This window comes from Bos grunniens, chromosome 16 (assembly GCF_055505025.1).
Source record: "Bos grunniens cultivar Pamir isolate PY7600 chromosome 16, Bosgru_T2T1.0, whole genome shotgun sequence".
Lineage (NCBI taxonomy): Eukaryota > Metazoa > Chordata > Mammalia > Artiodactyla > Bovidae > Bos > Bos grunniens.
Window position 1 is genome coordinate 7,066,097 of NC_141180.1, and position 71,527 is coordinate 7,137,623.

The 71,527-nt window shown below is 46.2% G+C and overlaps 3 long non-coding RNA genes across 19 annotated transcripts in view; 1 reads left to right on the top strand and 2 right to left on the bottom strand.

Annotated features, from left to right (window-relative positions):
* LOC147356096 (uncharacterized) overlaps positions 1-1,077 on the bottom strand; it is a 4,815-nt gene extending 3,738 nt beyond the window's left edge. The window contains exon 1 of the long non-coding RNA XR_015143842.1: positions 969-1,077. This is a non-coding gene — a long non-coding RNA (uncharacterized LOC147356096). The remainder of the gene's footprint in view (positions 1-968) is intronic.
* Positions 1,078-15,568: 14,491 nt separating this feature from the next.
* LOC147356097 (uncharacterized) lies at positions 15,569-58,138 on the bottom strand. 12 transcript variants are annotated; one of them, XR_015142620.1, is made up of 7 exons: positions 57,963-58,138; positions 57,594-57,648; positions 55,800-56,642; positions 31,756-31,811; positions 29,743-29,815; positions 22,594-26,934; positions 17,384-21,598 (listed from the first exon to the last, which is right to left on the bottom strand). It is a non-coding gene; the product is annotated as an uncharacterized LOC147356097 (long non-coding RNA). The 12 variants fall into 12 exon arrangements; XR_015142621.1 differs by lacking the exon at positions 57,963-58,138 and adding an exon at positions 36,275-36,401 and having other exon boundaries at positions 57,594-57,651; XR_015142617.1 differs by lacking the exons at positions 55,800-56,642; positions 57,963-58,138 and adding an exon at positions 15,569-17,003 and having other exon boundaries at positions 17,109-21,598; positions 57,594-57,651.
* Positions 58,139-61,937: 3,799 nt separating this feature from the next.
* Positions 61,938-71,527, top strand: part of LOC147356098 (uncharacterized) — a 9,895-nt gene continuing 305 nt past the window's right edge. The window contains exons 1-5 of one of the 6 annotated variants that reach the window (XR_015142633.1): positions 61,938-62,050; positions 62,385-62,469; positions 62,713-62,789; positions 63,576-63,717; positions 65,269-67,716. This is a non-coding gene — a long non-coding RNA (uncharacterized LOC147356098). Of the gene's footprint in view, positions 62,051-62,188; positions 62,470-62,712; positions 62,790-63,575; positions 63,718-65,268; positions 67,717-70,798 lie in introns of those variants that run through there. The other 5 variants (XR_015142634.1, XR_015142632.1, XR_015142630.1 and 2 more) reach the window with 5 other exon arrangements.

Consider the following 71,527-nt stretch of genomic DNA (forward strand, 5'->3'; position numbering starts at 1 on the left):
ACCTAGAGGCCCACACTCACTAACGAGAAGCTCTGCGGTGGGCTTCAGCATGGGAGAGAACCAGGCTCCAGCTCTTATAACTTGTTACTTAAGTAATTTTGAACGAGTTTTCTAACCTCTTTGAGCCTCGATTTCTTCTTCTTTTAAATGAGAATATTTGAACCTACTGAATCCATTAGTGTCAGATTCAGCTACAGGTGACAGAAACTCGAAAACCCCAAGGGACTTAAGATGTTAAAGAGAATAAAAATAACCTGGATGCAAGCAGTTCAGATGAGTAGGATGGCTCCACAAGTCAGCAGGGCTCAAGGCTGCTTTTATCTGACTGTCCCACCATCCTGCCACACTGTCCCACTTATAGCACATGGTTCAAGATGGCTTTGCCAGCTCCAGGCACTCTGTCCAAAGTCCAGTCATCAGGCAAGAGGGGAAAGCACCATCCTCACTTTAAGGATATTTCTCAGAAGTTCCCCATAGCCCTTCCTCTTAGAGTCCACTGGCCAGAACTTAGTCACACAAGCCATATCTCCATGCAAGACAGGCTGGGAGATTTAGTTTTTATTTCTAATGTCCATGTACCCAGCCAAAGCTCAGAGGTTTCATTTCTTATTAAAAGCGGGAGTTCAGCATCAGGGCAACAATCAATAAAGTCTCTTGTGTCTAATTTACAGGACAAAATGAGACGATGGCTGTAAATCATCTGCTCAGAGCCTTGCATGTAGGTAGGGCTTGGTAAATGCTGATGTCTGCTGTGGTTAAGGTTGATGTACATTCACTCAGGAATAGATTTCTGTGGGAGATTCTTAGCAATGCCCAATACTTGACTTCATCCCAAGGACACTGTGTCATTCCATCAAATATATCATTCTGATCAAAGTGAAGGTCCAAGTTAAGTCAAAGAGTGAACTTGGAGAGGGCTCAGAGGAGAGAAATGCAGGTGAGTAAAAGCACTGATAAACAGCACTTACGAGAGACAGATGAAGGGAGCCATGGAGATTTCAACCAGAAGGCAGGGGTCTTCAGAGTTGCAATATCTATTTTATTAGTGACGACAGCCAAATTCCACTTTCCTCCACTGATGGGAAAAGCAAAGAAAAAATATGAAACAAGGTGAGAACTGGATACCTGGGGTTCTCATGTATATAAATTTTTGTGTGGGGAAAAAGATGGAGGAGGGGGAAGAATTGCTTTATTGGCATCTTGTGGTTGGTTACCCAATAGGTTATTTCTTGAATATAAGAAAAACCGTAATCTTGATGGAGGAATATGAGTATGAAGCCTGTATCAGTCAAGGTTCTTCTCCAGAAGGAGAGAGAGACCCAGAGAGATGGATTGATTTTAAATAATTGGCTCATAAAATTACGTAGGCTAGCAAGTCTCAATCTGCAGTTGGCCTGCAGGCTGGAGACCCAGGAAAGAGTTGATGTTGTAGCTTGAGTCCAAAGGTAGTCTGCCACGGCCTGGGGAATTCTCTCTACCTTGGAAGAGGACAGCATTTTTCTTAAAGTGTTCAACTGATTGGATGAGGGCTACTCACATGACGAAGGATAATCTACTTTACTCAAAGTCTCTGGTGCTTAAATGTTAAACTCATCTAAAAAACACCTCCATAGAGCATTCAGGTGAGCTTGGTCAAATATCCAGGTACCATGGCCTAGCCACTTTGACACACAAAATCAACCATCACAGAGACCACTGGAGTCTGATCCAGCAACAGTCATATTCAGGGGGTAACTCTTTTTGCGCTCAGATTCTTTTTGCTTGAAAAGTCTTTAGGAGACAAATAGACGACAAATACTTAGAAATATTTTAAAATACAAAAGACGTACATCAACGAAGGAGTCAGTCTCAAGAAACCAGTCATGGGTTTTCATGTCAGAATTGAAAAACAATTAAAAACAAAAAGACAGGGGGTGGGAGGTTAGGTCTTCAGCATGGACAGCATGGAACAGAACAAAATGACAGGAAATGATCACAGCCAGGAAGTGGCTGGCTGATGAGAAGTCTGTGACTAACTATAGCAGTAGATGGATATTTCATAGAAATTTTCATTGTCTTTTTGTCCTCATTGCTTCCAGTGGATCCAAGGTAGGTAGGGGAGGAGATACAGTGAGTGAGTGAACACGCTGAGTATGTGAGTGTGTGTGTGTTTACGTTTGAAATGCATTTAGACCAAAGAAAGAGGAATAGACAGGAGAAGCATAAGAATATCGATATTTTTAAATTTATTTTTATCAAAGTAGAGTTGATTTACAATGTTGTATTAATTTCTCTTGTATAGTGAAGTGACTCAACTATGCACAAATATACACTCTTCCTATTGTGGTTTATCCAAGGATATTGTATATAATTCCCTGTACTATACATTAGGACCTTGTTAATTCATTCTGTATGTAATAGTCTGTACCGACTAACCCTAAACCCCTAGTCCAACCCCCCTCCTCCCCCCGGCAACCACGACTCTGCTCTCTGTGTCTGTGAGTCTGTTTCCGCTTTGTAGGTAAGTTTGTGCCATATGTTATATTCCACATATAAGTGAAATCACAGGGTATTTGTCTTTCTTTTTCTGACCTATTTCACTTAGTGTGATAATCTCTAGTTGCATCCATGTTGCTGCAAATGGCATTATTTTGTTCTTTTTTTATGACTGAGTAACATTCCATTGTGTATATACACCATGTCTTCCTTATCCGTTTGTCTGTTCATGGGATATTTAGGTTGCATCCATGTTTTGACTATTGCAAATAGTAGTCCTATGAACATAGAGGGTGCTTGTATCTTTGAATTATAGTGTTGTCCAGCTTTATGCCCAGAAATGGAATTACTGTATCATATGGTAATTCTATTTTTAATATTCTGAGGAAGACAATATCAATATTTGAGAGATTTGCTTTCTTGATGTGAAAAATAACATGTGAAACTAAGGAAATCTCAGTGTCCCCTTGACTTTCCATGACCAGAAAAAGAAAAGAGAAACTACGAGAGGCTTGTGAGGTGCTGTGAAGACAACTATCATCTTCCCTCTCTTCTGGTGCTTCTCCTTGGAAGACGTGCCGTGGGTCATCCCTGGGGTTGGAGCACTGACGGGGCAGGCACATTGAACAGAGACCAGCCTGGCATGAAGAGCTGCAGGCCATCAAGGCCAAGAAGGATTCCTTCAGCACAAATCCAACTCCTGAGCAGAGGCCAGGAGGATTCGTCCCAAAGCCTAGCCACGATCATGCCTTGCAGAGCTCAGAAGACTCGAGAGGCTCCCGTGGCCAGATGGCTTCAGTGTTGCTCTCTTTGCCTTTCCCAGCATGGCCCTAGCTTCCTGTTTGGGCCTTCCCTGCTGCTCTGCGCCTGCTAGGGATCAGCATGCCAGCCCAGCCTTCCCAGTTCTGGCTCCCTGAAACTTCTCCATGTTTTCCCACCTCGTGGATTTTCCTGGTGTCTTTAGGCTGGAATCTGTCTTCCTGTCCCTCAGCCCACCCACGGAGCTTTCCCAACCCAGTGCTGTGCTGCCTTCATCACCTAGTCCTTTCTTTTTCATTTTAATTCCAAGAAGAATGAATCTATCATAAAATACTCATTCATCAGGAAAGTATAAAGTAAAAGATTTCTCCACGCTGCCCTTCCCACCACCACTACCAAGAACAACATCCTGGCATGTCCCCAGTGCCAGGGATGAGGGCTTGGTGGGCATCTAAAGCCCTGTGATCCCCTCACTTAGGTAAGGAGGTAAGATCTCTCCAGCCTCTGAAGTGCATTGGCACTTAGTATCCTTGTTATGATATGTTATCTTGTTCTGCATTGTGTTACAGTCGTGCTGTGCTTAGGCACTCTGTTGTGTCCATCTCTTTGTGACCCCATGGACTGTAGCCCACCAGGCTCCTCTGTCCATGGGATTCTCCAGGCAAGAATACTAGAGTGGGTTGCCATGCCTTCCTGTTAGTACAGTACAGTATTGAAGTTATATATATACTTACCTTGATTGACCTCTGCACTCACTCAAATGTAACTTATTTGAGGATCCTCTGTGTTTCGCCTTTGCAGAGCATAGGACAACCGGCTCCATATTTGGTTTAGTGCACCAAACCTCTGTGAGCTCCTGCCCTAGGTCCTATTCAGCTAAGAACCAAAGAGGAAAAAGAAAATACAACCCAATCTTCGAGGAATCTGCAGCTTAGGTGATCTTTCCCTTCTACCAGACAACCAACAAAAATGTTTGTGGAATGTTTAGATACTAACTATAGTAGATGGGAAAACAGTGGAAACAGTGTCAGACTTCGTTTTTCTGGGCTCCAAAATCACTGCAGATGGTGACTGCAGCCATGAAATTAAAAGACGCTTACTCCTTGGAAGGAAAGTTATGACCAACTTAGATAGCATATTCAAAAGCAGAGACATTACTTTGCCAACAAAGGTCCGTCTAGTCAAGGCTATGGTTTTTCCTGTGGTCATGTATGGATGTGAGAGTTGGACTGTGAAGAAGGCTGAGCACTGAAGAATTGATGCTTTTGAACTGTGGTGTTGGAGAAGACTCTTGAGAGTCCCTTGGACTGCAAGGAAATCCAACCAGTCCATTCTGAAGGAGATCAGCCTTGGGATTTCTTTGGAAGGAATGATGCTAAAGCTGAAACTCCAATACTTTGGCCACCTCCTGCGAAGAGTTGACTCATTGGAAAAGACTCTGATGCTGGGAGGGATTGGGGGCAGGAGGAGAAGGGGACGCCAGAGGATGAGATGGCTGGATGGCATCACTGACTCGATGGACGTGAGTCTCAGTGAACTCCAGGAGTTGGTGATGGACAGGGAGGCCTGGCATGCTGTGATTCATGGGGTTGCAAAGAGTCGGACATGACTGAGCGACTGATCTGATAGTAGAATGGGCTTCCCTGGTGGGTCAGTAGGAAAGAATCTACCTGCCAATGCAGGAGACCCTGCCTTCAATCCCTGGTCCAGGAAGATCCCCTGGAAATGGAAATGGCAACCCACTCCAGTATTCTTGCCTGGGAAATCCCATGGACAGAGGACCCTGATGGGCTTCCGTTTGTGGGGTGGCTAAAGAGTTGGACACAATTTAACGACTAAACAACAGTACAAAAGCAATAGACCTTGAGAAGACAGTACTCCTTTGAGGAAAAAAAAAATGCTAATCAAAAATAGTAGGAGCACTTGAAAAGCAATCAGCAAGTATGAACACTTGACACTGAGTTAAAAACGGGGGTGGGTGGAGAGCAGGGAATAAGCAGGAATGTGAGTGCAGGGAGGGGTTCAGATGGAAATTCTCTAGAGGAGAGTGGCTGAGGGGGTGGTTGGAGCACCTGGGATGTTATTTATGATGCACTGAATGCTGTCAACAGCATTCTTCCAGAGAATTCTGCCTGCAAGGGGAAATCATTTAAAAAGGATGCCTACCACACTAGACTAGATGAAGCCTTCTAGCTTCTAGTTGAATCCTTCTAACCCTGGAGATAAATTTATTTTTCTGTTGATCTTTCCTGGTCTTTGGTCATCAGCTATTATCTATATTTTCAGTAAGTGTAGCATATATTTAGTAAAAAGGCTTTGATGTCAGAAAGGCCAGGGTTCAGATGTCGACTCTGAGTTCACTGGGCACCAGAGCAAATGAGAGCCTGAACTTTCCCATCTGAAAAATGGGAATAAAAGCACCTAACACATAGGGCTGTTGTGAGATGAAATTTGACTGCATTTGGGAACTGATTTAGCCCCGTATGTGGCACAAAGCATGCGGTCAATGAACAGGAGCTATTTTTATCGTTAGGCCCTTAACCTCTAACTAGAACACAATCATTTCCGAGAGAGAGAGGGCTCTGAGCTTCTAGAGACAAGCCAGATTCCCACAGGCTAAGAGCACTCATGAACTACCACTGAGGTTCCTGCTCGAAGAAGACTCCTCCCAAAGGAGATGGAAATACACAAGTTCCTAGAGCAGCTCATCATGGATGGAGCCAAGAACTGAGATGGGTGGACGACACTCTCCCACAAAGTTTTAAAAGATGGTTGAAGAGCCATTAAAGGGATGGAAAGAGAGTAGGAGTGTGAATGACCAAAGAGAAGGAACGGTGACTGAAGACACTTGAAATGCATTGTCTCAAACTCATTTTCTCTAGTTTTCTCAAGACAGGGTTAAATATCTTCCATGGAAAGAAGATATTTCTGTAAAATATGACATTTGTGTAAGAAGCCAGACCATGGCTTGTGTGAAACTACAGCTGTAAGACAATGATCTGAAATCTTGAGAGAAGTGAACTCAAATCTTTGTCCTGATCCAAAGGAAAAATACTATTCACACAAAGAAGAGATGAAAATAGATGATTTGTTCCAGTTTCCTTGGGCCTTACAAATGCATATTTTCATACCAAATCTCATTCTATGTAGTATATACAAGATCAAGCTTGGGGGAGACGAGATCAATATTGAAACCTCTGCCTGAGATCTCATTTCTTTAATACCTTTCTCATATTCTTTAGTGGTAGAAATAGAGCTAATCTCTGTCTTTCAAAAAGTTGTTTTGCATTTTTTGATCGGGGAGAATTAAATTGAATTAGATGGCTCTGGAGTGGTTATTAGAACCATTAGATTTGGCATAATGGATATACCTTAGAGAAAACATTTACATAAGGAAATCAAAGCTGGACTCATATTTTATCCAGTACTCTGACCTCTATTGAATTCTGACAAGCACAATTTAGCTGAATATTTCTTAAGATGGTGCATGTAACAAAATGCATTCCCTAAGATATTTATATAATTCAATATTTCCTTTTGCTCAATAGAAAAACTGCCAAGAGAGAGAGAAAGAGAGTGGGGTGGGGGGTGGACAGAGAGAGAGAGAGAGATCTTTTCAAATATTTATAGACATATTTTTCATCTGGATCCTTATTTGAATTTTACTCTCATTTAGAATACCGTTCTGACAACTCCATCATTAATACCAGTTCTGGCAATATTCCATGAAAAGACACCAGTGTAACACAAAAATCTAGATGTGAAGACGATTATGATGTCATATTTTAAAAAGAAAAAGAGAATTAAAAGAAGACACCTATCTGAAACCATCAGAAATAAAATTCTCTTTGGGATAAAATGGTCTCTTCCAGAAACGCAGCCATTTAAAATAAGATTAAAGTGGTATTTTATAAGAACTAAAGCAGAATATAAATGATCTCTCCCTGAATGAACTCAAATTTGCATACAATGGAAGGTAAAAGAAAAAGAGGGCATTTTTAGGCTATCAGACTGAAAAAACTTCTCCACCTTGTCCAACAATTTTCAACATACATTCCTACATCAATAACATCAGGGGATCCGTATTAATGAAGAAAATCCTAGGGCTCCAGGACCTCAGAGTCAGAATGTGTTTGGGGGAGAGGCAGAGATTCTGCCTCCACTGATGGTGAAAACCTCTGGTTTGAAGGGTCTCTGGGGGATACAGGTAGACCCGGACAGAACTAAGAGCAGGCTGCTTGCCCCAAGAACCACCATCTGTACTCAGTAGTCCTGAGTTCAAGCTCTTCCTATTTCTACCAAAGTGACCTTAAACTTAATCACCTAATTAAGTCCCAAGTCAATCGCCCAGTTTTCTCATTTATAAGATGGGATCATTTGTTTCACAGCTCTGAGAACTTCTATAAAGGTTCTTCTTTGTTACCACTAGTGTTGTCATGTGGCCAAATGTGTGATAATCAATGGTACTGTTGTTTAACTATCAACATGGCGCTGTCAAGAGAAGCAATGTAGAGATCACAAACTAAATGCTGTAGCCAGAAAATAACTAGCTAGTAAAATTCTATATGGTCATCAAATGCGTGTCAAGAGTAAATATGAATCAGTCTGTTGGCACACACTGAGATGAAAAGAATATTGACGGGAAAGACAAGGCAGAATTAATTTGGGACAAGGCCATGATGATGCATGAATAATCAGACCAGGGTGGTTGCCAGGAAGTATGTGGTTTAGTTTCTCCAGAGGCCTCTGGATGATGAGGATTGGTGAGAGGGGGACGTGGACAGGTGAGATCTGAGAACTGAAATCAAAGAGGAACAGAGACATCTCCAAAGACTTGTGTCTGAGATGAAGGCCATCACATGGAGGAAGGTGACACAGACATGGCAACTGGAAACCACGGCAAAGGAACAATGAAGAACACTAAGCTAAAGTTTGCTTCTAACTCTGAAGCGAATCATCAGCATGCCTTGAGAGACGAAACTTTAAAATATTTCCCTGACCACAGGTGATGCAAGCTTGTTGAAAACCACAGCCTTGCTCTCCTTTCAGGTTTCCTACAACTGTGGGAGGGGGCGGGGGAGGAAAAGAGGGGAGGAGGCCATTCTGCCTCTTCTGGAATGGGAACCAGAAACATCAGGACCAAACGTCATTTCATTCCAAAAGGGTAGAGCTCTGGTTTCCTTCGTGTCAAGCTCTTGGAATTTAAATTTAAACTGAAGATTCCTGCCCTTGAATCCCAGATACTTCGGTGTTCTTCCTGGGAAGTTCTGTTCCGTGCCTAGCTTTTAGTCACTGTGCTCTCTCTCGTCTGAGAAGGCCCTTCCTTACCCCTGTCCCTGACCTTTGAAGTCCGAATTATCGCTAAGGACCAATTCTAGGTGTCATTGCATCGACTGCCCTCCTCTTCACTACATCCATCACTCCCTGCTCTCTGACCTGTGTTCATGGTAGGCATCTGTGTGAGTCTATGTAAAGAAGGTTCCTGGAAGTCAGGGACTACATCTGATCCACTGTGTGTCTCTTTAGATGCTTTCTTCCATGTAGAAGGAATGCTCAAAACACATTTATAATGATACCCCCCTCATCCTATATCTTTACTGGACCTCGGGGTGTTCTTTGACCTGAATGATAGAACATCATTCAACAGACCCAACAAAGAAATAAACAGCCATGAGGTTCTCTGAACCTTACAGCACGATCTAAAGAAGGCTGCTTCTGTGCCAGCAAGCCAGAGGATCACAGTAAAGGGCTGACTTAACCAGAGACCTTTGTTCAGTTCAGTTCAGTTCAGTCACTCAGTCATGTCCGACTCTTTGCCACCCCATGAATTGCAGCACGCCAGGCCTCACTGTCCATCACCAACTCCCAAAGTTCACCCAAACTCTTGTCCATTGAGTCAGTGATGCCATCCAGCCACCTCATCCTCTGTCGTCCCCTTCCCCTTCTGCCTCCAATCCCTCTCAGCATCAGAGTCTTTTGCAATGAGTCAACTCTTTGCAGGTGGCCAAAGTATTGGAGTTTCAGCTTTAGCATCAGTCCCTCCAAAGAACACCCAGGACTGGTCTCCTTTAGAATGGACTGGTTGGATATCCTTGTAGTCCAAGGGATTCTCAAGAGTGTTCTCCAACACCACAGTTCAAAAGCATCAATTCTTCCGCACTCAGCCTTCTTCACAGTCCAACTCTCACATCCATACATGACCACTGGAAAAACCATAGCCTTGACTAGACAGATCTTTGTTGGCAAAGTAATGTCTCTGCTTTTGAATATGCTATCTAGGTTGGTCATAACTTTCCTTCCAAGGAGTAAGCGTCTTTTAATTTCATGGCTGCAGTCACCATCTGCAGTGATTTTGGAGCCCAGAAAAATAAAGTCTGACACTGCTTCCACTGTTTCCCCATCTATTTCCCATGAAGTGATGGGACCAGATGCCATGATTTTCGTTTTCTGAATGTTGAGCTTTAAGCCAACTTTTTCACTCTCCTGTTTCACTTTCATCAAGAGGCTTTTTAGTTCCTCTTCACTTTCTGCCATAAGGGTGGTGTCATCTGCATATCTGAGGTTATTGATATTTCTCCCGGCAATCTTGACTCCAACTTGTGCTTCTTCCAGCCCAGCGTTTCTCATGATGTACTCTGCATAGAAGTTAAATAAGCAGGGTGACAATATACAGCCTTGACGAGCTCCTTTTCCTATTTGGAACCAGTCTGTTGTTCCATGTCCAGTTCTAACTGTTGCTTCCTGACCTGCATATAGGTTTCTCAAGAGGCAGATCAGGTGGTCTGGTATTCCCATCTCTTTCAGAATTTTCCACAGTTTATTGTGATCCACACAGTCAAAGGCTTTGGCATAGTCAATAAAGCAGAAATAGATGTTTTTCTGGAACTCTCTTGCATTTTCCATGATCCAGCAGATGTTGGCAATTTGATCTCTGGTTCCTCTGCCTTTTCTAAAACCAGCTTGAACATCTGGAAGTTCACAGTTCATGTATTGCTGAAGCCTGGCTTGGAGAATTTTGAGCATTACTTTACTAGCATGTGAGATGAGTGCAATTGTGCGGTAGTTTGAGCATTCTTTGGCATTGCCTTTCTTTGGGATTGGAATGAAAACTGACCTTTTTCAGTCCTGTGGCCACTGCTGAGTTTTCCAAATTTGCTGGCATATTGAGTGCAGCACTTTCACAGCATCATCTTTCAGGATTTGGAATAGCTCAACTGGAATTCCATCACCTCCCCTAACTTTGTTCGTAGTGATGCTTTCTAAGGCCCACTTGACTTCACATTCCAGGATGTCTGGCTCTAGATCAGTGATCACACCACTGTGATTATCTGGGTCGTGAAGCTCTTTTTTGTACAGTTCTTCTGTGTATTCTTGCCACCTCTTCTTAATATCTCTGCTTCTGTTAGGTCCATACCATTTCTGTCCTTTATCAAGCCCATCTTTGCATGAAATGTTCCCTTGGTATCTCTAGTTTTCTTGAAGAGATCTCTAGTCTTTCCCATTCTGTTGTTTTCCTCTATTTCTCAGCATTGATCACTGAGGAAGTGATTCTTTGGAACTCTGCATTCAGATGCTTATATCTTTACTTTTCTCTTTTGCTTTTCAGTTCTCTTTTTTTCACAGCTATTTGTAAGGCCTCCTCAGACAGCCATTTTGCTTTTTTGCATTTCTTTTCCATGGGAATGGTCTTGATCCCTGTCTCCTGTACAATGTCACAAACCTCCATCCATAGTTCATCAGGCACTCTATCTCTCAGATCTAGGACCTTAAATCTATTTCTCACTTCCACTGTATGATCATAAGGAATTTTATTTAGGTCATACCTGAATAGTCTAGTGGTTTTCCTTACTTTCTTCAATTTAAGTCTGAATTTGGCAATAAGGAGTTCATGATCTGAGCCACAGTCAGCTCCCTGTCTTGTTTTTGCTGACTGTATAGAGCTTCTCCATCTTTGGCTGCAAAGAATAGAATCAATCTGATTTCGGTGTTGACCATCTGGTGATATCCATGTGTAGGGTCTTCTCTTGTGTTGTTGGAAGAGGGTGTTTGCTATGACCAGTGCGTTCTCTTGGCAAAATTCTATTAGCCTTTGCCCTGCTTCATACCTTTGTTAGGCAGGATCATCTATTATTGAAGGGCAAGACCCTAGGACTCCTGTCTGGCCTTTCTCTGCTGTCAGACTTGCCCTTTCTAATGCAGTTGCGTGTGGTCAGGGTAGATGCCTCTGTTCAGTGTACACTGGCAGGTCTGGCCTGTACTTGGAATTCTCTCTACTGGTTGCCTATTGTAGGAGCTCCCTACAGACTAAAGTCATAACACAGATCAAATCAAGGAGAGGAAAATATGTCAAGTGTCTGAATAGGAATCCTCTAGACTCTAGAAGGAACTGGTCAGGTGCAACTCCAGTTCATATGCTTGTTTCCACCCAGGGCTTGGCTATGAACATTCTAGTGAGTGTGTCCATATTAACTGGGATTCTCAAGCAGGAAAGTTTGATCTCAGTTTCTGTTCTTAGGGGGCTCAAAGACTGCCTGCGCTGGAGGGGAATTTCAGATCACTCAGTCCCACACCTTATTTCAGTAAGAGACAGAAATCAGAGAGGGGAAGGGACTTCCTCAAAGGATAGAATCTACCAGTGGCCAAGCGGGACCACAGAGCTCAAGTCTTTCAGCTTCTCCATCCAGTCTTCCACTTCTAAGGAAAGCAACACTTCGTTTTCCCATGTAAAGGACCCCGGCAGACACTTTCACATCCATTCCTAGCAGAGTCCAACTTCCCACTGGGTTTACCAACCAGTCAAGAAACCACCCCCCCCCCCATTAGAATATAATGCGTGCAAGGAGAACTCACTTGAACAAGCAAACGTGTCCTGCTGGATCTCCACCGCTTCTCCAGCAGCCAACCCTCTTCCCTGTATGCCAGCCCGCCTGCCCCCCTAGGCTGTCTTCACCCATCACCTTCTCAGAGGGTGCTTCTCCAGTACCCTTAACCAGCCTGTGCCCCACATACACACACCTGCTGATTATATCCTATCTCCATGATTTTTCCGTCTCCGCAGTGAGTTCTGTGAATTGAGATTATGGGATTTATTTCACTTTCTGTCTTCTCATATCAGAGTGCAAGCCCCACAAGGCCAAGGACCTTCTCTGTAGCGTCTCCCACACCTGGAAGACTATCAGGTGCAGAGCTGGTACTTGGTTGTTGCCTGTTGTATAAAGGAGTGAAGGAATGAACTGAAAAGGAATAGAAATCTGGGCTGTCACTTATAGACACAATCTGCACACAGAGGGAGGGGAGAAATCATCTTTTCTTATGGACCCTGGACTTGCCAGCAAAGTCTAGAATGTTAACACAATGGCCACATTCTCTCTGTTCGCTACAAATCTAGGGGGAAAGGCAGTAATGTTGGGCCAAACCTTGCAACCACCTTGTCCAATTTATTCAAAGCTCTGGTATAGAATTCTAGTCCAATAAGGATATACCACTGTTGGCACTACACACAGGCACACAGGGAGGTGCACACACATATACACTCACTCAGACCCTCCTATTTCCTCCCACCTACTGATACTCTAACAGCTCTCAAGCTAAAACTGACATGATGTTGCTAAGGATCTCAGAGGAACCACATATCCACGGAACTCAAGAGAGCAGAGAGGCTGGGCTATTGGGAAAAAATTGTATTTGTCATTTTTCACAGGAAAAATATTTGTTTAGTCCAAGAACTAGCAAAGAAATGTTGAAAATTTCTTTTGCAGGGACTTTTTGACATCATTCTTTTTTTTTTTTCCCTACAATTCTATCCCCTCTGCCTTAGAGATACATTCAGCACGAAGATGTAAACATTCCACATTTTTTTTAAAAGAGATTATTTTTTTAATAAAAAAAAGTCCACAATGTCACAATTGTGCATGAGAATGCACAATTCCCATTAAGCACTGTACATGTCCAAATATGGTGGAAAATTCAGAGGGAAACAAATTCAAACTCCAGTTTAATTTCTGTTTTCCTGTTTAGTTCCAAGCTCAGTGTGTGCTCTTATAAGTTGACAAGGAGTAACATTGCACCTATTAGCACTCGTCAACAGAAAGTAGATTGTTCAGGTTTCAATAAATGTTTTTTGAATTGGATTCAGGTTGGTGAGAAAATAAATTAAGTCGGAAATTCTTTGAGGCAAATTACATATTGAAATGAACAGTTTGATGCATAACCCCTCCATCACCCCCGGAGGGAGGGGTGGCGGTGGAAAGAAAGAAAGGGAAAAAAGCAGAAGTCTTGCTTTTCTGAGCTGTGAGAATTTCTTCTGCTCTTGCATCTGTGAACACTTTACAAGGCGATGTCTACAGTTGGATTTTTACAGCCTATGTTTGAATGGGAGCTTGCGTGACATCTGGGGCTATATTTCTGGAGAAATTTCAAAGCTAGTGATTTCCAGTTTTTAATCACCAGAGTATTTATTTTCTCCCAAAGCATAATTATCCATGGCTCCACTTATTTTCTATGGGAGCAGAGCAAAATGAGAATCAGGCTGAATTAGTAACTTGATCTTGCATCTGTCAAGGTTCAATGGTTCTTACCTGCTCCAGAGGTTAAAAGCCAGTGTTCTGACCTCACCTCACCGTGTTGGAAAAATTGAACACATGGCCATTGTCAAGGACAAGACACTCTCAGTCATAAGAACAAAGGGAATGGCAAAAGCTAATGAGGGAAGAGACCGCACCACCCAGACAAGTACAGAGCATCCTGCCCCCTCTGCTCAGACCCTGGTCATGTTTGTGGCTACAGGTGTCACGGAGAGAGGTAGGCTGTGCAGACGTTATTTTCAACGTTCTCTCCTGAGAAAGGAAAACCTCACAATGCAGCAGGCTGCTCCCCTGTCAGGGAATGAATAAGAGCTTGCTTTTCACTGAGGTTTAATCCAACAGCCTGGTGTGCATGAAACTAAGAACAAGAACAGAGGCTGTTCACCCACCAACTCACCAGGGCTTGCCCTGCCCAGCAGTAGGGGTCTTGGGGTTTGGTGGTTTGGTTGTGATCGTTGATTTCTTTTCCTACGCTTTGGAGGAAGCTATTGAAACTCTCAAGAGATAGCAGCCACTAGGCTTATATCTAAGAAGGTAAGTTATCTGCCCCAGTCACACCGATAGTTCGTGAAAGAGCTTTACATGACTCCTTATGTAATAAACCAAGGCAGGTAAGGCAGGGGAAACCAAAAAGAGAGGAAAGTGAGGACCTTAAATTTGTAAGAGCCACGTTACACGGAGGGGCTTTGAGACAAATTGATGGATGGTGTTTTCCATGCCCCCCGCCACCACCCCTCTCTCTGGCTTTACTTTTCACCAAGCCCTCCTTTATTCTGAGTTCCGTCTGGGCAAGTCCTGAGCTCCTGGAATGCGTCGCTGCCTTCCTTATCTGGGAGCTAATCACTAAATAGCAGGTGGCGAAGATTCTATTTTTCATCTCTCTTGCTCTTTCCCCTCCTCTCTTTTACTCATTTCCTCAGGGCTATGAATCTCTGAATCTTAAGCAGGAAACCTCCCTGATGTGTTCACACCTGGAATACCTCCCTTTCTTTGTTTGGTGAGGAAGGAACCAGGAGAATCCAGAGAAGAAGCCCCGTTGTCTTGAGAAAGAAGAAAGACATCAGCATTTAAATATTAATACACACCCTGCATGCAGAGGGACACATTCCCATCTTTTAAATCAATCTTTCTTTCTTTTAACTCCATAGTCACCTGCATTCCCAGCCAACGTCTTACAGGACAAAGAGCATTTACTGCGCGTCATTTCAGTGATCAGCACTCCACACAAATAGGTTGACAGAGGAAACAGGCAAGATACCTTTGCAAGCCTGTTTGGGTCTAAAATAACAACTACACAGCCTAGAGGTTCCCAGAGATTAGCTTACTTTTTCTTCCTACAAATGTTAGAAACAGGCTCTTGAAGGCAGCTGTCATCAGCCTCCTGGTTTCCGTGGGTGTTGGGAAGTCCCAGCCTTGATTAAGCTCTGTGTTCTGTCTTCTTCATGGACTTTTCGTGTGGCCTTTGGAATGTCAACTGCTCCCACTTTTAGTTATCGTGTGTCTCTAAACCCACAGACCAATCACTGTGGCCTACTGAACACTAAGCTCCCTCAGGGGAAAATGGAGACCATACTGGACCCAAGGATGGAAATTTAAATCCATGATTTCCAATCTGTGAGCCTAGGACCCCATGGGGACACTGTCTTTGTGTGAATCAGCACCTATAGTTGTACATGAATCATGCTATTTAGTCAAACGATCCTGATATTATTATTCATTTATTCATTCTACAAATATACATAACATGCATACTTTGTGTCAGGAACCGTGCTAGGTGCTGAGTACACAGTAGATAGTGAACAAGGGGCAATTCAAGTATGGCCTTTGGCATGTTCAGGCCAGTGGTGAAGGCAGAGAGTTACAGAAACACAGAAAGAAAGCAATAACTCAGATTTGGGATCATATATAGATGGCGCTCGCGGTAAAGAACCTGCCTACCAATGCAGGAGACTTAAGAAAAGTGGATTCAATCCCTGGGTCAAGAAGATCCCCTGGAGGAGTGCATGGCAACCCACTCCAGTCTTCTTGCCTGAAAAATCCCATGGACAGAGGAGCCTGGCAGGTTACAATTCATAGGGTCACAAAGAGTTGGACATGAGTGAAGTGACTTAGCATGCATGCACATAGATAAGGCAGTAATTAATAGCATTCAAACTCCCTTAAAGGTAATAGGTTCTGTTATTAAGTATTTGTTCTACCAACGCGTTCTTAAAGTGTATCTTTATCTGCAGTTCTTTTGAGATTAAAATATGCTCTCCATACTAAAAAAGGTTGGACCCACTGACCTAAATCAGCCCCAAGAGATGTCTTTCCTATCCCAGATGAATGAATGAAATAGCAAGAAGTGATATTTCACCAATATTCCAGCAACTCTCGGGTGGATAATTCTACCCTAAATCTAACTTTGCAGTGCTTCATTGAAAGCTAATCTCAGAGCTCTCTGTACCCCATCATCCAGGAATGCTACCTCTCTGGGGAAACCTGGAGAAATCAAGACAGAACATTACCCACTTGGTCATAGATCCCTCCTCCCCAGGGGGCAGAGAGCAGCCCCACCTCCACCCTTGACTTGGGTGAGGTCGGAGGGAAAGTCTTGCGGTTGAGATTGGTATGCTAGGGAATTGCAGGCCTGGAGCCGCGGGACGTGACTTGTTGCTCTCTTAGACATGCTAGATAATCTCCTGAAACAAAGAAATAAAGCAAAGATTTGATGGGAGGATTTTCTTGTCAAGAATTATGAATGCAAAAATAACCCAGAAAATATAGCTTGATTTGAACAGGGCCCAGGCAAGATAATGGACAGGAAGACATGTTACACATGAGGTCCCATTTAAATCAAAAGGTACCATCAAATCTCAGTTCCCAGTGGGGCCTCTGTATGTGCATTCAAGTGTAGAAATGTTCTAGGGACATTATTACTGCATAAGACATGTGGTGGGCACTGAACCTACAAATAAAATATGGCCCTTAAAGTGGCTTTTATTGTTTAGCAAAGAAAAGGTAAACAGCAGTGCTCATTTGAAAGATAATTAAACAGTATTTCAGGCTTTGTGACAATGGGCAGAAGACCAGCATGGGGGCAGCACCAAGTTTAGAGTCAAGACTCTAGACTTTTCCTGGTTCTATGTTAGCTTTGAGTCTTACCTTGGGCAAGTCACTTCCTAATCTTCAATTCAGTTTCCTGACCTGCGGAAGGACAAAGGGTATTTCCAGCTCCTCCAGCTCTGATTCCAGGCCCCATATGAGAAAGCACTTCTAGTAAAAGTCCCTGAAATTATCTGTCACAGTTACCTTCCTATAGCATTCGTCACAGCAGGACAGAAAATCCACCTATTTGCAATAGACCTGGGCTGTGGATAAGGTATTTCTGAACAGAGGCAGGAGTACCTACAGATCTTCTCAAGTGGCCCCATGAGAAACCTATGAAAGGAAAGAGAGCAGAAAGCCAAATGGTGATGGCGATTTGGGGGGCTCCCTGTGTTTAGTAAGGGGAAACATAGACATGTTTATCATACAGCTCCCCAGCCCCTGCCCCAACCCCACTCCCACCAGGCCACCAACAAAAGAAGGAGCCCAGCAAAACTGCTGGTACAGTTAGACCACACCCATCTTCAGCCCCGGCCGCTCACTGAGGTAATATCTTCACTGCTGCCAACTAGACATGTTGGTGTGTGTACTTGCTGCTTCACTCTGACTCACCACAGCCTGCTTTGTGGCAGTGAACCCCGCAGCCATTGTTCCCCAGTGATCTCTGGCCTACTTCTTCCAAAATGCCGAGGGGCAGTCATGGAGCACGGTGGGGGTGGATCGACGTTCCCTCAGTTAGTCAACTGGCCTCTTTGGCACGGCTCCCTCTCCCTCTTGATCCCCTGTAAGCCTTCCTGAGAAGTTACAAGGTAGAAATTCTAGTAAACCCTCCTATCTTCTGTTAATTCCAAAAGGGCCTTTTAAAGAGTGAAAACTGAGCGTCCCAGGCCCCAGAAAGTGGCACACGTGCCACACCCTCCAAAATCAGCTCTTTGAGGAAATCAAGCACAGTGAGAAGAGTATTTGCATTTTGAAGTCAGATAAACCCTAGTCAGACCAACTCCAGGGCAACACCAAACTGCTCGTAGTTCCACATACCTTGCTGTTCTTAATTCCATGCCTTGATTGTGCTGCCTCCTCTTTCTGAAATGCCTCACCCTTCAGCCTTTTTTCTAACTTCTGCTTTCCATAACTCTCAGCTCAAATGTCACCTCCTCCAGGAAGTCTTCCCTGATCCTCCCAAGCTGCATTAGATGCCCCGTTGGGGCTTAGCCCAACGCCCTGTTATAGCTTTAGCACTGTACCTACCGTACTGCTGTGTAATTGCCGTTTTCCTCTTCTAGACTGTACATTTCTTATCAACTAGAACCCACTCCACTTATTCTTTTTTTTTCTCTCCATAGCTTAATGCATAATCTGGTTTGTCTGCTGAATTAATAAATTATCTGATTTATCCACTTAGTAGTAGTATGTTCCGGACAATTTAATTTACTTCTCTAGGCCTCAAATTTTTCATTTGTATATTGCAGATAACAATCCATTGCTCATTGAGATGTTGTTCAGGTTTGGAAGTAACCTATGAAAAGGCCTACCACAATGCTGCCCATAGGCACGGAGCATTAAAGCACGTAGGCCGTGGGTCTCCTTAGGGAAGGACGAAAAGGAAAGAAAAAGCAGGAATGAAGAGTTCCATGGTCAGTCCGCAGCCCCTATCTCCACGGACATATGGTCCCACCCGTTTGCTCCATCCCTACAAGGAAGCTTTTTTTTTTTTTTTCTTTTTCTTAAATGAGAAATAGTTTCATTTCTAAAAGTCTCCTGGGATTCCAGCATCTCCAGCTGGATTGATTGACTGGCCTAGATACTCTTACATCTCTTCCACTGACTCAGAGCCCTGTAAGCCTAGGAAACCTCCCCATCCCCTGACAAACCCTCAACTATATCATAAATAAATAGGTCCTTCCAGTGGTGAGGTCAGGCTTACCCAGAGAGTTTCTGGTGATTTATCCACATACTTTAGGGATGAAAAGAGGAAACAGCAGTGGTCTGAGACTCCTGGAAACTTGGCAAGTAGCCTGACACTTGGAGGGCTTGTTCAAAGTGTCCGGCAAAGTTTCCGTATGAAGGAGAGAAGCAAGTAGGGACAGTTAGTGGAAGCCGGGCGATCACCACGGCGGCGAGCGCCGGTGGCCTGGCCCGAAACACTGTGCAATGAGGACCACCCCGTGCCCTTAGTTCCCCCAAAGTGCACACGGACAGGAACACACACACACACACACTACCCCCCTTTCAGAACTTGAAGCCCTCTCTATGGGTCAAATCCCCCCAAATCCTCTGGTGAATCAGGCAGAGTCAAACCCTGTGAGTCATCTAGAGCCCATGCAAGCCAGGGTTAATCTGTTCAATAGTCATTTATTGAGCAAGTGCCAGTGCCAGGCTCTGTGCTAGGCACTGGAGACCAATACCTTCTAGAACATTCTTGAGGGCCTTTCCCCCAAAACCACCCACAGGAAAGAAACCACTTCAGTCAGAAAGTTGATGAGGCCAGGACTTAGTGTGGAGGTACTGACAATGAAGAGACTTGAACTGACCAGGATGTGAATCATTTCACCCAGCTCAACCTGCAAGGACACGCAAGAGGGTGCCAAACCCCTTCCAGGGACCCACAGAATGGACCCCCAAGCTGAGCCTGTGGGCGAGGGCAAGCTAGCAGAGCAGAGGAGGGCCAAGACTGGGAAAGAGCAAAAGGAAGGAGGGTTTCCCACAGAACTGCTGCCATTTTGAAATTCAGCCATGTTCAGAGAACCAAGAAGCACTTGAGTCGCTTCCCTGTGGTAACCTCCAAAGTGTCCTAGGATCCTAGACGTGAAAAGGAGGGAGCGTCTTCTAGGGAAAATGACGGAGGGGTCCAGTTCAGTTCAGTTCAATCGCTCAGTTGTGTCCGACTCTTTGCGATCCCATGAACCGCAGCACACCAGGCCTCCCTGTCCATCACCAACTCCCGGATTCTACACAAACCCATGTCCATCGAGTCGATGATGCCATCCAACCATCCCATCCTCTGTCATCCCCTTCTCCTCCTGCCCTCAATCTTTCCCAGCATCAGGGTCTTTTCAAATGCTTCAGCTCTTCGCATGAGGTGGCCAAAGTATTGGAGCTTCAGTTTCAACATCAGTCCCTCCAATGAATAACCAGGACTGATCTCTTTTAGGATGGACTGGTTGGATCTCCTTGCAGTCCAAGGGACTCTCAAGAGTCTTCTCCAACACCACAGTTCAAAAGCATCAATTATTTGGTACTCAGCTTTCTTTAGAGTCCAACTCTCACAATCCATACATGACCACTGTAAAAACCATAGCCTTGACTAGACGGACCTTTGTTGGCAAAGTAATGTCTCTGCTTTTTAACATGCTGTCTAGGCTGGTCATAACTTTCCTTCCAAAGAGCAAGCGTCTTTTAATTTCACGGCTGCAATCACCATCTGCAGCAATCTTGGAGCCCAGGAAAATAAAGTCAGCCACTGTTTCCACTGTTTTCCCAAATATTTGCCATGAAGTGATGGGGCCGGATGCCATGATGGCAGGGTCTATTGAATTTCACAACATAGGCTACTGCGGAGGTTTTAAAACCTGTCTGAAAATACAGTCTTACCTGGGAGAAATAGGTTGATAGCCTCCCCACCTGAATCTGGGTGGGCTTCTGACTTGCTGGAAGTCAATTGAATGTGGCAGAAATGATGCTCCAGGACTTCCGTAGCTAGGTGGAAAAGGCCTTATAACTTCTGCCTTGTTTGCTGGAATACTTACACTCTGAGCTCTGAACCCTGAGCCACTGTGTAAGGCTGCCCTGGGGCTGCCATGTTCTGAGGAAGCTCAAGAATGTGGAACGGCCGTGTGTGTGTGTGTGTGTGCGCGCGCGTGTGTGTGTCCAGTCTGACAGCCACTCTGAGGTCCCAGCCCACCACCAGTACCCCATGCCAGCCTCATGAATGGATGAACCTCCTAACCATCACATCCCAAAGCCCTTGAATTGCCCCCAGCCTTTGAGTCTCCCCGCTGAGGCTCCAGACATTCTGGAGCAGAGATAAGTCATCCCTGCCCTGCCCTGGGTGAACCCCTGGCCCACAGAATCCATGAGCAGAATGAAATGGTGTTTTTATGCCAGTAAGTCTGGGCAATCTGTAGTGAATAGCAAGGCTTCAGTGGCTCAATGATCCCCAGTTCAGTTCAGTTCAGTCGCTCAGTCGTGTCCGACTCTTTGCGACCCCATGAATCGCAGCACACCAGGCCTCCCTGTCCATCACCATCTCCCAGAGTTCACTCAAACTCATGTCCATCGAGTCGGTGATGCCATCCAGCCATCTCATCCTCTGTCGTCCCCTTCTCCTCCTGCCCTCAATCCCTCCCAGCATCAGAGTGTTTTCCAATGAGTCAACTCTTCACATGAGGTGGCCAAAGTACTGGAGTTTCAGCTTTAGCATCATTCCTTCCAAAGAACACCCAGGGCTGATCTCCTTCAGAATGGACTGGTTGGATCTCCTTGCAGTCCAAGGGACTCTCAAGAGTCTTCTCCAACACCACAGTTCAAAAGCATCAATTCTTCAGCACTCAGCTCTCTTCACAGTCCAACTCTCACATCCATACATGACCACTGGAAAAACCATAGCCTTGACTAGACGGACCTTTGTTGGCAAAGTAATGTCTCTGCTTTTGAATATGCTATCAAAGTTGGTCATGACTTTTCTTCCAATGATCCTAGAGGTGAGAATGAAGAGCATTAGAAAAAAAGACAGAGGAGGGAGCAAACACAAAAATGACACTCTGCAAAAAGGACAGGGACCTGAATGATGCTGTTTGCATTGTTTTATTTTTTAAGGTAAAAGGAAGTGAACGTAATCACACTTCACAAGTGATCCCTGGGCTCAGCTTTGGGTGGTCCAGCCTTGCAGTGGCCCTCAGGCCCTCACACCTGGTGGTCCCCAGCCTCCCATCACATGGACCCTCTCTTATTGCCTCTTAGGTAAGAGCGGAGCTTCTAGCATTTGAGAGGCCGCCCACGGTGGGAAGACAAATGACTTCACAGTGGGACGCCAGTGCTGCAGTGAACCCAATGCGGAAGCTTCAAGTCAGAATCAGTTCTTCACTGCAAGAGAGAGATCACTTCCTGGTGATGCAGGTCTGGGAGGGGGCTTCTGCAGCTTCTTTCCCTTCCCACCTCCCAGGGGTGCTTTAGGAGGAGGTGACAAGGACTGGGTCTGCCCAAAGGCATCCCAGAAGTTGCCCAGTTATCCCTGAGACAGTTGATAGTCATTATCCTAAAAGAGACCCTAACCAGCACTGAAAGTGTCCATTTCATCCCAGCTTCTGGGAGTTACCTGTGGCAAAGAGCTCTTCACATTTTGAGTTTCCTCTAGTTCTACTGCTTGGCCAAAGGAACACCTCACCAGTACCCCCTCTCACCAGACTGCTAGGAATATTTATCCCTGTTTAAATAGGCCCTTAGTAGAGTTCATGTGCATTTTAAGAAACCCCTGTGACACCCATGCTCTAGGAGGAAAGAGAAGTAGCCACTGAATGGACCCAGACCAGAGTCTGGGAGCTCACCGAGCGGTCAGACCTCAGGCTGGGGAGCACCCAGTGGTCAGGCCCCAGGTTGGGGAGCACCCTAGACCTCTGGGCCCTTGAGGACAGGCTGGTCAGAACGCGCTAGAGTCAGTGCAGATGAGAGTTCCCAGATCTGAAGGACTCACCTCTGCTTTGGTTTTCTGAACAGCTCCACTTTCCAGAGGTCCATGCATGTTGTCAGAAGGCCTTTCCATCTGTCTTGGTTTGCTCTGATTTCAATCTCCTCCTTCAACTTAGTGGCTCAATTAGACCTGAAGTCATAGACTCTTTGAACTAGAAGGGACCTTAGAAACCACTTAGATCAATCCCCAGGAAGGAAAAGGAACTTTCTAGGATCACACAGCAAGGGTTGTTCAGTGTCAGAGTTAGAGCTAGAACCAGGGCCCCTGGCTCCCAAGCCAGGGCTGTCTGTTTGGTGCTCTTCTTGCGGTCAGACTACCTAGACGGCCTGCTCCCTGGAGAGCATGGATTCAGAGAATCTGCTTGAGCCCCACCAACCACAAGAATCCTGGATTCCAAAGAGCCTGTCTGCAAGAACCAGTCCTCCCCCCTCTTCTCCCTGCCCCAATCCCAGCCTTCCAAACTTCTAGAATATTTTGGAGGCAAGCAAAAGCAATCAGCCAAGGCAGAGTTATACTCTTTAGGCATCCTTAGAATGAAAGCTCCTAGTTACTTTCAAAATTAAGACCTTCCTAGCCACCCCTCTCTCCCTTTCCATTCTCCTCCCACCTTTCCTTCTGATTTGATGTCTGCTTTTCTGTTTCCTTCGCTACATGAGGCATTTCATGCAGCCAAGCTTCCATATGGGCCATTTCCTGTAAATGCAGACACTCTCTGGACATACCAATAAAACTTAATTTTGATCAATGTGCTGATTGGGGATTTTTCAACACATCATATCCCTTGAACACATTTTTGAACAAAGTGAAATACCAAGAAAAGAACAACATGGTTATTTGCAGACAATGGAGGAACCACTTAGACATAAATGTCTTACTATAACTGTTTGGGTAAGCATCTGTTTTCCCCACTGGAACTGACTCCCGAAGAGTTTATATCATTGTCTCTTTTCAATTCTACATCTCTCATAACCTCAAACTGCTTTTCACATACAAGGACCTCTATAGATGTTTTTAATTTAGTGAGAATTTACTATGCAATAGGCAGAGGGCTAGATGTTTTCACAGCTTTTGAAAAATTGATTTTCGTGACCATCCATCAGTGATTTCTTGCCACAGTCATGATGTTTTACAAACCAATCTAACAATTCTGACTCCTGTTTCAGTGTGCAGAGGGATTTCCCAAACCAACCAAGCAATTCTGCAATACCAGCTGGCGGTCCTACAATTCAGCTCCCTCCTGTCACTCTCTACCTAGAGACAGTATCAGATCCACAGATTGAGGGCTCATCCCCACATGACTGTCCCCATGTCAATCTCAAGCCCAGGTTGTTACCTGGGCTTCTGACTCCCTGGCTATAAATTAGAGGTTCCCACAATCCCCTACTTGGGTTCAATGAATTTGCTAGAGCTGCTCAAAGCACTCAGAGAAACATTTTACCTACTAGATCACAGGTTTATTATAAAAGGATATAACTCAAGCACAGTCGGATGGAAGAGATGTCAAGGGCAAGGTGTGAGGGAAGGGCATGGAGCTTCCGTACCTTCTCTGGGTACACCACTCTCCCCACATATCTAAGCGTTCACCAGCTGGAAGTTTGCTGAACCCAGTCCTTTTGGGGTTTTATGGAGGCTTCATTACATAGGTATGATTGATTCAACAATGGCCATTGGTCATGACTGATTCAACCTCCAGCCCTTCATTCCTCCCCAGAGATCAGGGGGGTGGGACTGAAAGTTCCAACCCTCTAAACACGTGCCTGGTTTTACTGTCAACCAGCTCCCATCCTTAGGTGTTTCCCAAAGGTCACTTCATTAACATAGCAAAAGACTCCCTTGGAGCTGTCCACACTTGAGAAATTTCAAGGGTTTCAGGAGCTCTGTCCCTGGTGGCTCAATGATAAAGAATCTACCTCCTAGGCAGGAGACTCAGGTTCAATCCCTGGGTCAGGAAGATTCCCTGGTGAAAGGCATGGCAACCCACCCCAGTATTCTTGCCTGGAGAATCCTATGGACAGAGGAAACTGGTGGGCTACAATCCTGTGGACAGAGGAGCCTGGTGGGCTACAGTCCACAGGGTCGCAAAGAGTCGGACAGACTGAAGCACCTTAGCCCACATGCACGTCACACACCCTAAAGCTCAGGAGCTTCACACAGTCCCCTTCTGCTGTATCTTGTCGGTCTCCAGGGTGGCTCATCACCCTGGATCAGTTTTGCTGATCCAGGCTGTGTTGGGTCAGACTTGGTGAAGCATGTTGATGGAAGCATGCCAGCTGGAGGGCAGCTGGGGAGGCTGATCTAAGACGGCTTCAGTTGGGGTGGCAAGGATGATTGGGACCTCTCCCCACATGACTCTTCGTTTTCCAGCAAGCCAGCCCAATCTTATCCTCAGAGTGGAGACAGCAGAGTTCCAGAAGAGCAGGCAAAAGCATGCAAGGTCCTTTGAGGTTTCAGCTTAGAACAATTTCACCTTCACAGTGACCACACTTTATTCATCAAAGTAAGTCACAAGACCAGCCCCAGATTCAAGGGCTGGGGAAATCAATCCCACCTCTCAATGGAAGGAGCAACAAAGTCATGTTGCAATGGATGGAAGGATTAGGACTGTGGTCATTTTTGTAATCAATCCACCACATGAGCTCAATTTTATTAATAAGATGAAGGGGAAAATGGAGGGAGGTTAAAAGATTTATAAAACATGTCATTAAGCTGCATTGTGGCAGTGGTTGCACAAGTCTATGCATTTAATAAAACTCACTGAACCACACACTTACAACTGCTGACTTTCATGGTAGGTAAATTATTCCTCAGTAAAACTGTTTTAAAAAACTGAAAAAAACTAAAAATGTATTGATGATCATTCATCAATAAATAATTGTCCAAATCTGCATTTAAACTCAAGTATTATCCCACAAAACTCAGCAATCTTTTCAATACACTATATTTATCATATCTAAAGTATTAGATTCTCAGAATCAGAGCATCTCAGAGCTAGAAAGATCTCCTCCTGATTATTTGTCTATCCCTCTTTCTTCAAGCAGCTGAACATGTAAGCCTTCTCATGCAGGTGTAAGAATCCTCTTCTTAGGATGAAAAACAGAAACAGTGCTTCAGAAAACCTGAACCAGATGAAAAACACACCTCATTTTCTCATATGCTTTTGGGATCCAGTGTGATTAGTGCTAGAAAGAACCTGACCCACTGTTCTTTCTAGAACCAGAAGCTGCAGACAATTCTTTTGATTATGGCTCCTCTCATTTTAGGCTGACTATATCCTAATTAGCCAGGATACCTAATGTCCTTAGACTCTGGAAGTAACAGATGACATTTTTCTTCTATTTTAGTACTCAGTGTACAAACCTAAGTTCTTTTCTGGGCTGAGAGTCGTATTCAAATTAAAGGTTGCCCAAGGAATCTTCTTTGTGGGTAAAAATCTCAGATATGAGGACTATGGGAGTAACAACAGTTAAAGAAAAAATTACAAGGTGGATTATGCAATGTGCTCCATCTCTTGCGAGCATTAAGGCTTCTGTGAGGATGATGATCACGTGGGAAGTAGCATGGGTTCCTCCGATCCTTTGGCCTTGCTTCTGGAAAGCGAAAGAGTGGCATCCCGAGGAGATGCATCCGGGCTTTCCATAAACAGAGCTTTGAAGAGCAAATTGAGCAGCTTTCATCAATCTCACACAGACCACATCAAAAGCTGCCTGAGGAGAATCACTCACCCGATGTCAGGCAGGGTCAGGCAAGCGTTATCAAACGCTCTTTCAAGATGTTATGAATCAGAATCAGAGAAAGAGAGAAAGGTAAAGAGGAGCATCAAAAATGAGAGCATGAAAGGAAAGGAGGCAAACAAGGCAGAGGATGTAGTGAAGTGGCAAAGAGGACGAGGAGGGAAGACAAAGGGAGAGGGAGCAAAGCAGGAGACTAGAAGCATGGACGGCAGGAGACAGAGCCAAGGACGGAGCCGCGAGGACAGCGAGACAGACGGGGCCGCAGAAACGCAACGGCTAAAGAGTGGCAGAGAAAGCGAAGTTCAGGAGCCTAGTGGGGAGAAGGAGCCTAGTGGGGAGAAGGAGCCTAGTGGAGGGAAACAGCCTTTACACCCCGTGGAGGCCAGGCTGGCGGCCATCTGTCCTGAGGGCGCGTAGTCTGCGCAGACATCTGTAGAAAATTTGCCTCTGTTCCCCCACCTAGGGGAGCAGAATCCAGTCCCACTGAAAGCGGGTGGAACGGAAAACAAAGGGAAAAAGAAACCCTCCAACCTTCTTCCTCTCCGGCTCCTCAAATTATCTTTTATCTACTATGAAGGGCTCTTTGATCATCCAGGCCGGCTTCACTCGGGCACTGAAAATCAGAGGGAACCATCATTAGAAACCCAGCCTGATGTCCACCCAAGCCCCCACTGGAGCGATTTCATCTTTCATTACAACAAAGCAAGGGCAGTCATGTATCAGCTCACATTGTAAACCTGTCTTCTTCAGAGATCAAGTTCGATTTTCCAAGTAATTGGAGAGAAACAAATCCATTCCTGGGTCAAACCAAGCAAATTTCCCCTGCTCTGTAAAAGATCTGATTCTGTCTTAATCAAGAGGACCCTGGAGCCTGGGTGTTCCCGTTAGGAGCTTTGGGGAGCCCAGGGTCAGTGAGAGGGGACTAGGTGTGCAAAAAGGCAGCCTTTGCAACAAGGGGGCAGAGATGATAAATGGGAGATGGAAGGGCTCTTTCCAAAGCAAACTCTGCTCATTGTTCATTTTCACCCCATAGAGTGAAACTGCAATAAGAAGGAGTGTCCTAGTAGGGTGGGGAGCAGGGATAGTTAGGGAGTCTGGGATTAACATGTACACACTGCTATATTTAAAATAGATAACCAACAGGGATCTACTATATAGCACAGGGAACTCTGCTCAGTACTCCGTAACAACATAATTGGGAAAAGAATTTGAAAAAAGAATAGATACATGCATATGTATAACCGAGTCACTTTGTTGTACACTTGAAATTAACACAACATTGTTAATCAAAAGTACTCCAATAAAAAATTAAAAGTTAAAAAAGAAACAGGGCCCTAGAGACAGCTTTGCTCCTGGTACTCTGTGCACATTTGTTGAAATAAGGCAGGATACCAAAAGGCGGTTTGCTAGTGGCTCCCAGTCCTTAACTGCAGCCTTTAGATAGGAGCTGAGAGAATAACGTGCCCAAATTTATGGAGCCAATCATTTTATAGGCATCATTTCATTTAATCCTCACAACAAATCTATAAGGTAGACACTCTTATTATGATCCCCACTTTACTGACGAGGAAAGAGAGGCTCAGAGAGGTTAAATGACTGATCCAAATGGTTCCAGAGTAAGAATGAAGAGGGGCAGAAATCTGAGCCGCAGCTAAAGCCAGAGCTGGTCTTACATGGCCAAGATCGCTCAAGAGCAGATGGAGACAATGAAGACTGCTATGTCCTTGCCCCCTTGGAGCAGCACACAGCATGGGGAAGCAGGGGACCCCCAACAGCCTCTGCCTGGTTGGGCAGGATCAGGCTTTTGAATAAGATGGTATCTAATAGCCCATGTTGCAAGATAGAAGCCAATCTATGACATGCACATATTTTGAGCTTGAGGGTAAATGGTGCCGCCACACGCCAAGCAGAAGGCAGTGTTACTGTGGGCTGTAACAAGTTTGGGGAGCTCTCAAAATTCTTCTAGTTCCCTTTATAAAAGCAAAAGGCCAGAAAATTATCCATAATTGCAGAGTCACTGGCACTGAGCTGCAACATGTCTTACATGGGCCAACATGACTAATGACTTCACAGCATCAGGGGTCCTAAGCTCCTTCTCCGCGGCCAGCTCCACACTGGCATAAGCAGCCCACCCCACACGGCAGCAGAGTGCAGACCGCCGGCTGTGTGGTCAGACAGACATGCATTCAGGTCTTGTCTCTACCACTTACTACCTGAGTGACTTTAAACACTTTGTTCAATGTCTCTGAGCCACAGTTTCCTCATCTGTAAAATGGGGCCTATAAATGCCTTAGACCCAAGTAATGTTAGGATAAAATTAAAAAAAAAAAAAAACAAATCCATAACATCTAGAACAATACCTACCATATAATATGCACTTTTTTTGAAGAAAAGCTATGATTATTATATTTTCCACCCCTTCATCTTCCTTACTTGAAGCTAAGAGAAGAAGAGGCAGACCAAGTGAAACTGCTTATATAAAAGTCAGATCGAGTCTGGCTATTCCACCAGAGGCAATAATTATAAAGCTGCTTCAGAGCACAGAGAGTTCCAAGAACGAAATACACATTTGGAACAAGTTCATTAAAAAAAAAAAACGCTTACTCATAAAAGCCGCTACGGTTATAGCCTGACAAATGGAAAACACAGCACCGATAAATAAGATGCCAGCGGTAAACAAGCCAGCCACACCAAGAAGTCGCTTGATTTCTCTCTTCCCACCCTCCAACAGTTTCTTAACCTTTTATGGGATTATAATGACAAGATCAGGTAGGTTTTATAGGGCTGTTTACCAAGGTCCCCCCACACTCCAAACAGAGGGAAGAGGCCTTGGACTTCTCTGCCAAATTTCCAGCACTGGAAGGAGGCTGCCATGGAGCTCAGGCAGCCTGCTCTCACTTCTTTGCCCAGGAGAGTCAGCTCCAAGATTTTCCACCTCTTCAGCCTGTCTAGAGACACCCAAACCCTCAGCGTCTCAGCTCCAGTGCTGCCCCATCACACCCCATCGGTCCATTTCAAGAAGAGCTATCTCCTGGCCAGTCTGCACCCTGCTGCCCTGCCCCAGCCCAAGTAGGTCACCTTGCTGGTAGTGGAATGCACACTAGACGGGAAGTCAGGAGATTGGGATGATAAGGCAGTGCAAGCCACTCGGTAGCTGATCCCTGTCACCAAACTTCTCTGAGCCTCAGTGTTGCTGTCTATAAAATAGGGCTAATATCACCTCCCTCATAGTGTTTCTGTGAACCTTCAACACGTTTGTGGTCATGAACTTCCCCTGTAGAGGGTCTGGTACCTGTGGGAACTGTTACAGCCAGTCAGTGACAATGACTAAGCTCTCTGATATCAGAAATCTGTGCTATGAACTTGGGGTGGGGTGGCAGGTGAGACGACAGTGGAAAATGCGGGGAGAGCGCCCACCTACCTGCCCTTGGAACACAGGAGAAATCACTGAGACTCCAAATTGCTTTCAAAGAGCTTCTAGGTGCAGATAAGACCTGAGGAAACAGAGCAAAGACAGCTAGGTGCTGTCAACCCCCCACCCCCCACCCCGCCTCCACCCTCCCTATTCTTGCCCTACTCCAGCCCCTACAGACTCAGCTAGACCTTATTCCCTTGTCAAAGAAAAGTCAGTAACATCAAACAGGAAGCAGGTCGGTGCTTTTACAGGGCCTAGGGCAAAACAAACTTTTGCCAGCATTTACCAGAAACCATGACAAACCTTCTAAATCCTTAGGTAATGAAAGCCAGCAATCTCCATCTACTCCTTTCTCACCCAAATCTCACTTAGTTGACTACTGTTTTTCTGGAGATTTAAACAAAACCTGTGCATCACTAAGTTACACAAATAGCAGTTGATTTAGGCTTTGAAAACTTCATTCCTTTTGTTAAAAAAGGGACTGAACACTAAATAATAGTCTTGAGAACCAAATCCTTCAGAAGCAAAATTTCGGAGAGAATTGGCTTTCTGTGTGAATGTGCTTGGAGACAGCATATGGCTGGCTTAAATTTGAATATGCAAACAGTAGGCTTTTAGGCTTCCACTCAATTATTCTAAAAATCTAGAAATCATTCTAGAAGCTGAATGCTCCCTATGCAAGCATTGTTCTCAGTGCTGAGACCAAAACAGCTGACTCACGATTACTTCCTTTTCATCAGGAACACCTGGGTGTGCGTGCTATGTCCTTTCAGTGGTGTCTGACTTTTTGTGACCCTATGGACTGTAGCCCACCAGGCTCCTCTGTCCATGGGATTCTCCAGGCAAGAATACTGAAGTGGGTTGCCATTTCCTCCTACAGGGCATCTTCCAGACCCAAGGATCGAACCTGCATCTCTTAAGTCTCTTGCATTGGCAGGAAGGTTCTTTATCACTAGCACCACCTGGGGAGCCCCAGAAATACCTGGGGAGTTTTTAAATAATGTTGATATCTGGTTCTCACCACTAGATAGTGTAATTCAATTGAAATAGACTGCCTTTTTATTTCCTACCCACAAGTGAATTTCATGTGCAGTCAAGGTGAATAAACAGAAGCTAATAGGAAACATGCATGGAGAAGAGAGACAGGAATCCATGCTGAAAAGGACCCAGGACCGATCGTGGCAAGCGGAACTCACTCACTCTACAAAGAGCTACATGCTAAGGACTGTGTTTAGTGCTGAGGATATGAGGGAGCCAAAGAGCTGGCTGCTACCATCAGGGACTGGATAGAAGAGTGTGACGGGTGCAGTTCTGTGTGTGGTTTCTGTGATGAACTTACACAGAGGTAGCTCCTGAACCACTCTGGTGAGTTACAAATGCCTTCTCAGAGGAGATGACACCTGAACCATGCCCTGACAGGTGCGAAAGAGCTAAGCAAACACAGGGACAGATGTAGAGAACATGGCTAGCTGAGGAAACCACCCCTGCAGAAGCCCCGAGGCGAGAGAGAGCTCATTGAAATATGGGGATTGCAAGAGTGGTGCAGAACAGGGCTGGAGGCAGAGAAGGGGCTGGGTGGGCAGTGAGGAGGACGAAATGCTCATGTTTCAGACCCTCTGGTCACTGCTCCTAGCCCAGGACGTGACACCTATAAGCTATAACAACTACTGGTTGGATAAGTGAGAACAAGCAGAAGGCTGAGGACAAAGCCGTGGAGAAACACAGACACTTAAAGGCCAACAAAGAGGACATAGTTGAAGAGAGAGAGAGAGGAGAAAACAAGATGAGTGGTCCAGAAACCAAGGGGGAACAACTGTCCATCCAGCCGGTCTCTGACGAGGCTGGATCGGGAAGGGGCAGGCAGGGAATGGTATCCAGGGCTAAGAGAAGGTTCACTTTTTTTCTATTTTCACATGAGTTAGACTTGAAGACTTTTTTTTTAACATGTTCAACTGAAAGATCCTCTAGAAAACATTAGCCATGTGGGACAGTGTGCTGGGATGCAAACAGCAGGCTCACCACGTGCTTTGTGACTCTGGCAACATGAGGTAACCTCTCCGAGCCTCTGTTCTCATCTGTAAAATAAGGACAACCATGCTTTACTTGAACAGTTATTGTAATAAGTGAATAAAAAGTGTCTAGCGATTGGCTTCTGTAAGCTTTCGAATTCTTTTTTTTTTTAATCTTTAATTGAAAGAGGAGGTTCACTTAAAAGTTGTTGGGATGGAATGATCTGTGTCCTCCTTCTATCTCTCAGGAGTTTCATGGCCTCTAGTTAGTCCCTAAACACCACAACATCACTTAGGTTTCCTCAATCAGATGGAGACTTGGGTCCCTGCCTTGTGAAGCTGGTACTTTTTGATTACTGAGAACAGAACAGCAGAAGACACTTGCAAAAGCTCAAAGTGCCATTGACATAATCTGATCACTATCCAGGCAGTAAAAAAGGGGAACCTTGAGACGGGCGACAGATATTTCTTAGGGTCAGACTGACTCATGGATTTACTTTTAAAAGCCATAAGACTTTAGGGAAGCTGAACACAGAGATTCTATATCTTGATCTTCAAAAGAATTAAAATGTTTTTCTAAGCATATGAAGTTCTCTGAGTGTAGTAAATGTCAATAAATGTTACTTTCTTGTCTCTTGATCTGGAATTTCTAAAAACATCATCGTCTTCCATCTCCATGGGGTAGTCTGGGTGGAATTTAACTTGGTTACAAAGGAAAGACAAGAAAATTCAAATTCAAGTTTATGCAATGATCACTAGAAGGCTCAAAAAAGAGAGGCAAGCTTCCTCTAAATTACACTGCTACTAGAGACCCTCCATGGTGATCTTTTTAACCTTAACAACTAAAACCTTCATTCTACCAACCCTATCCCCAAACCAGCACCTTGATCAGAACATAACAGTCTCTCTGATCTGACTGCAGTTTCCTTCACTCTTTAATCAGTTTTAGTCATCCTTTTTCTCTCCAGCTTCAGGCTCAGGATGTGCTCCACATTTCAGAGTCACTCTGGAGCCGTGTTGTGTAGACCTGGGCTCCAGTCCCCATGGTATCTCAAGCAGTTGCTGTCGACAGAGTGATTCAGTCTCAACAGTAAGCTGTGTTTTCTTCATCTATAAAATGGAGACACTCGTGACTTGCAAAGGTAGGAGGGAGGGACAGAGTGAGGGTCTCTAAGGAGCTGACCCTGTGACTAGTCACATCATAGGAGATCAACCCATCACGGGAGCTCATATTATTATAAGAATAGAAGCCCCCATATATACGACCACATGTCAAATAGATAGCCAGTGGGAAGCTGCTGTTTATGGCCCAGGGAGCTTAGCTCAGGGCTCTGTGATGACTTACAGGGGTGGGATGGGGGAAGTGGGAGGGAGAGTCAAGAGGGAGGGGGTGTATGTATACATACAGCCGGTTCACTTTGTCCTATAGCAGAAACTAACGCAACATTGTAAAGCAATTATATTCCAAGAAAAAAAGAATAGAAGCCCCCAGGCAAGGGAGCCGGGTAGATCAGAGTGCACACCAGGGTGATCGACTATGAATGGTCAGATTTTACAGCCAAAAAGGGGAAAAAAGGCTCAAGTGAATTTTCTCCCCATTTTTTCAGTACAATAATGTGCTCCAAGCCTGAGACCTTTTTCCTCCTGTCTACTGCCCAAAACTCATTTCTCCAACAGAGATCTGAGCCACCATAAATCCCATCAGGGGTCAAGATGGCTGACACAATTTTAACTATAAGAGAGCACAGCATAAATGCATCATTATTATCCCCAAGGGCTGCTCTCTGCCTTTTCCAGGGGACAAAAGAAAAAGTCATATTTTTTAACCTGGAAATATATAGTATTCGCAAATTTTTGAGGGACAGATCCAAGAACTCAGAAGCACAAAAGCTGTTAAAGCAAAGTATGACCAGACTTAAAGGGAACAATCTTTCTGTCTTTTAAAAAAATCTCTTTATTGCTATCCTACCAAAAAATCTAGAGACACTGTTTCTAAATAAAGCCAGTTCTGTCTCCAATTGCCTCTGACTATATAGTCCTTTCTCTGCCTCTATGTTCTATAACTACATCTCTTTTAGACATAGGGCACTCAGCCCCTCACTGAGTCTGTTGCAGGCAAGGGGACCTCTTTCAGAGCCTGAAACTGGGCTTTTGTCTAACACTTAGAATGAATTGTCTGAGGAGACACATGTGCTGCCAAAGCAAGAGATTTTATTGGAAAGGGCGCCCAGGAGGAGAGCAGGAGGGTCAGGGAACCCAGGAGAACTGCTCCGCCACGTGGCTCGCAGTCTCGGGTTTTACGTGATGGGATTAGTTTCCGGGTTGTCTTTAGCCCATCATTCTGACCCAGAGTGCTTCCTGGTGGTGCCCGCCTTTTTCAGCCAAGATGGATGCCAGCAAGGAGGATTCTGGGAGGAGGTCAGACATGTGGTGTCTCCTTTTGACCTTTCCCGAACTCTTCCGGTGGGGGGTGACTTCTCAGTTCCGTGTTCCTCACCAGAACCTCCTGTCATAAAACAACTCATGCCAATGGTGACTGTGGTGCCTGGCCAGGGTGGGCGGTTTCAGTCAGTGTGCTTCCCCAGCAAGTCTACACGCTTTCTCCCAGGGCGGTGCGATATCGCAGTGCAATTCTGATACTCACTACCCGGAGTTAGTTCAGACTTCATGAGCTAAGGGCACAGTCTCCAACAAGGCTGCCCTCAATTCAGACAACAGCCGTAAGTTCAGTGGTCCCCAGGCTGCCTGCATTTCTGACCAACTGGGTTCCCATTGCCAAGAGTTCCCACAGCTCCCTCAGGTTCAATTATTCAGAATAACCCAAAGAATGCAGGAAAGTGCTTTACTAATGATTTAAGTTTTATCACAAAGAATACAACTCCCCAGGCCAGACAAAGATGCCTAGGCCTCGGAAGGTTCTCAGAGTGAAGTTTTTGCATCCTCCTTGATGGAAGTAGGATGTACCACCCTGGTGGACAGGGTGAAGCCCCTAACCTGGGCCCTCAAGTCACCCTGGCAGAGATCTCACCAGGACCGATCAGGAACACACAAGAGTAAAGATTAACCCTGGTACCCAATCACCAAGAGATGAATCAAAGTGAATTTCTAATCCCTGTGTTCCTCCAGTTTATCCAGGGATCACAGAATCTAAGTAGGCAGAGCCTCAGTTGGCTTACACACCCACTATTCAAAGCAAGAATCCTCTTCATATGGTCCCTGCTGCCGCTGCTGCTAAGTCACTTCAGCCGTGTCTGACCCTGTGCGACCCCATAGACGGCAGCCCACCAGGCTCCCCCATCCCTGGGATTCTCCAGGCAAGAACACTGGAGTGGGTTGCCATTTCCTTCTCCAATGCATGAAAGTGAAAAGTGAAAGTGAAGTCGCTCAGTCATGTCCGACCCTCAGTGACCCCACGGACTGCAGCCTTCCAGGCTCCTCTGTCCATGGGATTCTCCAGGCAAGAGTACTGGAGTGGGGTGCCATTGCCTTCTCCCTATGGTCCCTGACAACACTGCATATTGTTACCATGCAGGCAACACAAGGCCCTGACAAACAGGGGATGGAGAAACACACAGGGAAGATGCCCAAACGTGCCAGCTCTAACTCAAAATTTCTCCAGAGCATGGGTCAAAAACCAGGACAAAGTAACGAACACTCTACATCTTCTTCCCTCCACACATGGACTCCTGTCCCCTTCCCAATGAAACTCTTAGCAACACATTTCTTCAGCCAAGCAGAAGAAACTTGACCACTCCATGATTAAAGGACCATTTTCAAGTAGATTGTGTTCTGGGTTCTAAAGACCTCCACTTGTAAATTTCAGGCACGCAGCTTATTGGTATGAAGACTGACTATTAAATCAGGTTTGAGAAAATGTATAAGTTTCAGCTTGTTTTGTTCAAGGATCCTATCAATCGAGGTAGTATGGCTTACACCTTCTGCCAATAAAGACGATTCACAAAACCTCCCTTCTCTTTATAAGCTGTAAAACCTCTTTCCCTGATGGTTGCTCATCTTACAAAGAGCTGCATGCCCATCCCTTTCTGGATTCCACCCAGCGCCCTCCTGAAATAGCTTGGGAGATGTCAGGAGCCCATGACCACAACATCCCATGAGCTTCACTTCAGACTTTGGCCCCTAACTTCAGGGTTATTAGAGTATTCCCTGGTGGCTCAGACAGTAAAGAATCTGTCTGCAATGCAGGAAACCCAGGCTCAGTCCCTGGGTAGGGAAAGATCCCCTGGAGAAGAGAATGGCTACCCACTCTGGTATTCTTGCCTGGAGAATTCCATGGACAGAGGAGCCTGGCAGGCTACAGTCCATAAGGTTGCAAAGAGTCAGACATAACTGGGTGATGAACACTTCACTTCTCAAGAATCAGCATGGAGAGAATGGCCATACCACCCTGAACACGTGCCATCTCATCTGATCTCAGAAGCTATGCAGGGTCAGGCCTGGTTAATACTTGGATGAGAGAATGCCTTGCCCTGCAACATTGTATGCATCCTTAAACTCTCTCTATGCCTTACCTTCCTCTCCCCAGGCCTTGCTATAGAATCTTAAACAAACTCAGATTGATCTGTGATCTCGGTACAGCTTTCCATTCAGATTTCCGGTGGTAGATTTTCATCCTCTTTGCCTTTTTGCTCTTCTCTCCTTATCCAAAAAGAGCAATAAAAAGAATCAGAGAAGAACTCAGAGTTTCTCACCTTGTCTTGCCTCAGTCTAAACAAGAAACTGTCTTATTAAAAAAAGGGGGAGGAGTGGGCTGGGGGGGAGAGAGAGGTGATATTTAATTTTATTGGGGAGAATGGATCATTGCTGGAGAATGCCTGCGGCTAAATGAGACCATCAAACCAAGAGCAGAGCGGCGAGCCGTGCGCACAAATATGAAGTAATATCTTTCTACTCCGGGGGAAACTGACACTCAATTTCAGAAGCTTCAGGCAGGCAGCTCAGAGTTGGGTGAAATCACAGACGCCTTCTTGGAACCATTTACAAGGCTTCTACTCTCTGCAGTGAAAGCTTAAAAATGCAAATGAAATGGGGCCATTTAAAGAAAAATATCCCTGCTAACTGTGCTCTGGGAAAAGGAAAAAAAAAGCCTATAGCTCAGAGGGCAATCTTAAAGTCAGTGAAACTCAGCAGTGCTGGGCGATGCTTCATTCTGATGGATAATGTGTGCTGTGCTTCTCCCTCATGAGTTTAGAAGTATTTAAAGAAAAGGGGGGAAATCACCCTGTTTAGGAGATTAATTTCTTTTCTGAAAGAAATGTCTGTTTTTGCTGTCACTTTGGGTTTGATGAAGAGTAAAACCAGAGCTTATTTTGAATGTTTGCTGCTGAAAATTACCAAGGTTGGAGGCTGGGAGTGGGGGGGACCCTGAAGAGGTTAAGTCCTGCCCCATCTCCCCAGGCAAATTCATGTTTAAATTATCCAAGAAACCATTATAAAAGTATTTCATCAGGAATACAGATTCTAATAATATGTGCAACACTGCTGAGCACTGAGTGCCAGGGATTGAGCTTAGCACTTTGACATGAATTATCTCATCTTCTCAACCCCCTCCCCACATACACACATGCAGGAGGTCGTTTTACTCTAGCCATTGTACAGGCAAGGCAACTGAGGTTAGGGAGATCAGACAACTTGCTTGGAGTTTCATAGCTGCAAAGTGCTTGGGCAGGATGGAATTGAAGCTCAGACCGGAGCCCAAGCCTACACAATGCTTTGCAGCCCACAATACTCTCTCAAGGCCAGTTCATTTCAAAACAATTTAGTAAGTCTCATCAAACAGTGACATTGCTACAATTTAGTAAATTATGTCTTGCTTTGAAATTTCTTTCTTTGAGGACTGCATTTTGAATATAAGGTCATCAGTACTGGATGAGCAGGCACTGTGAAGCCAGGGCTGAGGGACCAAGCAGCAATGGCCGGCTGATTCTGGCCTTTCCCGCCCTTTGTGTGCTGTGGATGTAGTTGGAAGCCCATCTCTCTTAAACCGTTGAACTCAAAAGAAGAACTCCCACTGATTCGGAACCGAAATTCTCCTTGGTGCAACTCAAGTACATTTTCCCATGTGATGAGGAGATATTAGAGCCAAGCTGTCAATCTTATCACCTCTGTTATCCTTAGGTAAAGGCTGTGGTCTATGAAAAGATGCTCAGCATCACTAATTATTAGAGAAATGCCAATCAGAACCACTTCACACCAATCAGAATGGCCATCATCGAAAAGTCTACAAACAACAAACGCTGGAGAGGATGTGGAAAAAAGGATACCCTCCTACACTGTTGGCGGGAATGTGAATTGGTGCAGCCGCTATGGAAAACAGCGTGGAGGTTCCTTTAAAAACGAAAAACAGAGTTGCCCTGTGATCCAGCAGTCCCAATCCTGGGCGTATATCCAGACAAAACTATAATTAAAAAAGATACATGCATCCCCATGTTTCTCCCAGCACTATTCACAGTAGTCAAGACACGGAAACACCCTAAATGTTCATCTACAGATGAATGGATAAAGAAGAGGAGGTACCATGGAATCTTTCTCAGCCATAAACAGGATGAAACAATGCCATTTGCAGCAACGTGGATGGACAGAGATGATCCCATTAAGTGAGTGAAGTCAGAGAAAGACAAACAGCATGTGATATCACTCATGCTGCTGCTGCTGCTAAGTCACTTCAGTCGTGTCCGACTCTGTGCGACCCCACAGACGGCAGCCCACCAGGCTCCCCCGTCCCTGGGATTCTCCAGGCAAGAACACTGGAGTGGGTTGCCATTTCCTGTTCCATCACTCATACATGGAACCAAAGAAAATGATACAAATGAGCTTATTTACAAAGCAGAAATAGACTCACTGACACAGAAAACAAACTTAAGGTTACCAAAAGGCAAAGGGAGAGGGATATATTTGGAATTCTGGATTAATAGATACAAACTACCATATATAAAATAAACAAAAGCAAGGACCCACTGTATAGTCCAGGGGATGATATTCATTAATTCATTGTCTTGTAATAATCTATAATGGGAAAGAATCTAGAAAAGAATATATATCACTATTATATATACATATATATATATATATATATCTCACTTTGCTATATACTTGAAACACTGTAAATCAAATATACTTCAATAAAATAAAAATGAAAAAAAAGACTGAAGTCTGAATCAGACATGAACATGAAAACATGAGAGCCGGTACACTGCTGGTTGTCACGTAGATTGATACAATCATCAGGAAGGCGTTATCTTGAACATTTGGGGGTGTGTGTAGCCTACAACCCAGAATTTTTATTCCCAAGTACCTTCCCTAGACAGCTTCTAGTACACAAGTATGAGAAGTCACACATGAACGTTCCTAGCAGCAATGTCTATAAAAACTAAAAGCTAGAAACAGCCCAAATGTCCATTAACAGCAGAAACGATAAATAAATGGTGGCATATACACACAAGGGAACAGTCTGACCTATTGAAAATGAATTAATTATAGCTGCATGCATGTATCAACATGTGAATCTTATTAGCATAATAAGCTAAAGAAGAAAGTAATAAATAAAAACATGACATGCATACCATTCAAAATAGGCAAAGTTAAACTATGTTACTTAGGAAAACATAACAGGTAATAATAGGGCTTCCCTGGTGGCTCAGACAGTAATGAATCGGCCTGCAGTGCAGGAGACCCAGGTTCAATCCCTGGGTCAGGAAAATCCCCTGGAGAAGGAAATGGCAACCCACTCCAGTATTCTTGCCTGGAGAATCCCACGGACAGAGGAGCCTGGCGGGCTATAGTCCATGGGGTCACAGAGTTGGACATGACTGAGCAACTAACACTTTCACTTTTCACTTTTACTTCACTTTTCAATAGGTAATAAAGCTATTTTTTTAAACGGTAAGGAACAAGTCATCACAAAAATCTGGAGAGAAGTCATCTTAGGGAGGACAGAAGGGATGTGATTGGGAAAGGGTTCCTGGCACATAAGATACTGGCAATGTTCCAGTGTTGAAACTGGATGTGGGCTAAATGGATATTCATTTTTAAAATGTTCACTCAACAGTAAATATTGAAAATGATACTTGTTATAAAACATGGGCTTATGTTTGTATGATATATTACATGTGAGTACTCATGCATGTCATTCAGTATTAAGTAGGTATGCAATCTGACTCAATCTGTGTCAAGTTCTGAACTCATTGGCATTAATCCCTTAGAATCATGAAATTCCCTCTAGGACATGTGACATGAAATTGTCTAGCTCCCTGCTTGGCTACCTAGGGTTATGGGAAGCTCTGTATCTCTCGTAGCAGCCCTTTCATTCTTTGTTCTTTTAGGGTTGCTTCTGTAGGCGATGGAACTCTTAATTTGTTTGTTTGTTTGTTTTTTTAAACCATGGCTCAAACTACCGCACAATTGCACTCATCTCACATGCTAGTAAAGTAATGCTCAAAATTCTCCAAGCCAGGCTTCAGCAATACGTGAACCGTGAACTTCCAGATGTTCAAGCTGGTGTTAGAAAAAGCAGAAAACCAGACATCAAATTGCCAACATCCACTGGATCATGGAAAAAGCAAGAGAGTTCCAGAAAAACATCTATTTCTGCTTTATTGACTATGCTAAAGCCTTTGACTGTGTGGATCACAATAAACTGTGGAAAATTCTGAAAGAGATGGGAATACCAGACCACCTGATCTGCCTCTTGAGAAACCTATATGCAGGTCAGGAAGCAACAGTTAGAACTGGACATGGAACAACAGACTGGTTCCAAATAGGAAAAGGAGTACGTCAAGGCTGTATATTGTCACCCTGCTTATTTAACTTCTATGCAGAGTACATCATGAGAAACGCTGGGCTGGAAGAAGCACAAGCTGGAATCAAGACTGCCGGGAGAAATATCAGTAACCTCAGATATGCAGATGACACCACCCTTATGGCAGAAAGTGAAGAGGAACTAAAAAGCCTCTTGATGAAAGTGAAAGTGGAGAGTGAAAAAGTTGACTTAAAGTTCAGCATTCAGAAAACGAAGATCATGGCATCAGGTCCCATCACTTCACGGGAAATAGATGGGGAAACAGTGGAAACAGTGTCAGACTTTATTTTGGGGGGCTCCAAAATCACTGCAGATGGTGACTGCAGCCATGAAATTAAAAGACGCTTACTCCTTGGAAGAAAAGTTATGACCAATCTAGATAGCATATTCCAAAGCAGAGACATTACTTTGCCAACAAAGGTCCGTCTAGTCAAGGCTATGGTTTTTCCAGTGGTCATGTATGGATGTGAGAGTTGAACTGTGAAAAAAGCTGAGCGCCAAAGAATTGATGCTTTTGAACTGTGGTGTTGGAGAAGACTCTTGAGAGTCCCTTGGACTGCAAGGAGATCCAACCAGTCCATTCTGAAGGAGATCAGCCCTGGGATTTCTTTGGAAGGAATGATGCTAAAGCTGAAACTCCAGTACTTTGGCCACCTCATGAGAAGAGTTGACTCATTGGAAAAGACTCTGATGCTGGGAGGGATTGGGGGCAGGAGGAGAAGGGGACGACAGAGGATGAGATGGCTGGATGGCATCACTGACTCGATGGACATGAGTCTGAGTGAATTCCGGGAGTTGGTGATGGACAGGGAGGCTTGGCGTGCTGCGATTCATGGGGTTGCAAAGAGTTGGACAGGACTCAGCAACTGAACAGAACTGAACTGAAGATACACAAAACATAAACATTCACACTTAATTATTTTTAAGTGTACAGTCCTCTGGCACTAAATACATTCACTTTGTTCTGCACCCATCACCACTATCCATCTCTAGAAGTTTTTCACCTTCCCAAACTGAAATTCTATTAATATTATACCCACTAAACAACTTCCAGTCCTCCCTTCTCTCAACTCCTGGCAACCATCATTCTACTTTCTGTTTCTATGAATTACTACTCTATATACCTCATAAAAGCAAAATCATACACTATTTGCCTGTTTGTGTCTGGCTTATTTCACTTTGCATGATGTCTTCAAGGTTTATCCATGTTTTAGTGTGCATCAGGATTTCCCTCTTTTTAAAGACTGAATAATATTTCATCGTGTGTATATACTCCATTTGTTTATCTATTCAACCATTGATGGACAATTCAGTTGCTTCTACTCTGAATTTGTAAATAATGCTGCTATGAACATGGGTTGGAAGCTCATTTCTTCTCAACTACCAGTAAGGGTTTCCTTATACTCAAGTTAAACAGTTTTCTTGTAACTATTGTCCATCAGTTTATATTCTAGTTAAGTTCTTATAAGGTGAACCCTCTCCACTTTTCCCACAAGGAAACCTTAAATATTGGAAGACAACCTTGACATTTTGGTCACCTCTTCTTTAACCCAATTATTACCCCCCCAAGAAAAAGTGTTAGTCGTTATTCAGTCACGTCTGACTCTTTGTGATCTCATGGACTGTACCCTCCAGTTTCCTCTGTCCATGAAATTCTCTAGGGAAGAAAACTGGAGCTGGTAGCCATTCCCTTCTCCAGGGGGATCTTCCTGACCCAGGGATTGAACTCAGGTCTCCTGCATTGCAGACAGAATCTTTGCCATCTGAGTCACCAGGGAAGTCCAATTATTATAAGAGCTTTTGTTATTTCAATCATCCTTTCACAAGATACCTTCTCCAAGGCTCTCATCAAATTAATGTGCTTGTCTGGAGCATCTCAGATAACAATAATTTTTATGGAGACCACATCCCACTGATGTTTTATCCCCTATTTCTTGTCCAATAAAAAGCCCTTCACCTAGAAAGCCCTCTTCCTTTTGATGTTAAAATCTACAAAAACAATCTCTTAATTCTGTGGCTATGCAACTGATTTTTTGTTTCAGTACAACAGATCAACATTTGTATTTGGTAAATCTCATCTTCTCAAATTTGGTTCGGACTCCCAGGCTACTGGGGTCACTTTAATGTTATCCCATATGACTCTATCTCATACAGAGAAATTGGAAATCATACTTGTTACTGTTCCTTCAAAGTATTGATATGTGTGTGGAACATGACGTGGTTAAGGGAAAGGTAAATCACTGACTTTCCTTCCATATTGTTATTTGTTAACATTCTTTAAATATGAATATACAGCTTGAACCAACTAGAAATTCACTTAACTGCAATACTTCTTAATAAACCTACGGTAGTCTTATCCACCAGGATATCATGGAAGACTCTGTCGAATGTTGTAGAAATCAAGTCCTGTGTTTATGGAGCTTCAGGGGTCTGTCAAAGCAGTTGGCCCAAACTGGGTCAGTTTACGGTGCCGTGCTCAGTGGCTCAGTCACGTCTGGCTCTTTGTGGACAGGCTCCTCTGTCCATGGGTTTCTTCAGGCAAAAATACTGGAGTGGGTTGCCATGCCCTCCTCCAGGGGATCTTCCCAACCCAGGAATGGAACACAGGTCTCCTGCATTGCAGGCAGATTCTTTACCATCTGAGCCACAGGGAAGCCCTGTGGCTTTTTTTTTTTTTTTTTTTTTTTATGGTAGTAGTATCCATATTGGCTGCCAGAAATCACCTCATTTTCTTCTAAGTATGCATAAAGTATGAGTTTAATGTACTGTTGAAGAGTTTTATTTGATGTAATGTCAAGTTTCCTTGGAGTTAGGTTCTAAAACTACTTTTCCTCTCTTTCTGAAGATTAGAAGAATATTTTTCTATTTCTAGTATTCCGGGGACTCTCCCATTCTTTATGATTGCTAAAAATGAGTTTTGAGATTTCATCTGCAAATGCCTTTAATACATGAGGGTGAAACCACCTGGACTCGGAACCTGTGATATGACTCGAAATGACTGCATGTTAATATTTCCCCACCCACTCTTAACTCATATTTTAACATCTCTCCTTTGACTTTCATATTCTTGATGAAGACTGTACTTAAACTCCCACTGGGCTTCCATCGCATCTCATTCATCTACTAACATTACAGTTTTCTCAAACTCATCCATTTCTCAATAGCTCATCCATTCTGGGAAACTGTAATTTTCATTGTTTTTGTACTTTTCAGCCCATTCGTTGGTTAGGAAAATAAGGTTTGTGGGCCCCAGTGGATAGGAGAGAAAAAATTAGATATCCAAATACTAAAACTTATATCAGGCTTTGATTGATTGTCTTATTATATAATGGAGAAGATCTCTTCACATTAGTGGTACAACTACTGTTAAAGTTGACAGCAGGGAATAAAAGGAACTGGATCAAATCCAAGCTAGATCTGTAAATCAGCCCCATTCATTGTCATTTTATTGACTTGGAGGATATCAGACCTTAGTAACATTATGACTTAAGTGATAAGCTGAGCTCTGTTTTAAGCAGAAGCATTCCTGCCATTTTCAACAAGGAAATTCTCAACTCCGTGGAACAACGTCACACCATATAGCAGGTAAGCACATGGAATGCTTAGCATCCTTAATTTCAGAACACTAAATTTAATTATGTGCCACGGCCATTGTGGTTGTGACATTCCAAAGCAACCAAATACATTTCCAAGTGCCCTGGTTGAGACTCACTGAAAGATATCTTTAAAGCCTCTTTCAGCTGTGAATTTCTGAGTCTATAATTCTTTGCAGACAGAGACACTGGACTTTCAAATCATTAGTAACTTTATGTTAAGTTTTAGTCAATAACACATTACACCATTGGAAGTTGTTTTCAAGATGAAATAGAAACAGTCTGTTCAATTTCAGCAGACACGTAATATTTATCCAATTTTTTTTAATTACCAAGAGTAACTAATTACAAATCTGGACATTCAGAAAAACTAGTACACAATAAATCATTTTAAGTCAATTGGAGGAACAGCCTAGATGAACAGAAATGATGACAAATTCTTACCAGAGTATCACAATAGAGCTAAGAAAGCTGCTAAATCTATATGTCATTTTCCTTTGTTTTAAGGGAGTGAAAGCCTAAAAAGCTTCTTACTCTCTACTGTACCTGAAAATTCTCCTGCAGATCAAAAGAATTTCTCCCAATCCCACAGAATTACCTTCCTGCTCAGAACTTGTCTCAGAGCAAATAATTTCGCCTATCAACACCGTGCCTTCCAAGAAGGCTTACTTTTTATCCTTCCCCTTTACAATACCTTCCTGTACCCACCCTCACCCCCAACACACACCAGCCCCATCCTGCACCCCCGTCATCACCACCACTGGCATAGCCACCCTCACCACCCAAGGAGGCCCAGAGCCTTGGCCAGCTGGCTTCCCTTCAGCAGAATTGACACAACTTCCCCAGTGCAATGAGGGGTCTCTGCGGCCAACATGTGCAGAGTTTTCCTCTCCAAACAGAAGGCCACATTCCTACAAAAATATCTGGCACCTTCCAAGGCTTCTAAGCTAGTCCAGACAGAGAGAGATGATTATGAAACTGAAGACACCTCTTTTTCTTTTTCCCTTGGTAGTGGGTAAAAAAACCAGGAAGGTCAAACAATGCATTCTGTCAAGGCTTCCTTTCCCTTCCCCACAGTTCTAGGATCTAGCATCAGCAAAACATGTCAGATCACGTTCTGGTGTGGAAACAAAGAGAGAAGAGTATTCACTTCACAAGGGTGGGGCTTTGAGACTCTCGGCATCTCTTACTGTATTTCTATCTCCTTTCTTCCCAGATTTGGGGAAAAGGAAAAGACTGCAAAGGATTGGGGAACCTGCCCAGAAAAGAATGGAGGGGCAGAGTATGTGAACAGCTGACATACACGGCTACCGTAAAGACATCGGAAGCTGAGCCCAAACCTCAAATTCAGTTTTGTTTTTCTGCTAATTATCTGGCATAGAAAGCCAGCCCTGGAGCAGCTCTCCTCGCAGCAAATGGATTCAGGTCTCCAGCCTGGATTGGAACCAGGCTTTGGACAAAGGCTGTATAATCCCCATAGCTGCTTCGGCCTCATACAGAAGAAATAGGATGAGTTATTCTTCCTTAAGGACAGAGCCAGCGAAAACAGGTTCATACTGTGGCAGTTGGGATCCAGCTTAGATAATGAAGTTACTGGCGATGAGTCTTGCAGCAGAGGGATGTTATGAAACGTCTCATCCGAGGTCTTAATATTTGAAGAGTCCCTCATCTCCCTCTTGCGTCTAGCCTGGCTTTTTCAGGAGACAGTAGTTGGTAACAGTTCATGTGTCTTTCCTTCCTTTCTCTGATTCATGATTTAGCCAACATTTCCTCCACATCTATCATGTCAGTCTCTGTGCTTGGAACTGGGTGGGGGCAGGGGGTGGGGGAAACGTCTCCTTTTGATTCCAGTCCAGGTGATTCACACCTGTGGTCTTCACCAGTGTGGTAACAATGAGAATGGGCAAGGATGGTTGGATTTAAGGCCTATTAAGGTGATGAAATTGACGGGTTTTGATGACCTAAAGAGTAAGGGGGAGAGAAGAATCCGTGGTGACTCCTCGATTTCTTACATGAGCAACTGGGTGAAGGTGATGCTGTTTAGAGAGAAAAGGAACACAGGAGTGTTTGAAGGAACAAGTTTGGTGGGGGGGATATGATGAATTCAATTTTGACATATTGACTTTAAATTGCAGAGGCTCAAGAGAAAGTTGGCGAGAAGGCAATGGCACCCCACTCCCGTACTCTTGCCTGGAAAATCCCATGGACGGAGGGGCCTGGTAGGCTGCAGTCCATGGGGTCGCACAGAGTCGGACGCGACTGAAGCGACTTAGCAGCAGCAGCAGCAGCAGCAAGAGAAAGTTGGGCAAACAGGTCTTATGTTTAGGACAAAGATTTGGGCTAAAGACACAAAATAAGGGAGGCATGCCTTAAAGCAATTTGTGAAGTGGGGAAAAAGGAAGGGATGGAGAAGATATGTGTATCTTCCCAGCCCCTAAAAAGAAGATTCAAATAGAAATCTCATGAGGCTTTGGGAATTGATCAGTAGCCTAGATTTCAAAGAAAGATGCTGAACTAGTGAAAAATCCCATAAGTCACTGAAGGCAGCCTTGGTTGGCCAAGAGACTCAAGCATCTTTCCACAACAGGCAAACTGATCCTTGATCCTTGGGCAGATACAGCTGGACAAAACCTCCCTTTCCACTCTGCCAGGCCCAGCCAATGATGGCATGACCTTTCAAATGACATAAGATCCTGGTAAAGAAGACTGGACGAGCAAAGCCCCCTGGGCTCAGCTGAATAGCACCACCAAACCCAGCTTCCAAGAATGGATTCACAAGGTGGGAATTTACCAGCCCATTCAATGGTTTTTAAAAATATTTTTCAGGAGAAGTTAACTTGGTTTTATCTCAAGAGCTTTGAGATCTTCCCAATCTGTCCTGGATTCGTCTCCATCCTTGTGACGGCACCACAATAAGCAGAGTTTCTCCCCAGTTCTAGCTCCGAGGTCCCCAAGGGAGCATTTTAAAGGCATAGAACCTCTGTAGGTGCCCTTGGAAAGAAGGCCGTTAGTAGGTGGGGTGGGGTGGGGTGGTGTGGGGTGGGGTGGGATGACGTGGCAGGGGCCAAGCTGAGCACAGAGAAGGGAGAGGGCGGGGTACCTCAGTGCCCGAGCGGAGCCAGGGTGGGGCATAGGCTGCCTGCCAAGTCAGGAGCCTCCCTCCATTCCATGCTTAAATGTCAAACCAAGCCCACCCCTTCGGGGCTAAAATCTGTTTATTCTTGGCTGAGGAAGATTTTAGGTTTTTCAAAAAAGAGTGAGGAAATGAGAAATCATAAGAAAATCCTAAAGGTCTTATTAAATGACATTCAAATTCTTCTGTCAACATGGAAAGCACCAGAAACACACAGATTTTTTGAAATATCCCCCCAACAGCACAAACACGTTTTTAAATTACCAGAAAGAGTTTGTGTTTGTTTGTTTGTTTACAGAAGTGGCCTTTAAAACATTAACTGATAAAAGAAAAAAAAATAGCAAGTTCATTTTCAAGGTTGACTCAAGACACATCTCATCCCAACTTTCTCACCAAATCAAGAAAACACACCAGGAAGGGGCTCCAGGCCTTTTCTAAGGACAAGAGAGTTTTTAAGAGAGTAAGACCTATTTTTCTTCTCTTTATTTTTTCTTTTATTTTTGGATTTTTAATAAACTTTTAAATTTTTCATTTTAGAATAGTTTCAGATTTATTTTCCTCCTTCTAATATCCCGCATTACTATTTCAAAGAAAATCAAGTATTGATTTATCAACTCTGATGAAGGGTATCTAAGAACCACCAACAGGGCTAACTATGAGGAAACCTGGATTTCAAGGAAAAGCTTTGTCTGACACAAGATACCAGCTGCAAGATTCATATGGATGTTTGTGGCTTCTGAGTCAGTTGAAGCTAAACTCTGGGTGTTTTTATAGCTCAGAGTTGATACAAAAATATTCCTGAGCTTTCAGCACTTTATGATTGACCAGAAGAACTTCTCCAGTTTCAGTTCACAGCTCTGCTGGGTTACTGTGCTGTTACGAATAGGCCCAGAGAGGCAGAGGAGCTAAAGCAACACTGGAAAAGGGCAGAGCTCGGACTAAAATACGGGTTTTCTAGGTCCAAGCCCAGCTGTCACACCCCCAGGTGCTGAAGGGGTCAGGAGACAAGAAAAGAAACCAAATGGAAAGAAAAGCACATGGTCTAGTAGAGACATTCTCCTAAGCCATCAGCAGTGAGCACTTCCGCACTAGAAACACAAATCCCTCTTTGAGATGCTGTGTCTCCAGCATTTCCGAACATGGATCCTGCAGAACCAACTGGTTTCCCTTCTAGGTCCCCCTCAGCTAAGCCAAGGACAAGCCTCACTGTTTCCCAGAGCTGGTTCCCCACCCAGGGGACCACGAATGCACTGAAACATAGGAGTCTCAAGACAGAGATGTGAGCCACGCTTTCAACCCACTGACCAGGCCCACATAAGATGATGAAAGACACGATACCCCCTTGGTGCTTGTGACCCCCAGCTGTGTGTACAGACCAGCGCTTCTCAAATCTGGGGGTCTTGAGAATCTGAGGATGTGAGTTCTGATTCAGTAGGTCTTGAAGAAGACTTGAAACACTGCCTTCCTAACAAGCTCCCAGGTGCTATTGCCAGCCCAAGAACTGCACAGTGAGGAGCAAGATGGTCAGACCTAGAAGGACCATTGAGAGCATCCTTCTCAGTGCTCTTCAAACTGGGCTCCTGGGAACTTCTAATGATGTATTTTGAGGGGATGATTTGAAAGACCAGAAGGAAACCAAGAACCCCTCTGTATCCCAGGATTAATCAGAATGACTCTGCTTCTCTGTTATAGAAAGTGAAATTCTTCACAAGATTTCATGTGATATAAGTGCTTCTGCTTTATAAATTCGAGATCTACTGCTTTACTCTGACTGCCTCACTTAACAGAAGAGGAGTTTGAGAATAAGAGAGGATAAGTGACTCATACAAGATGACACAGCAAATCGCTGGCCCAAGCCAAATCGAAGCCCTGGTCTCTTCTTCCCCACCCTACTCTGGCTCTCTTTGAAGGAAGACTTTTTTTTTTTTTTAAAGCCATGACTCAGTGGTTTCTCCTCTTTCTCCTGGGTTTACCAAAGTAAACCCAGCAGAATCCCACAGTGTTCTGGCTCTCAAAGCAAAGAGTCCCATCTCTCCCCACCAAAGCCTGGCTCTTTGGAGTTGCCCTGCCATCTATACCTGACAAGTCAGGGCAGCCAGTGGAGGAGGGAAGCAGCTTACTGGAGCAAGGTAAAAGTAAGGAGCGTTCCCAGAGGCAAGATGGGGGCTGGCTGTGGAATCATTCCACAGATGGGCAGGCAAGTGCCTGCAAGACCTCAGAATTCCTGGTCTCCAAGGAGGGGCCCGGTTGACTCACCAGGGCACTTACAGACAGCTTACTTCAAGCTGATTTGCAGCAGGCATGCTAGGGCAGCAGAAGGCCACAGCTGAAAAGGAAAGTCTGTCATGGGCAGGAGCAAAGCGGGAGCTGGAGGAAGTGCGTGGAGGCAGGAGGGATAGTCCCCTACAAAAATCTGTGACACTCAGGCCAGCAAGCTTGGGTCAGGGGTGATTCAAGAAGACATGGTCCCTGGCTCCAAGAATGTGCAATCTGGCGAGGTTGTGAAGAGGTGAAAGAACAGCGTGAAACACCTGGACAACAATACAAGGCAACATGGAATTAAAAGCCAGACGGAAGGGTTCAGAATGTTATGGCCACAGCAGGTTGGTGCCAAAGAGATCACCATGGGTGGGAGCAGCTGAAGAAAAAAAAAATCCATTATGAAGGCCATTCAGCAGCATAGATGAAGGGTAGAATAAGACAGGAGGAGAGAAATAAGTCAGGGATGCTGGTTCATGGGGTCAGAAGAACCGTGGGTGCTGTACGCAGCATCTATAGGGGCACAGCATGAATACCTCTTTAAGAAAGCAAGGGAGGGCATGGTTGGCTTGGAATCAGAGTCCCAGCAAAACCAAGACCGCTACAGTCTAGTCTGGACCAATTCAAGTCTGCCTCTCCATTTCCACAGGGTTTTCCTAATTTCTCAAGTTGTTGGGTAAGTCCAAGAGCTCTGTAGGATACAGGCAACAGAAGAAATGCCAAGCTCCAGTTCTAGTGGTCCTGAGCCAAGTTCAAAGTCACGTGTCAAAAGAAAGGTCAATATCCATGCACTGTCTCTGGCTCTGGCTAAAGCCGCCCTCCTCGAAGACTTGGATATGCTCAAGGAACAGAATCGGATTAGCCCTAAGAAGGACATCAACCCCAGAGATTCAGAGTGACTAAATGGTATGCTGGAAACCACTCGGTTATGAAAGAGAAATCCATCACCTCCTTCCTCCTTACTCCTATCTTTGGTCTGACCCCAACTAAAGAGCGAGTCTTGTTAAAATCTCATCCCTGACCCAGTCTTCCCACATCTAACATTTCTGAGGTAGGTAAGTGTGAGTGAAACCCAAAGACGCATTGCTCAGTCTCTAAACCTAAGGATGGAATTGCAAAGCCTTCTATTTGCTACCTCAGCACCTCATCACCCACCTCCAGGGCACCATCTTCAGACCCCGACACTGTGTTCCACCAAAACGACTCAGCAGCCCAGCATTCTTCAAGCTCATTGGGAGTCCCAAGGATTGTAAATAAAAATCATGGAATCTGATCCCTTGACCTTTGTCTCTCTCTGGTGCGTTCTAGGGTCATAACCTTCCTCCTGTCCCTCAGAAACCTGATTTGGATTCTTTCTGAAGTCTATCTTCAACCTTTTGAGGAGTTAAGTTATACATTAATAGTCATCTAAGACTGTTGCTGCTGAAGGGAACCTTAAGAGTTTGTCTTTCTACCTCCATCACTTGACATATGAGAAAACTAAGATCCACAGATGTGGAGAGATTTGTCCAGGGTCACACAGATCCTTGAGAGCAAGTGTGGGGCTGGAATCCTGGTCTTGTAACTCCCAGACCTCAGGGAGTTTGAATCACTTTATAGGAAGGTGGCGTTATTGCCCAAGACCCTACCTGGCCTCCACTTAACCATATCTTTGGGGCCATTTGCAAGTGAAGACACATGTCTGATGGCCACATGTCCCAGGGATCTTGGTGGTGAGAGGGAGAAGAGCCTGGGTCAGCTATTTGATATCATTTTTGCTTCACTTTAAGACACAGCCAGAGATGCTGAGTTAAGGTGCTGACCTAGATGACACACCTTTATTGCATAGTCACCTCAAAAAGGAAGGTAAGGCAATCTGCATCATTAAAGAGTGAACTGGCAGAGCTTTAATCGTGTGATTAATTCAGATCCACTCCCTGATGCTTCTTTTCAGACACTCAAACCACTCATTGTCTGCAACCGTTTTCTCAAGCCCCGAGCAACAGAAATCCCACGCTCACTCCATCCTCGATTCTGCTGGAAAGAATCTGTGTGGGTCTGGCAGGCTGTCTCCAGTGAAATGAGCCCTCGGCTAAGAGCCCGGGACACCTGAGTTTACTTGTTATTCGCTGAGTAACCTTGAGCAAGTGGGTTTGCCTCTCTCTGCCTTTCACCTGTGTGGGAGAGTTAAGGCAGAGGCAGAGAAGTAAACAAGACAAACTTCCCAGATGCCTTTCAGCGCAAGGAAGTCTGTGACATTGGCTGATAGCAATAGCCTTCTCTGTTTCCATTTAGGGCAGAATGAGAGCATGGGAAACTAATATTTACTGACCATTCACCATGTGCCAAGGATTACGCTGGAGCTCACACCTGTGACATGGCATCAGGTAAGTCCCAGATGTGGAAACAGTGATCAGAAATGTAAAGTTGTTCACCCAAAGTAGCATAGTTAATGAACAAGGAAGGGGGAGGGGGGTTTAACAAGTTTCTCCAACCCGAAAGACCTTATTTTTGGCATTACATCACACTGCCTTCAATAAAAGATGATTTCATGTTACTGAGAGATGGAGGGGTGGGGTGGATGCAAATTGAGAGAGGGACCTCAGAGACCCAAGGATACAAATCATTCAAAAGCCATCAGTCAAGAAGGTTAAATGAGTGATGAGGACTGGAGGGTGAGTGGTAATCTCATTGCCTTCCTGAAAGGACCTGAGATTCAGTTCAGTTTAGTCGCTCAGTCGTGTCCGACTCTTTGCGACCCCATGAACTGCAGCACACCAGGCCTCCCTGTCCATCACCAACTCCTGGAATCCACCCAAACCCATGTCCACTGAGTCGGTGATGCCATCCAACCCTCTCATCCTCTGTCGTCCCCTTCTCCTCCTGCCCTCAAAGTATAGTAAACAAGGGCTTCCAGCCCAAAATGGACAGATTTTTTCTTTTTTCAGGAGAAGCTGAAATGTGGAATTTTATGTGAAACCACCTTATTTATATCTGTAGCCCTAACCCATTCCCAGGTTCAACCCACAGACTCCAGTTTATAAATTCTGGACGTTGAGAATAAACTTCACCACAGGAGTGAGAAAGACTGAATCATTTCACTTTGGGACCTTATAAAGCCTCATGTCTGATTTCCTTTTCAGAGAAAGTGAATCTTCTGGAATGTTCAGAGCTAGGATACAAGGGCGCTGTGATTCAACCAACCCCACTAAATCCCTTGGGCTCATACCAGCGATTGCTTTCTCCCTTGGGGAGTCGAGGGGAGCCATATACGCCACTAAAACCAATACGAGTACCCTTTTTTTCTAATAAGCAACAAATTATTTGAGGAGGACTTGGTTGAAAACTAGTTCTACCCCTATAGTTAAATCCAATTATACCATAATTACAGGGAGTCTGCACACATCAGAGCTTAGCTGGAAAAGAATAGGAACACCGCAGGTCTTCAAAACACTGGCCGGAGGTAAGCCTGTAATTTCACCTACCGTCGACCTGGCAGAACCTTCATGGGAAAGAAGACACACTTAGCTCTTGACTCTCCGTCAGAGGAAACCCAGCGGGTGCCCCTTGGCCCCTGTGGGGCATTGGCTCTCACAGCTCAGAAAAGACAGGAGCAGGGAAGCGTCTCTATTTCCTTTTAAACTGGCTGAGGAATAAGAATAAGACACGTATCTTCAGGCCCAAACAGAAAGAAGCTCTAGGCCTATGCAGAAATAGGAAAAATCTCATTGTTAAATCATTACCATTCCCTACTTTTATTATGTTTTTTTCTTGTGGTGGAGATGAAGCGGACCCTTAAAGACACAAAGAAATAAATGATGAATAAATACATCGACAAGGAAAACCTTTGGAAGGGCCTCTTCTTCACTGCAAAAAGTCCATTTACGTGTTCACTTTCATTCTCACATGGACCCCCCCGCCCGCCGTCCTCACATTTAAGGGAAATGCTAAACTGCTGTCCTGGCTACAACATGATCAAGAGGAAGAAGAGCTTTACGGTAGCTTAGAAGGTCTGACACGGGCACTGTAACAGCAGCACATTTTGTTCATAATATTCTTCTGCTGCACGTGCGCGGACGTGTGTCGCTGTTGAAACCTTTTCTGCAGCCTTCACACACACCCCAGGCTTCACTCTGAAGGGAACTTCTAGCTGAGTACCCACGGGGTGGGGGCTGGGGTGGATATGCTCAGGACTTTGCTGAGGACAAGGTTGACTCTGTAGAAGTAATACCATGCTATAATTCCTCCCTAATCCCCACCTCATTTTTATCACAAAAGACGTAACTGAGAGGAAGGGACGTTTTAGTCAATTCATCACGCAGACGGTAAACCCTGACACCGTGCAGGGCACTGAGCTGGGTTCTGTGGGGAAGAGGAAAATGACATCGAAAATGTTCCCTACAAAAATGTGCTGGGAAGAGTAACGGCAAAAGCCCTGGCCCCAGGTCAGGAAAAATCCCTTCTCAAATCTCAATCCTCACACTTCCCAGTTAGGTTACCTCATACGGCCTGCTAAACCTCAGTTTCCATATCTGCACGATGTCTGTGCCGTGTGGACTATACAGGCCTGGCATAGTTATCATAAGAGAGCTATTCGTGGAGGGAAGAGTGTGATCAAAAGCACAGAGCTAAACAAACAGACTTATGGACGGCCTCCTCTGGAAACAGGAAGCAGCCCAGGGGAACCAGAGCTTGGCCCTGAAGGGGGCCCTCCCATCCCTGCCCCAACGTGCTGAGCGTTACTGAGGAGAAACCAGGCTGGGAAGCCGGCCTTGGGGAAGTAACACGGAGAACCAGTGAAGGGGGAAAGGTGGGGTCAGGGATGGGCTGGGAAACCTTGACACCAGCGCCCAGGAGGACCCTGATTTGCAGCGAGGTGTCGGTCCTCCCACTGCAGCTGATTTCAAGCAACCAACACAGGTAACAGCCAGATGGGAAACTACTTCCTGAAATGCTAACAACTGGCTCTTACAGCTTCGGTGTATCTCTAGGTTGAGTTGAAAACTGGGGAAGTCCCCCAGGTCCTCCTCATCCAACACGGAACCAGAAACAGGGCCCACCTAGCAATTTCCTGAGTCCATACCACTCTGCCTTTTAATGCTTGGGGACCTCAGGTGTGATAAACACTCTTAATGATTCTGAAGTCCTTCATGGTTTCAGGGAAATATTCCCAGGCCTTTCCAGGTGTCACTCTTACGTCCTCGTTACAGGGCAGGAAACAAGAGTGACCTGTGACTTGGGTAAATTGCACAATTAGCAGTGAATGGAGTCTGACCCCTCTGCCCACCTCAGAGCACCTGAGACCTGGTTCAGCCCACTTCAGTAAGAATGGATCCTTCTACAGCTCCTCCCCGTCCTGCGCTTCAAATGAAGCTGAATAGACTTAGGTCATCCATTCTCCTAGCCTTTGAAAAGTGAATCCCCTGGTTCCCAGTGGAGTTTGGGCCCTCTTCTTCTTCATCGCCCCCTCATCCGCCACCCCCCCAACCCAGTGTCATAAACCCTGAACTGCTCACATGCTTCTCTCCAACGGGAAGGCACTGCAATCTCATCACCTCCACCCAATTTGCTTCAGTCCTGCCGCGTGTTCCTGCTTATTAAATTGTAGGATTATCCCCCTCCACTGCAGCGACAGGGCTCCCAGACTGGTTTATTGCTCTATTGCTCAGAACTGCTGAACTCAGCACCGGCATGGGCTTCTCCAGCACTCGGCACGATAGATGAGCTGGCACTCGCCAGCGTCGGGTGAGAGCTGAGACCTGTGCTCTGAGCCCCCAAACGACTCCCCAGCCTGAAGGGTTGGTCTCTTAATTGTCTCATCTAAGAGTTGAGACCCAGACTTGGCTCACCACGCCCTCGAACAACCCAGCGAGGGTTGGAACCTTTCACAGAAAAGTTTTGCCGCTGTCCAATCCTCCCCTCTTTTTCTACCTCCTTCATTTTGCCCACCTAATTGCCTTTCTGTGACTAGTACGTAAACCAGGCTAAAATGCCATGATGTTATTAATTAGCTGCAGGTACCTGTGTGCACACACACACTTATGCACGCACACACTTATGCACGCACCAACCCTTCCCAGTGCTGAGCTAAGCATTCTAGAGGCCTCAGGTCTGCCTATCTCCATTTACCAGCTCACCAGTCAGTTTCTCCCCATTAAAATTTGCCCCTCTTCTGCCAATCTTCCCTCTTTATTTAGCAGATTCTAACTGGCATCTCATGAAACGTACAAAAACACGCACTGAGGCAGCCAGCGGAGATTGCCAAATTTGATTACCTGCGTCGATCCATCTCGCTGAGGTGCTGATGAAGTTTAGCTTAGATCTTTTTTCCTCCTCTACAGGGTGGGCTCTTTCAATCCCCTCCCACCCTTCACTCCAGACCCCCCGGGTAGTAAACCTGCTGTCTGGGCAGTGACCCAGGGTACAGCTTGCATTTTTTCATCTTTTACTTTAGGAGGAAGGCAACCTGCCCAAGCCTGCTCAGCTCTGCCACCCCGAGGAGTCCCCACACCAAATCCTCTCTTTTCTCCGGTTGGCACATGTCCTCTTGCATTTCTGAGCTCATCGGGGTGGCATCTCTCTGTGACGTCCTCCTGATCTGCTAGGCAGGGACAGAGGCTCCTCTCTCTTGGCCGCTACTGGCTAATGCAGGGGCTCCGTCCGTGCCCCTCCCTCCTGTAGCGCAGATCACCATGCTGGCTCCCTCACTGCACTGGAAAGCCTCTGTGTCCCAGGGCTGAATCTGAGTCATCCATCTATCTCCAGCATCTGATGGAGTATCTGGCACATAGTAGGTGCACAATAAAGGTTGAGTGAAGATCTCAGTTAACAAATGGCACCTGTCTCTCCTCTGGTCTTCAAACCCTCTAATTCTCCAAATGGTGAGGGTCAGGAGTCAAGGACAGAGGAAGATGCAAGCTCTCTCTAGCTCAGTGTTTTTGAATTCCCCTCTTGGTGTCCAGGGGCTTCTCAGGTCGTGCAGTGGTAAAGAATCCACTTGCCAACACAGGAGATGCAAGAGACTCAGGTTCGATCCCTGGGTGGAGAAGATCCCCTGGAGAAGGAAATGACAACCCACTCCAGTACTCTTGCCTGCAGAATTCCATGGATGGAAGAGCCTAGAGGGCGACAGTTCACAGGGTCGCACAGATCAGACGTGACTGAGCATGCACCGCGCTGGGTATTGAATAACCTGAACCGCTTTAGCTTATCCAAGCCTATTCTATTAAGAACGCTCCCCCACCCCTCTGCTGTCCTCAAGTAGTATTCAGATGTTGACAGAGTAAAATAAAATCTCCAACAAGCATTCTCCAGGGAAATGGAATTTCCCCCAACCCACAAAACCTCCAGGCAAGTTGCAGAGATGTTTAGGGGAGCAGATAACTGCAGGAAGTGCCCAGAGTGGTTGCTGTGCTATGCTGTGCTTAGTCACTCAGTCGTGTCCGACTCTTTGTGACCCCAAGGACTGTAGCCCGCCAGGCTTCTCTGTCCATGGGATTCTCCAGGCAAGAATCCTGGAGTGGGTTGCCATGCCCTCCTCCAAGGGATCTTCCTAACCCAGGGATCGAACCCAGGTCTCCTGCGCTGCAGGCAGATTCTTTACTGCCTGAGCCACCAGGGAGACAAGGACTTGGCTCTCACCTGCTCTAATGTCCCCTGGGCCCCCTCTTCTGCCCAGTATGGGCACAGGGGCAGGCATCAAAGTCAAGCCTCTCACCTGAAGGACCAGATTAGGCCCTGGGAGGGAGGGGTCTGGGAGAGGAGACCCACAAGAGACAGGCTTCACCCCCTGTCCCATCTCTGGAGAACACACCCGCGTCCAGAATGAGGGCCCTCCAGCCCAGAAATGGAGAGTAGACAGCAAGCTGTCAGAGCCCCCAGAGCAGGACAAGAGCTGGTCCGGAAACTCTGGGACCATCCTGGAGTGAGATCCAATACGGTTCTGATCCATACTGGAGTGAAATGGGGGCAGGTGGGTGGGGGAGGGGGGTTAGCTCCGGACCCCAAGTCTCCCATTCAGAGCTCTCCCCTACCTTCACCCAGTCAACAAATGTTCACTGAGGACTTACCCCAAGCCAGGAACTTCTACGCGCTGGCTTCCCTTTCTTTGAAGAGGTTCATGATCTCAAGAGAGAGAAAGGCAAGAAATCAATACCCATAAAGTGACGTGTTACAGAGGCGTGCACCAGGTCACAAGATTGTGTGTGCAGAGTGGGGATGTGGCCTTAGGAAACAGCCAGCATACTAAGGGCTGGCTAGTGAACAGCAATCCCAGACTACACTCCTAGGGACACACCACTGGCACGAGGCAAGTCAACTACGGGGATACAACGAAGTGGGAGGGAAAGGCATTCACCATGGCAGAAAGAGGCCTCGACATGATTTACGGACTTGGGTTTAGCCCTTTGGCTCCGCCTGTTCAGACAGGTGTTCTGTACCTCCCAGTGATGTATGCAGAAAGCGTGCCTCATCCTCCACTTTGGGGTGAGACTTCACCCTCTTCCGGGGGCTACACTGACTCCAGATCCATCTGGTTTCCTTTGCTGCCTGCCTGTGCCCTCTGCGGTCTGTTTCTGAGAAGGTACTTCTATGAGGAACTGCTGATAGGAAAAAAACGCAACCCCTCATCCTATCCCGTGAGACCGCTAAGAACAAACATAAACCCCTTTTACATGGCGTTATCTTCAGGTGTTTGAAAACAGCAATCATATCCCTCCCTCCACTCCCCAGCCATCACTTCCCCGGACTAAATAGCCCCTTCTCTTAATCATTTCTCAGAGTGAAGTGACCTATTTTCAAGTCCACTCACCATTCTGATCACTTTTTTCTCACTTTCAGACTTGTGTGGACCCTTCTTAATATGTGAAACCACAATCAAACCTAATAAACCAAGTATAATCTGAGCACTACTGAGCAGAGTAGAAATATCACCTCCCTCATTTTCCAGCTCGTATTTCTAATAATACAACCAAAGATAGAGCTTGCTCTTTGGGCAGCCACAACATTAGGACAACGTTGAGTCCCACAAAGTGAAAGTGTTAGTTGCTCAGTTGTGTCTGACTCTTTGCAATCCCATGGACTGCAGTCCACTAGGCTCCTCTGTCCGTGGGATTTTTCAGACAAGAATACTGGAGTGGGTTGCCATTCCCTTCTCCAGGGGATCTTCCGGACCCAGGGATCAAACCCAGTCTCCTGTGTTGCAGGCAGATTCTTTACCGTCTGAGCCACTAGGGAAGCCCCAGCTTATCATAAACTCAAATCCTAAGTTTTGTTTTCTATGTTGCTGCTAAGTCATACTTCTCTACCCTACATTTGTGCAGTTACTTTCTGGGCCAAAGTATAGAACCAGGCAGAAGCAGGTGAGTTAGCCTGTTTTCCTCTGGACTTTGGGCCCTGAGAAACCTCTCAGGGAGCCTTCCTCCTGGTTCCTCATGACGTGGGGCAGAGCTGGAGCCCCAGAATAAGTGGAAAGCTGGTAACAAAGACTCCAGTCTGCAGGATGTCCAAGGGGCACTTAGACACGGGGCTGGAGGTCAGAGCAGAGGCAAAGGTGCTGAGTTTCCAGGACCCAGAGAGGCATGTGGGGACCAAGGTCCTCCGCAGCAGACCAGGCTTGGCTCAGCGTGGGGACGGGAGAAGGAGTCGGGATCGGCCCAACCAAACTGTGCGGCTCAGCTGGAGAAAGTGAGCAAACACCATTAGAACAGCCAGCCCCTGAGTTCAGAGGAGAGCCCCATGCTCTGAGCTCAGCAACTCTGCCATCCCATTCCCTTCTCAATCTGCCCACCAAGACTCTTGGGCAGGCAGGCAGGGCAGCCCTTGAAAGGGTCTGCGGAAAGCCTCTTACAGACGCGCAACTAGACACGTGGGGGAGGGAGATAGCGTGGGGCTTTTGCCTCTCAAGGTGACTCTGGAGGAAAAAGCCAGACCCAGGAGCGGGGGACAGGAGGCTTCCCACAAAGCCACCCTGAGGTGCTTCTCACCACCTTGTTGCCCATCACACAAACCAGTGTCCAGCCAGTCCACAGAGCATCCTCTACACCCTCATGAATCAAGCTGAGGCGAAGGCAGATACTACTACTGCTGCTGCGGGTCCGACTCTTTGCGACCCCATGGGCTGTATGCTGCTGCTGCTAAGTCGCTTCAGCTGTGTCCAACCCTGTGCGACGCCATAGACAGCAGCCCACCAGGCTCCCCCATCCCTGGGATTCTCCAGGCAAGAACACTGGAGTGGGTTGCCATTTCCTTCTCCAGTGCATGAAAGTGAAAAGTCAAAGTGAAGTCGCTCAGTCGTGTCCAACTCTTACTGACCCCATGGACTGCAGCCTACCAGGCTCCTCCATCCATAGGATTTTCCAGGCAAGAGTACTGGAGTGGGGTGCCACTGCCTTCCCCAGTGGACTGTATAGTCCATGGAATTCTCCAGGCCAGAATACTGGAGTGGGTAGCCTTTCCCTTCTCCAGGGGATTTTCCCAACCCAGGGATCGAACCCAGGTCTCCTGCATTGCAGGCGGATTCTTTACCAACTGAGCTGTGAGGGAAGCCCCACTAATAAAGGGCAGGTGAGACTTTTCTGGCCATGTCAGCTAGGTTATCATTTGTTTCCATTTTTCTGAACAAATTTAGAGATCAAAAATATCACTGTGGGGGAAAGAATCTGATGGGCAGAATTTGTGCATATTTTATGCCCTCCGTACCCATCCTTCCTTTCCCAATACCCCACATTTGGGGGCCAGCAGCCAGCCACCTGCCTCTAGTTCTTCCCACAACCAGGGCAAGCTTCTTAACCAGAGGGGGAGGGCTCCTTCTTCATTGCTCTCATTCAAGCCAGCTCATCTTTTCAGAGTCAGCTCAGATGGCACCTTCTCTCTGGGACTTTTCCTGAATCTCACAGACAAAAGTTGGCAGTTTCCTTCTGGGGGTACTCACAGTGTTTTTCTCAGCCTGTTTTTTCTGTCCATGTGTGTGTTTTGCTAAGTTGGGAGTTCCTCAAGGGTAAGCACAGTCCCTCACTCAGCTGGTACAGAATCATGCTGTTGTGGACGGAGGCAGGGAGAGAGAGAGTGAATGAATGAAACACAGGGCGGGAGGGGTGGACAGGGCACAGGGGTGTGTCATCTTGGTCATCTCTGCCTCTCTCTCTACATCACTAGTTGGGGAAAGGGAGAGCTGAGACTGTGATAAGGCGAACAGGGTTCAGCTGGCAGGGAGTTCAGGGGCCCTGATCGTCAAGGGGCGGAGCCCATAGACTTAAGATAATCCTCACCTGGAAAATCTGTTCCCCCCATCCCAGCGGAGCCTTCTCTTCTTCCAGAAAGAGTGTGGAATGCTCCAGAAATATGCAAGACCCTCCAGAGATGAGGAAGACAATCACGGAGTGTCTGTTCTAAAGAGTCCTTTAATGGAGGCTGGGGGATCCAAGTAGATTTGAATCTTAACCCTAGGCGTGAGACAGAAATTCCCCCCGCAGAGCCTGTTTCCCCATCTGTTTGGTAAGAGGCTTGAAGTGACTGATTGTCTAAAGAGGTTCTGAGCTGAGAGTATTCGGGTTCTAAGAAGGGCTGTGAGACAGTGCGGCCCTGCAGTATCCTATCAATCGGGCTCTTTAATTCCCCTCCTTTCCCTCTGCACCGGGAGACCTGCCTTGTAAACAAACGGAAGTCAGGCCAGGAGGCTCCGCAAAACACACCACCTCTGCTGCTGCCGCTGCTAAGTCGCTTCAGTCGTGTCCGACTCTGTGCGACCCCATAGACTCCCCACCAGGCTCCTCCATCCATGGGATTCTCCAGGCAAGAATACTGGAGTGGGTTTCCATTGCCTTCTCCGACACCACCTCTGAGGAGACTTCAACTCTCCTAACCTTCTCGGTGTGGAAAGGGGGAGAAGAGGGGAGAGGGGAGCAGGGACCAGGGAGGGGAGGAGGGGATCTTAAAACAATCAGGAGTTGATAGGCCAGCCGCCTTCATGTTTCCTGACGAGCTGGCTGGCTCTCCCTGCAGTTCCTCTTCCCAACTTCGCCTGACAAGGCTGTCTCTTCCCCACCCTCTGAAGTGAAAGAGAAACAGGTTGCAAAGCCTCTTGGATTATAAAGCCACTTACTCCTCTCAAGGAGCAGAGCAAACTCACTCTGTACTAAATGCCAGGAGAACACACTGGGTGGGATTCTCCTCAGACTCAAGGGTCCCTGGATGGGCTGACGGACCTCTGCTGGATTCCTCAAGTGCCCTGCATGGAGCTAGGACTCAGGGCACAGCAAAAGCTCTAAAAGTTCCAGAGATCAACCGGTCCCACAACTGTGTTTGTCCTGGAGTGCACATGAGTGCACGCGCGCGCACACACACACACACACACACACACACACAGTCTCTCCTAGCCAAAATAAGATCTGTGCTTCCCTTTCTTCCTTCCTTGCCCAGGTCTCTGGGAGCCCAGGACCTTCACAAACAGTGCTCCGATCACCGTTCTCTGCAACCCAGAGACCTGCCCTCCCCTTTCTGGTGTTTACAGAACAATAAGAAAGCGAGGGTAGGTGCAGAAAGGCCTGCCAGTCCAGGCCTCTGAGGGTGTGGGTGCCGAGAGGAGGAGCCGGCAGCCCAGACCTCTCCCCATTGGGCAGACTCCACAGGTAACACGAAGCTCGGCCAAGCGGTGCATAAATAAAGTGGGGGACTAGCACCACCTCCTTGAAAGGGGCCGAGTCCTCCCTCTTCACCCTCGCCTTAGGAAACCGGCTCCTGTCTTTTGTATTGTCTGTGCTGAAAATTCAACTGAACCCCACCGTAACTCCAAAATTTTTCTTTCTGGTTAATTTTGCTCCCTGGTATGCCATCTCCCCTTTCCTCCGCTATCCTATGCTTAGAGTGACTCCTTGGGACTGAGCCCCACCTGCCCTCAGGACCCATTTCTGTTCTGCACGGGGCCTGCTCAGCTGGACACTTTATACAGTAAGTGCTTCTCATTTCTTATTCCCTGTCCTCAAATCTTAGGAGTCAACGAGCATTGCAAGACTCGGATTCCTCTTCTTCCTTTCATGCGTGTGAGTCTTTGGGCCTGTTCGTTAGTCGCTCAGTCATGTCCGACTCTTTGCAACCCCATAAACTAACCATCCAGGCTACTCCGTCCATGTATTCTCCAGGCAAGAATCCTGGAGTCTCTAGCCATTTTTTTGTTTGGAATTATCTTACCAGAAAAATCTATGCATTATTTTGAATCAAGCTCAAAAGGAGGCCTTGCTACCTGAAGGTACAGACACTCAGACGTTCAGGTGAGTCTGAATTCTCCGCATCTAGGGGGGGACTTGGGAAAACTAAAACCCAGAGGCTCCATCAGGAGAATCATTGGGCAAAAGAGAATAAAGTGAGCTGTGGAAAATGCCACAGTCACTAGGAGTTGAGCATCAACTTTCTCCAGGGCTAAAGGGACTGAGCCTGCTGCGTTTCTACCAAATCCCCAGTCAGTTCAGGGTTTTCTTGATCCCTGATTTCCAGGGATCTCAGTAAGTCTCCCTGATAATGGGAATAGGTGTGCTGAGCTGGGTGCTAATCAGTTAAGTTCCATGATTGCAGTTCTGTCTGGTTTCATGGAAATTTACCCAATTAAAGGAACAGGGGGCTGGCTGGCTTTGCAGCCTGGGCTGGAGGGTACAGCGCTAACAGGAGATTCTTCAGTTCTTGGGTCCAAGTTGGTTTCATTAGGAAGTTATTTAAGGCACAGTCCTGAAGGCAGTTCGACAGCGCAGGAGGGGAGTCAGTGGATGAATGTACTCTATAACCAAATACATGTGTGGTTTGCTCCTCTGAGCAATCCCCACACTGCAAATGACCAAGGCAGAGGTCACTGGGACATCAAGTTGGTGATGCCGTACTGGGCAGAAGAATCTTGGCTGAGGGATGGGATCCAGAATGGGTCAAGGCTCTGGATACAGATTCTAGTTCATCTTTTCCCATCTCTGTCTCATAGCTACAGGTCTGTAGAGCAAGAAGAGGGTGATAAGGGAAGGGCCTGCCTTTTCTGGGCTCTCTGATATCAGTGCTACCTCCTATTTGCACAGCCTTTCACAGTTGAAGTGCTTTTACAGACTGTCGTCGATGGAGTAGCCACCATGGAGGTTAAGGAGCCCGTATGAGGGTGATGCTCTCTGCACACTCCGATTGAGGATTTGAAGACCTGATGGACCGTGCATGTTAGGAGGGGTAAGAGTGGGGTAAGGAGGATCTGAGGGAGTGGACTCATCCCTTGTGCTCTCTGAGTTGGGCTGAAATCCAGACAGAAAGCAAAGAATCCTTCCATCCCAGAACTATTTCCTCCCGTCATCTGCCATCATTTAGCAGGGCCAAACAGGTCAGTCCCCTTTCTCCTTTGACTAGGAAATGTTTCAAAGGCAGTGCAGAGGGACTATCAACTAGATCACTCACAAGTAGGGCACTCTTCTCTCTCATCATTGAGAACCCTGAGCGTTAAAAAAGAAGGTGGCTGGGGGAGGACGGGTCAGCCTCCCTCCTCCCAGTACTCAGATCTGTGCTCCCGGCCCACCCCAGGGTCCCCCTGACCAAGGAAAGCGTGGCCCTGCCTCAGCGGTAGCTGGAACCCCGGGCCCTGGTTGAAGAGCCTCTTTGAGATGCCCGGTGCCCAGGGGCTTGAAAGGAGGGGGAGGGGAGCCACATTCTAAGCCGCTACCTCCCTGCTTCGGGTCAGAACAAGCCCCAGGAAGAAAGTATTCCAAACAACAGGGTGGATCTGCCCTAACTCACCCAGTCTGCAAGTCGGTGCTGAGAACAGCCTTTTACGGGCTTACACGGAGCCTGGGGCATGTCTGGACGCAGCAAGGGAAGGGGTGGAGCAGGAACTACAGGGCAATGGGCGGATGGCATTTCTTTAGGAGGATGAAGAGCTCCCAGGGTTGCCATTCCCTTGGTGCAGTTCAGTCCCTGAGAGCAGGTGATGGCCTTCGTTCCCACATTCCCGCATCCTCGAGCCCCGAGAAGAAGACGTTAGAGGTGCCATTTCCAGGCAGGTTTGAGAAAGGATGTGAGGTCACCCAAAAGTGGCCAACCTAGCTGAGTTTATAGGAGCGAGACCAAGGACACTCGCCCTCCTGTGACCATCCCAGCCCCTGTGAATGTGCCTAGCCGCAGCTGGCTGCTCTTCTCCCTTTTTCACACCCACAAATGGGCCTGCAATGGGCTGTTCGTGCTCTTTGGACAGTGCATTCTGGAGAGGAACACCTCCACCCCTGCCTCTACCACCTGGGTAAGCAAGAGCACAGTAGGTTCAGAACAACCACCTTCTGCAGCCAGGACCAAGCTCGGCTATGGCACATGCAGGGGGACACAGACATGGGGAGGCCGGCCAGCATCCCAGCCAGGTAGACGCAGAGACATGTCCACAGGGACTTGAGTGGAATAGCTGCTTCGAGGGAGACCAACAGCAAGGGCCCCAGCTTCTGCAGCACCATCCCCATCCCTCAGCACCCTCGGTGCCGCAAGCCTGGGGGGGGCGCAGTTCTGGGTGAGCTGGTTCTCTCAGCTCCTGGAGGAAGTGATCCTGCGGAGGGTGTGAGTACTCGGGTCTCCCCCACCTCCCAAGTCTGTGATTCAAAGATCCTGCAGGCTTCCGGCCAAGCAACAGCCTGTGGGCAGAGGCTGGGGTTGCCGAGTGGCCCACCCTCTGAGATCAAGACCTCAGATAGTCCATGTGCTTCTCTTGTCCTTCATTCCACCGGAGTCTGTCTCGTACCCAACCAGATTTCAGTGGAGTGAAGTTCAGGAGGCGTGGAACTGACACCGGAGCTGCCGGCAAAAGTAGGCCTGACTTGGAAAAGGAAAGGCTCAGTGAGAGGCGTGCGAGCTGCAGACACCTTGTGCGTGTGCCCGTCTGCACAGGGGCCTGGGCCAGCGGTGGACAGGGAAAGCACCACAGACGGGATCTGCCTGTTACTTCTAAATGGACATGGGTGTTTTCTGTAACTCACAAAAAGTAAACGTTGCCTGTCTCTGTGGCTCATGCTATTGCATGCGGATCCCCTGGCCTTCTAAGTCACTTCCCTTTTGGGCTAAAACAGAGTTGTGGGCTTGAACAACTAACACAACTCCCCCCTCCAACCTCCTTGGGTTCTCCAGACAGGTGGCTGGAACTCTATTTGCAGTCAGCAAGGAACCCTACTGCCTTCAGCCTCCCCGCAGTGCCAGCAGGGCCTGCAGAATGGGGTAAAAAAACTCTTAAGATTTTTAAAACCCATTTATATTGTAATAAAATAAATGTAAATAAGATTTAAGTGAAGGCAGATTGAAGATATCTGAGACACTATACAAGATATATCTCATAGAGTACAGATGTAAATTCTGTAAAGGTTAATGCACTTAAACACATTTGACACATAAAAATGTCAGGACCAACATTAATCATTTACCAATTGTAATTGCCTTTATATGGGTCTCTTCTCCCCAAGACACATGATTAAAACACCAGGCTTGGTGGAAATCTGGGAGGGAGGAAAAACAAATAATACTTCTCAGCTGCCAGGGTCTATGATTTGCTTTGATAGATTTAGCATTGATTTCATCTGGTTTACCATCCTGTGTAAATTTATTTTCTCTATCCACATCTCTCCTTTAAGGAGAAAAAAGGTTTGTGGGGAGGAGGGTGGGCCCCTTAGTCCAAAGGAAGCCCCACCCAGTTACTGAGGAGATGCCCACGGCTTTCTGTGACTCACCCCTTCCTCAGGTAAATGGGGGCTTCCCAGGCGGCACTAGTGGTAAACAACTCACCTGCCCACGCAGGAGGCGTAAGAGACGCAGGTTCGATCCCTGGGTCAGGAAGATCCCCTGCAGGAGGGCATGGCAACCCACTCCAGTATTTTTGCCTGGAGAATCCCATGGACTGAGAGCCTGGCAGGCTACAGTCCATGGGGTCACAAAGAGTTGGACATGACCGAAGTGACTTAGTATTCATACACAAGTAAATGGGGGCTTCTCCAGGCAACCAATCTGCTAAAGCAGCAAAGTCTGAACAAAGCCTGGTTCTGACAAGACTTCAGAAAACCCGGTTTTCACTCCAGAATGTGCTCCAGATGGTAAAAGTCAATAGATGTCCCCTGGCCTGGCTGAGTGGTGTTTTCTCAGGAGGCTGCTATCAAGGAGACTCCGAGTTTGCAGATGGGTGCTTGTCACTTGGGTATCCAAGCCCCTCCCCCAGTCAGTGACCTCTGAGGGGAGGAGACTCTTCCCCTACCCCACCGATGGCTGGGACTCTGCTCCTCAGGAATAAAGAGCTCCCAGACTGGGGGCAGGAGCCAAGAGGAATAAGCATTTCTCCAAAACATTTTCCTGCTTCAAATTCAAACAGATTCAAAACCTCTTCCCTGTCACCCTCACCCCTTCATTCTGAGGTCCACAGACAACCAAAGGGCCAGGAGGCCAAGCCACAGGCAGTTTTTGAAAACGTGTTTACCCGTAAAATTACGCAGTGACCGGGGGTGGGGACGGGGTCAGAGGACTCAGGGCTAATGAACCAGCAAATATCTTCCATTCAAGGCTCTGAAAGAAAAAGAGCACAAAGCCAGAGTGATGGGGCATTTTCATTTGCAGCTTGGTTTGAGCCCTACCACCTGGAATGCTTTTTAAAGGAAGCAAGATGGGGGGTGTGTGGGTGTGTGCACACGCGCTCATAGGGTCAACTGTAGATAGTGTGTGTGTGTGCGCGCGCGCACATGCACGCCCAGAGGGTCAACTGTCAAACACCACCCAGGACTCAGTGCTGTAGCTCTGTGTGATGCACTGTTGGGTTCCCGCAACCCAAGCCCCACTCAACGCCATCTTCGCTGCAGCCATGCAGGGTCTGAACTGCCCGCCCCCCCAATCCGTGCAGCACCGGCTAGATGGCGGATTCCCGTTCAGGAGGCTGAGCCAGCCCGGAGCAGCCTGCCAGGGAAGCCAGTGTGTGCTGTGAGCCGGCATGAACCACCCCATCCATCTTCCTCTTCCACCCCCCACTACTTTATGTCCCGTATCTTCACTGCAAAGCATGGCTCGCCACAATACAGCACAGAGAAAATGATTCAATCAAAATTCCCTTGCAACAACAACAAATAATATTGCCCTGCTTGCTTTATTCATGATCTTTTATTGAGGCGAAAGGCAAGTATCATTGAGCCAAACCTGAACAGACAAATATAGACAACATGGGTAATTTCCTATTTCGTGCTAATGGTATACACTGTAGATACAACCTGAGAGGAGTAAATTACAAACCTATCAATAATACATCGCACCCGGGCTCCGGTTTCCCAGTTCACGAGAAAATGTGTATTGGCAGAGGGCTCTCCAAATAGTAAAAGCCATGCATATAATGAGACGGAAGCTACACGCTCCCCTAGGATGGTAGTCTGGTCTTTATCAAGGTCCTTTATGGAAGAAATTCCCCACGTTGAAATATCCTAAAGCCAGGGCCAGATGAGTTGTCCAGGTGAAGCTTCAATCTCAGAATAAGCCACAATCTGGGCCTCTGTTTGCCAGATGGCTCAGAGACCTGCATCCCTTTGGACGCCTTGGGTCTATGGTAAATGTCCAGGGTCTGCGGGGTGACCTACGACAGTGGCTGGAGGTCTGCAGATGACCCCACTGCAGACGGCAGTGTCAGAGGGAGAAGTCACCTGGCTTCAGAGCTCTCACGCTGACCCTAACCCTGACCCTGTGTGTGGTCCCCCAAAAGAAAGGAAGAAGGAAGGGAGGAGGATAGCAGGCAAGGAGCCAACCACCCGCAAAAGATACGAGATTTATTCTGAAATTTTAAATGTCCCCAATTCCTAAAAGTCAGTGAATCCAAATTCCCTTCTTCCTCCCCGTTTCCTACCACCCATAGAGGCGAATGACAATTTTATTTGAAAGTAAGGAGGAACTTTCTGTCAAAGTAATACTGCTACCATGGACAAATTAAATTACTGTTTACAAGAGGGCTAGTCCATGCTGCAGTCACACACTAATTCCCATCTTTGACCTCCCCTGATTAAGGAAATAGTGAGGGATCAGACCAGAGGGGCCAATCAGGTCCCTACCTCCCTTATCTCTCTCTTTTTTTAAAATCAGACCCTGAAGGAAAGAGCCCACAAAAGGATGAGAGCCTGTCAGTGACTTGCAGGCAAAACAAAAACAGTGCAGCCAGCAGCCTCAAACTCAAGCTCAGAAATGGGAAGGGCTGGCCAGACATCAGTTCATTAGTGGAACTAAAAGCTACCTAGACTGCAGGGAACTGACAAGGCTTTCTGGAGAGACACACTTAGGCATCAAAGAAAAATAATGCAAAAGATTCCCTTTGTCTGGAGGCAAGAAGCAGTTTCTAGAAGACCTGTCACAGTCTCCCCCCTCCTCCCCGCAACGCCTCTGTGGTCCGTCACTCAGTCGTGTCCGACTCCTTGAGACCCCATGGACTGTAGCCCTCCAGGCTCCTCTCTCTGTCCACGGAATTTTCCAGGCAAGAATACTGGAGTGGACTGACACATCCTCCTCCAGGGGATTTTCCCGATCCAGGGATCGAACCCGTGATTCCTGAAGCTTTTGCACTGGAAGGTGGACCCTCCTCCGCTGCATCGCCTGGGAAGCCCTCCATCCCTCTTCAGTTCCTTTTTCCCACCTGGACGGGTGAAGCAGGCCATTTCTCCTTCATGCATTTCAGATAGCAGGGCTGGGTGGGACACCCGGTGGGGAACAGGGGAATTACACTCATACTGGCTCTCAAGCATCACTAGGTCTAGGGAGACTTGTGCACCCTCTGGGATCATGGGAAATAACAAGGCAAGCAGCTCCCCAGGGTATGTGGCACTGAAGTGGACTTTAAATACAGTAGCAGTTGGGTAGACACCCACCTACACTTCTGCTATGTTCAACTGTATCAGGAAAGAATTTGGCTAGGAATAAATATAAGTAACTGGAATCTATAAACAAACATACACTATGATGTGCAATACAACTCCCTCATTATTTAAACTTCATTATTTTAAAAGTCATGTTTAAAGGAGATATCATCCCAGAGGCCTCATCATGCTGAACAGCTGGGAGAAGTTCCCCAAAAGATAATCGATGGATGAGAAACTCTCACCAAAGATAATCGAACATTGACTGCTCAAGCTAATACGATTTCTTATTTGCACACAAGTGCATTGCCTGGCCGGAGAAGGCAATGGCACCCCACTCCAGTTCTCTTGCCTGGAAAATCCCACGGATGGAGGAGCCTGGTAGGCTGCAGTCCATGGGGTCGCTAAGAGTCAGACACGACTGAGTGACTTCACTTTCACGCATTGGAGAAGGAAACGGCAACCCACTCCAGTGTTCTTGCCTGGAGAATCCCAGGGACGGGGGAGCCTGGTGGGCTGCCGTCTAGGGGTCGCATAGCGTCGGACACGACTGAAGCGACTTAGCAGCAGCAGCAGCAGCATTGCCTGACAGCAGGCAGCAGTTTGCCAGTATGTGAAGTAGTTAAGAGGGGTCAGATTAGATCCAGTGCCAATTTGAGCTGGCCAGGGAACTTCGGGCCAGTTACTTAACCTCTCTAAGACCCAGTTTCCCTATCTGTCAAGTGGAAATAATAGTAATAATGTCAAGTACTTCCTAAGGGCCGGGCATTGCATGCTTGGTGTGTATTAAATCATTTAACGTTTCCAAGCATCTTATAAGTTATGATTGATATTTCAGTTGTTATCATCATAAAACTGAAACAGAGAGAGGGTAAGGGACTTGCCCAAGGCTACCAGTTGTTGAGCAGCAGAGATGAGCTCCAAGCCAGACTCCCTGGCCCTAAAGTCCACATACAGGATTCTTTTACTCTCTCCCATATCTTAGAGCTGGAGTGAAGATGAGATAGGATAACACATGCAAAGCCTTCAGCAAGTACCCAGTAGAATCTAAAGAATTAAAAACAGTGTTTATTATTGTCATAACAAGACAATAATGATATCAAGACAAGTACCTTTGAGACGCTTACCCAGTGTTCACCAACCAGGAATAAGTAACTGGCGCATCTTTAGCTGCCAGCAACCCAGTGTTGAGTTTTCTGTGCAATTTAGTCTCAACTACGATCCACCTCAGCTTCTAGAACATTTCTCTCTTCCTCCAGCACCTTCATTTTCAGGGAGTTTTCCATTTTTAGCTTCATATTCAGTGCATGTGTCATACCATAGGGACCTTGAGCATTTTTCTCTTTTGCAAAATAGGCGTGGCATAAATCAGAAGTAGCCATTTTTCCACGTTAAGTGGCATTTCAAATTTTCACTCTTTTCCCAAGGGCAAGTGCAAGGTACAAGCAAAGAAGAAACTGGTGAAGAGCTAATAAAGAAAAGAACGGTTTTAACTCCCAAGAAAGTGGAGCATTCAAGAGATGAATCAAGAAAGAAATCAGGAAATAGCAAACAGATCATCAGCGAGGGGACTGCAATGGCTCTGAACTCAGTACCCTGAAGCTGACGTTTAAGGAGAGGCTTCAAGCAGAAGCCAGGCTGTGAAGATTGCAGTAGAGAGAATACAGCTCTAACAGAAAGTGTGCCATGTCCCACCCCCACCCCGCCAGGCAGCTGGGCTCCTTCCCCAAGGGTTTTCAGAGACAGAAGTGGGGCTGTTACACCATTCAGACCGGACCTGCCAGGCGCCTGGCTCTCAGGTCACCGTACCCTTCTAGGTCGCCGTGTCTTTCTCCAGGGGATCTTCCCCACCCAGAGACTGAACCTGCATCTCCTGGGTCTCCTGCATTGTAGGCAGATTCTTTACCCACTGAACCACCTGAGAGCCCCCCAGAGGGCCCAGCTGACCTCAGAGGATGAGGGTCCTGGCTGGAGAGTGCCTACCTGGTAGGTGCCAGCACTGGGAAGGGTCTCACCTGCAGCTGGACAAAGGACAGGCTAAAAGAGAAATGGAAATGTTTACAAAAGGAGTTCCTTTTGTCTCCTTACCTTACCCCAGATCATTTGCTTTCTAAGAAAGAGAGCCTGGAACAAAGAAAATGTCCCTTTTTATAACA